The sequence below is a fragment of the Athene noctua genome, chromosome 1 (genome assembly GCF_965140245.1).
Source record: "Athene noctua chromosome 1, bAthNoc1.hap1.1, whole genome shotgun sequence".
NCBI lineage: Eukaryota > Metazoa > Chordata > Aves > Strigiformes > Strigidae > Athene > Athene noctua.
Genome location: NC_134037.1, coordinates 232,967,009 through 233,038,212, shown reverse-complemented (window position 1 = coordinate 233,038,212; position 71,204 = coordinate 232,967,009). Strand labels below are relative to the sequence as shown.

The 71,204-nt window shown below is 42.3% G+C and overlaps 2 protein-coding genes across 5 annotated transcripts; one reads left to right on the top strand and one right to left on the bottom strand.

The window, feature by feature from the left end:
- Positions 1-20,238: 20,238 nt before the first annotated feature.
- Positions 20,239-42,441, bottom strand: GPALPP1 (GPALPP motifs containing 1). Of its 3 annotated transcripts, XR_012634102.1 has the most exons (9): positions 42,307-42,441; positions 36,001-36,145; positions 34,894-34,989; positions 30,841-30,949; positions 27,159-27,293; positions 26,760-26,924; positions 26,242-26,340; positions 23,730-24,006; positions 20,239-21,902 (listed from the first exon to the last, which is right to left on the bottom strand). XR_012634102.1 is itself a non-coding variant. In XM_074912784.1 (8 exons), the coding sequence occupies exons 1-8, from the start codon at positions 42,389-42,391 to the stop codon at positions 23,788-23,790; spliced, it is 1,053 nt and encodes a 350-aa protein (XP_074768885.1). In that variant the 5' UTR covers positions 42,392-42,441; the 3' UTR covers positions 23,672-23,787. The 3 variants fall into 3 exon arrangements, 2 of the variants coding, with proteins under 2 accessions (XP_074768885.1, XP_074768897.1); XM_074912784.1 differs by lacking the exon at positions 20,239-21,902 and having other exon boundaries at positions 23,672-24,006; XM_074912796.1 differs by lacking the exon at positions 20,239-21,902 and having other exon boundaries at positions 23,672-24,006; positions 30,865-30,949.
- A 172-nt stretch (positions 42,442-42,613) lies between these two features.
- NUFIP1 (nuclear FMR1 interacting protein 1) lies at positions 42,614-68,453 on the top strand. Of its 2 annotated transcripts, XM_074931410.1 has the most exons (11): positions 42,614-42,780; positions 43,099-43,175; positions 43,445-43,533; positions 44,625-44,729; positions 45,355-45,417; positions 45,718-45,794; positions 52,756-52,848; positions 56,711-56,973; positions 60,988-61,116; positions 62,889-63,121; positions 66,203-68,453. In XM_074931410.1, exons 1-11 carry the CDS (start codon positions 42,674-42,676, stop codon positions 66,539-66,541), a joined length of 1,575 nt encoding a protein of 524 aa, XP_074787511.1. In that variant the 5' UTR covers positions 42,614-42,673; the 3' UTR covers positions 66,542-68,453. The 2 variants fall into 2 exon arrangements, with proteins under 2 accessions (XP_074787511.1, XP_074787501.1); XM_074931400.1 differs by having other exon boundaries at positions 42,614-43,175.
- Positions 68,454-71,204: the final 2,751 nt, after the last annotated feature.

Here is a 71,204-nt window from a genome sequence, read left to right as displayed (position 1 = left end):
ACAGTTGGTCACTGCTTCATGAGTGACTGGTTCCCACTGGAGGGAAGGACACCTGGGCACACAGGCGGAGAGCTGGCCAGTGAGCCTGAAGGTCACTTGCTTTCATTTCCTGAGCTCCCCCCAATAGCACCAAATGGAGAAACCTCCACAAGACAGCTCTTGAAGATGTCAGGATTCCTTTGCCCCAGCCTCACCGTGATTCAACATAGTTCTTATTCCCTGTTTGGCAGGAAAAAGTAATGGGATAATGTTGTTTTAGAAACATCAGAGGTCTTGATGAAAACTACATTTTTTCTGTATTTTTCCTGGTGCAGAAAACCCCTGGGGAAGTGAAGCAGGCTGTGCAGAAAGGAAATAAAATAGAGGCTATGATAATTAGTGTATTATGAGCTAATACAACACATATTGCTCTCTGTGCAGATGTCCCCAAACCTTCCACATCGGGTAAAGTAGCAGATGACAAACAGTTTTCATACACTAAATCAAACAAATCAGCTATAATCACACTAAACTGCAAGCACTGAATTGTATTAAGCAGGAGGATCCCAACTTGTGTCTCAGTTTATAAGCAAGGGAGAGTGAGTACATGGAGTTTTAACAAGAGGAAGAAAATTTCCCTACTCCAGGTGCATGACACCAGAGAAGAGCATTTCTTTGAGTAACAGAAAAAGAGTCACAGCCATCTCTGGCTCCTTTTCACTGCTCTGCCAGCAATGAGTTTGCAGACACCCTGTCTTTATTATTTTCCAAGTGGTGGATGAGAAGTGTGTATCTGGCACAGGCGGAGGAGGAGAGGGGCTGCAGCTCCTTGTTGTGGTCCTGTGAAAGCTCCTTCCTACCTGAACTGCTGCGGCGATGTTGCTGCTCTGGGACTCACGCTCCAGATGTGCCACAAGGGTCCAACTGTGGGCTCTCCCTGCAAGACAAACCACGCCACTGGGCCACAGTCTCCCATTCCTGTGGAAGGCATTGGGGCACAGCCAGCAAGCCTCCATCCCATCTCCATGTTCATGTGGCTGGGGACATGTAGGAATGGGAAGAGTTTGAGAAAGGCCATGAGGCTGCCCAGGACATGCTGGCCACCTGCCTGGCCTGAGAGCTGGGCAGCCCTAAAAGTCTGAGGCCACAACTTTTTTCCTGTGGCTAAATGCAGCTTAGCCATCTCACAGTCCAGAGACTTCGGTATATAAGACCAAAGTGTTCGCTTAGATTTATGCAGCTAGAATCTAGAATCAGTGATGCCCCAGAAACCTGGCTGTACCACTCCTCTGTGGATGGGGTGCTGGAGGAGCTGAGTGCTGCACAAATCTGGATTCTCCCTGAGTTCAACTGTGTACACAGGAGCTGTGCTGGGCCTCCATAGGGTCAAAACATTTGGGTCTGGAGCTAGAGCTGAGGTCTACTGCCGGACACGAAGGGAAACTCCTGCAGAAGCTGACTTTCACTTGGGTGCATTGAGCCAGGAAGGAGACTATTCCACCAACAGCTAATACTCTGACTTCATTCGTTCCTGTCAGACAGCCTCCTCATTAGCAAATTAAGGTGAGCAGGGCACCCATTTTGGAAAACTAGTGGAGTGAGACTGTTACAGAGCTGCTTGTCCTACTCTGTTACAAGTACCACACAGCATCACCAGAGCTCTACTGGCCAGAAAGGGTCTCTCCTACAGCCTAAATGTCTGATTTTTCAGCCAGCAAAGAACTCATGTCTTGAAAAGTTTGACAGAATTAAATCTCAAAACTACCATTAATGCTTGAACTTCCGGGGCAAGAAAATGGCAAACCTTTGACATCTTCAACTGTGATGCCTCATTCTCTTTCTTGCACTGCAGATGGTCTGTGTAACCTGGAGAAAAGAGAGGAAATAATCTGCAGAGAGGAAAAAAACTTCTGGGCAGAACATGATCATTTATTTTTGAATAAGAGAAAAGAAATCTGTGTAGCTTATTCCTGAAACAGAGCATGGGCCATCTATTTCCTCCAGCAGCAAAGGATTCTCAGTGTGCCTCTTTAAGGCTAAACTATGTGTTGAAGCCCTTGTGTTTTCAGATTGCCTTTGAGCAATACATTAATAACAGACTTGTTCACCCCAAGCTGTTCTGTGTCAGACAGTGCAAAAACATCAAGCTCATGGCAGAACTCCCATTTCAGTACACTGCTAGCCAGCATGAAAACTTAAACATCACACTTCTGCCTGAAAACACAACTCAAACGCCCAGTTCTGCTCAGACTGCAATCTTCATTCATTAATTAATCCTTTTTAATTCTTTCTGTATGTTTACCACCATACGTGTTCATGTAGAACACCTAGTTTTCAGGTTAGTGGAACTGCAGTTGTGCTCACGGTTTCACCTATACCATGTTTTCCATCACATTAACAACGTGCAGTGAGTTTGACTGTAGGCAGCTTGGCCTCTTGTTTAGATTTTCACTATATCAAGGAATGAAAAAAAAAAGAAAGAGAGAATGGAAAGATGCAGCTGGAAAAGTTTTTTAAAAAATGGAAGAAGACACTTGTCAGAACATTTCAGAAATGCTTGATCTGAACATAATTTAAAATAATTTCTTAAAAAGTGACCATAAAATGGTTATCACTTTAACTCAAGGTCCCTTTTGCCTCTCTCTGACATAAAAAATTATTAGCTAGCATTTTTCACCAGTGTCTCTCAAGAAGGAGTTTTAAGCATCCATCATTTTTAACCCAGTAATAGTACAAAGGTAATGTAAGCTCTGAGCAGGTTGTTGCTTTCTAAAGTACTCATCGTAGATGAGTAGAACATGTTACATAGAACTGAGTGCTACCCATTCTCTAGTCCTCCACTTCTTTATCTTTTTTCTGATCCTTGAGTTTTCTCTGGTGATGTACTAACTCAGCATAAAAGGTCACCGGTACCTACAACCACTCATCTCGTGGACTTTCTGCTAGTGACAGTGAAGAGCAAGGCATTTTCTGTTCAGCTACCAAAAAAAACATTTTCAATGGATTTATTTCCCTTGTGTTATAATTAAACAAACATGATTATATGCCAGTGATATCACCATAATTATGTCAGTATAGAGAAAGCACAGTGGCCAATGTATATTATTGATATATAAATTATCTCATGATGGGCTACTGTTTTGCACAGGGAGTTTTCCAATGACCCTAGGACAAGACTATGTGACTAAGCTGAGTTAAAACAACATTAGTGACCAGAAGAACAAATCTAGAAGGCCACTAAAGAAAAACAGGTTGGTCCTGTGAGGAAGCCAGCCAGCCTTTTGTATAGGGGTTTGAACAGGTATACAACTGGCTGACAACCCGCAGATGCCCACGGTTAAAAGTGTAGGCAGGTATATACAATTTTGATATTCTGTATATATATAAATGCAATAAAGGCATCTTGTTTGTGGGTGCCACTGCTTCAGAAGGGATCGCTCTGGTACCCTGCAGTGCCATATATTTAAGCGCTATCATTAAATGAAACAAACCACAAGTATTTGGATCCAACCTCATATCCCACCCTTGTACCTGCTCACAGCTCAGACACAGCAGCACCCCCCAACAAGCTCATGATGAGAAAATTAGCTGGAGACATCAGAGAGTCTGCTTCATTTCTGCTGAGCACCGCCTGCAGGTTCCCTCCAAAGCTTTTCCACCTAATGGCCTATAATGCCAGCTCTCTTTTTTCTCTAAGTGCTGATTGTTGGCACTTCTCTAAAACAGTGCTAATGATCTAATAAATATGATTATAGCAAGTGGTTTGTCTCCTCACTGCATAAGCTAACAATGCTACTACAGACCAGAGCAAAATACATTCTCTTTGCCGCAAAGAAAAGCTTTCCCGCTAAACGGAAATTAATAAACTGGAATGAGTAAAAAGTGTTACAGACCTACAAGTGGCTTCATTTTACTGAATTTCTGTTGATGGATGAGGTTAAATAAGGTCTGAAATTTTGCCTTCTAGTTAATTATTACGAGTTAAACATGAAAGAAGATCAGAAATGACGTTTCAGTCAGTGGGAGGAAAAGAAGCAGGAGAGGAACAGAGGGAAACAGTCAATAAAACCAGCAAGGACAAAAAGATCCAATGAGAACCTGAGTTCCAAAGGGTGGTGAGAGGGGCAGGGACCACAGCTAATCCTGATGGCCTCATGTTTCTTTGTTTTCTCTTCTGGCAAATGGCACATGGGGCTGGGGGAAAGAAGTAAAATGCTTCTGGGATTATTTATCATCAGTCTGCTTCTTGCTGAAAACCTCAGGCTTATCACTGCGAACTCTTTCTCCTGGAAACCAGGAGTTTGGCAGCAGCAGCCCTCAAAGTAGTAGGAGTCTACTATAGACCACCCACCCAGGACAGAGAGGTGGATGAAATACTCTATAGGCATTTAGGAGAAATCTCATGATCACTTGCCCTTGTTCTTGTGGGAGACTATAACTTCCCAGACATCTGCTGGAAATACAACACAGCAGAGTGGGACCAGTCCTGGAGATTCCTGGAATGTGTGGCAGATAACTTCCTGACGCAGCTGGTAAGTGAACCGACCAGAGAAGGTGCCCTGCTGGATCTCCTCTTTGTGAACAGAGAAGGACTGGTGGATGATGTGGCGGTTGGAGGCTGACTAGGGCACAGTGATCATGAAATAATAGAGTTCTCTATTCTTAGAGAGGCCAGGAGAGGGGGAAGCAGAACTGACATCCTGGACTTCCAAAGGGCTGACTTCGTCTTGTTTGGGCACCTGCTTGACAGGATCCCTTGGGAGATGATCCTGAAGGGTATAGGGGTACAGGAAGGCTGGGCACTCTTTAACAAGGAAGTTAATGGCTCAGGAGCAGGCTGTCCCCAGGTGCTGTAAGAGAAGCCGGCGACAGAGACCACCCTGGCTAAACAAGGAGCTTTGCCTGCAACTGAGGGAGAAAAGGAGAGTTTACAGCTTTTGGAAGAAGGGGCTAGAGACTCACAATGATTACAAAGATGCTGTGAGGCTATGCAGGGCAGAAATCAGGAGGTCTAAAGCCCAGCTGGAAATTAATCTGGCTTCAGCAATCAATGACAACAAGAAATGTTTCTATAAGTATGTGAGCAGCAAAAGAAAGACCAAGGAGAGCCTCCATCCCCTGCTAGATGCAGGAGGAAACATGGTAACAAGTGACAAGGAGAAGGCTGATGTGCTTAATGCCTTCTTTGCCTCAGTCTTTAGTAACAAGACTAGTTGTACTGAGGGAATCCAGCCTCCTCAGCCAGAAGACAGAGACTGGGAGAACCATCCCCCCGCATTCCAGCAGGAGACAGTCAGTGACCTGCTGCATCACACAGACATACACAAGTCTATGGGACCGGATGGGATACACCCGAGGGTGCTGAAGGAGCTGGCTGGGGTGCTCGCCAAGCCGCTTTCCATCGTTTACCAGCAGTCCTGGCTGACCGGGGAGGTCCCGACAGATTGAAAACTGGCCAATGTGACACCCATATATAAGAAGGGTCAGAAGGATGATCTGGGGAATTACAGGCCTGTCAGCTTGACTTTGGTGCCTGGGAAGCTGATGGAGCAGCTCATCCTGAGTAACATCACACAACACATGCAGGACAACCAGATGCTCAGGCCCAGTCAGCATGGGTTTATGAAAGGCAGGTCCTGCCTGACAAACCTGATCTCCTTCTACAACAGGGTGACCTGCTTATTGGGTGAGGGAAAGGCTGTGGATGTTGTTTACCTTGACTTTAGAAAGGCCTTTGACACCGTTTCCCACAGCATTCTCCTGGCAAAACTGGCTGCTCGTGGCTTGGATGGGCACACGCTTTGCTGAGTAAAAAACTGTCTGGATGGCCGGGCCCAAAGAGTTGTGGTGAACGGAGTTAAATCCAGTTGGTGGCCGGTCACGAGTGGTGTCCCCCAGGGCTCGGTGTTGGGGCCACTCCTGTTTAACATCTTTATTGATGATCTAGACGAGGGGATCGAGTGCACCCTCAGTCAGTTTGCAGATGACCCCCAGTTGGGTGGGAGTGTTGATCTGCTCGAGGGTAGGGAGGCTCTGCAGAGAGACCTGGACAGGCTGGAGCCATGGGCTGAGCCCAACTGGAGGAGTTTCCATAAGGTCAAATGCCGGGGGCTGCCCTTGGGCCACAACAACCCCCAGCAGCGCTACAGGCTTGGGGAGGAGTGGCTGGAGAGCTGCCAGTCAGAGAGGGACCTGGGGGGGTTGATTGACAGCCGGCTGAACAGGAGCCAGCAGTGTGCCCAGGTGGCCAAGAAGGCCAATGGCATCCTGGCTTGTGTCAGCACTAGCGTGGCCAGCAGGGACAGGGAAGGGATCTTACCCCTGTACTCGGCACTGATGAGGCCGCCCCTCGATTCCTGTGTTCAGTTTTGGGCCCCTCACTCCAAAAAGGACATTGAATGACTCGAGCGTGTCCAGAGAAGGGCAACGAAGCTGGTGCAGGGTCTGGAGCACAGGTCGTACGGGGAGCGGCTGAGGGAACTGGGGGTGTTTAGTCTGGAGAAGAGGAGGCTGAGGGGAGACCTCATCGCCCTCTACAGCTCCCTGAAAGGAGGTTGCAGAGAGCTGGGGATGAGTCTCTTTAACCAAGTAACAAGTGACAGGACAAGAGGTAATGGCCTCAAGTTGCACCAGGGAAGGTTTAGACTGGATATTAGGAAGTATTTCTTTCCAGAAGGGGTTGTTAGGCGTTGGAATGTGGTGCCCAGGGAGGTGGTGGAGTCCCCATCCCTGGAGGTGTTTCAGAGTCGGGCTGACATAGCGCTGAGGGATATGGTGTAGTTGGGAACTGTCATTGTTAGGTTAATGGTTGGACTGGATGATCTTCAAGGTCTTTTCCAACCTAGATGATTCTGTGATTCTGTGAAATCAACACTTGCAGCTTGCAGGATATGTCTACCTCCCTCCAGAAGGTCACACCCTGTTTCACACGCTTGTCATTTCTGGAGACCCAACCTGATCAGGAATTCAACTTTTTGTTTCATACATTCTTAAGGATGAATCACTGAAGCTTTATCTAACAAAGCTGAATGTTAACTTCTTTCTTAAAGTTACCATGAGAAAAAACCATAAATAACAAATGGCCATTTCTGACTGCAATGAGATTTCCCTTCAGAGCCTGCAATACTTTCACTAGCTTTGCAAACTTCTCCCTGCCCTAAGGCCTGCAGGACCTTTCCACCTTTCACCCTCTGTCTTATGGTGGCTCTCATTGCTGTTCTGTCAATTTGAGCTCTTGGCCCTCATTTTATCATGTTACTTAATCGCACTCCTTTTTAACATGCATAGTTGTCCTCACTTAAATAACCTTGCTGGTTGTTACAGATTTTTCAAGGCTTTACCATTATATTCTTACTCATACACCTCCCTAAAATCCCCATCTTCCATGCAGCACCAGTGCTATGCCAATCACAGATAATATTATCCTTTCAGGATTCTTATTAGCAGAGCATTTGCCTGATCTGTCCTTCCTTAGTCTGGGGCTCAGAGCTCTTCAGCAAATCAGCAACATCTTGCTTTTTTACACTGTTCTTTGAGAAAGAGTATTCTTCCTCTGCCTGCCTTGCCTTGCCTTGCCCCACAGATCTGATTCATGCCTGCATAGCACATTACCTAGTTATTTCTTAGAGAACAAATGGAACATAATCATTTTAGGAACACCCCGATATGAGCCACAACATGCCTTCCACCTTCAACATCTCTGCCTCTAATTTACTGATTTGCCGTTAAAGATTTGCTGTTGTTGCTGACTCTGACTCAGCCGTCTTGCAAATAGGCACCAAAGAACAATGCTGGCCCCAGCTGAGCTTCTCGATCATCTTGGTGTCCCTGCTGTGCATCACCAGCACCTCTGATGGCCCCTGGCTACCACTGAAGATCTTAACACTTTTGATCAGGAGTCGAGACAGCAACAACTTGAAGCCAGCCATAGGCTTTATCTTCATTTGCTGTCATGTTATGCTAGGTAACAACATCTCCCTAACAGCATGGTGGTCAAATTACCTGAACTTTCTTTGTTCGTGTAGAGATCTTCTAGGGCAAGAGAGAATGCATTGTTCTGGCAATGTTAGGAGTAAGGAAGTCTGATTTCTCATCCACTTGTGTCTCTTTCTTGACTGACTTTGAGTCCTTCCCTTGTCTCAAACAGGACTTCCGAGTCCTGCCCTGTTCCCTTGGACAGGTTTTCCCCCACGGTTAAATCTTAAATATTTATAGTACATTAACAGCTTAATGTTACTTTTCAACATATAGAGGGTTAAAATCAAAAATAGGAAAGATTTCAGGATTTTCTCACCATGTGGAGAGGTGAGTGGCAGAGCTGGGATGAAATTTTTGGGACTTGCCTTGACCTTTTTTTCTGATCTCAGTGACATACAACTGTTCTTCTGCTGGAAATCCAGACATAGGAAGTCCCTTGTGCCTTCCAGACCATTGTGGGCTTTCTAGGCATACAGAGTCCATTACAGAGAGGAGTCCGCTGCTGTATTAGAAATGTGAACAACATAAAATCATCGAGATGGCTGCTCAGTATAACTCAGCTTTTGAAAATCAAGGCACATGTCCTCACTTCTCGATGAGTTGTAGGTTTGGCATGACCTCTATTTTGAGCACTTGTGAGTCAAGGCATTTTCCCTTTTGTAAAACATTATTGAACCACAATTATGGTTTTGATGAGGGACTTTGAACTGGCTGTTGGAGTAGCAGGTCAATTCACACAGAGAGAAGCAAATGTAAGAACAGGTAGTGATTTCCTTTGAACCAGATGTGTACTTATCTGACATGTCTGTGCATAACAAAAGGCCTAGATATTAAACCATCTGTTGCATCTGCTGAGTGATGGTGCAAATTATTTCTGACAGCTATTCAGAGGTGCTTCAGTTAAGCACCCAAAACCGTGCAGCTCTTCACTAGAAAATTGCTTGTATTTTGAAAACATTGTGATACTTCCCTAGTCTCAGAAATCATTGACAACCTGTCAAAGATAAGAGTCAGCATCTAAATCTCCACACTAATAACTACTCCTCTAATCTGCTAGAGAAATTGCCAGATATTCACCTTTCTCTTAGGAAATGTGAAATCTCTGGCAGCTAATAACATATTTTTAATGTACTTACACCAATTGTCCATTCTGACACTCTCCAGAAATGTAGGTGCTGTAAGCTGCTTTTGAGAGCTCTGGGAGAGTGCTGGCTGGTAGCAGATTCCCGTTCTTTCACTGTTGTTATTCTGTACTTGTAAACAGTGACCCAAAATAGAAACATGAGTGTTGTTTGAACAGCTAATATTTGCTATGAAAAAAAGCGGCTCCACAACTAGGGGCAGAGCCCACAGCCTCTGCTCAAGTGAGTCATCTCTCTGCACACAAGTGGTGCTGTCAAGTTTAACAAGATTGTCCGTGCAAGGCTCGACAATCAGACTCATCAGCTTCCTGTCATTTGTGTCATGAGGACAAAGATGTGGATGGCTTTTGCATTGCTGATCCCATGCATATTTGTGCACGTGTTCGTGAATCTACTCTTAGTGGGGGAGAGTATGTGGGGGAAGAATGAAAAAAGGTGAAAATCCACACAAAATTAAAAGGCATCTTCCTTCACCTAAACACATGCCATCAAAGTTAACGTGACATTGCACGAGGTAGCGCATTGCATGTAAAAATGCTTCCTTGTAAAATTCATTAAAATTGCAAAGTCAAGTAGCCAAATGTTAAAAGAGGCCAAAAATTAGGCTGCCCACACAGCATTATTTCTGTACATCTGTGTTTCTGCATTATAGCGGAGCCTTGAATGTCACGATTACATAGCATTTAGCTGTTTTTTCTCCAGGAAGGAGGCCCCTGTGGTCATGCTGTCTGTGTAGGTGTGTGTCTGCTTGACAGTTGTCCCCTCCCTAGTTTTTGAAACCATCCACCAGTTTCAACCAAATCTCAATGATACTATACTGCCATAAATATATGGAAATTGAAGGTCCAATTGAGGAAAGAGATCCTGCTAGAGATCCACTGAGAGAGAGAGAGCAGTGTTAACCAATCCCTTACTAGACACCTAGAGAAGCAACCTCAGGGAGATGCTAAAAATACTCCAGGTATGAGAAAAGCCTCAACTGGTCTCCATGCTTTATTAAACACTTGGCCACAGTCAAGGTTTACCTCCTCTGTTGGTTTTCTAAATGGAATAAATACGTATTACAGTGATACTCCTTCATTTAGTAGGTCACCCTGCAGGTTGGGTACCTGCTGGTCCAGAGCTCCTAGCTCTTCTGCACAGTGTGTTGGGTTTGTGTGTGTGTGGCAGGGGTTTTGGTAGTGGAGGAGGGGCTACAAATGTGGCCCCTGTGAGAAGCTTCTCGAAGCTCCCCCAGCTCCAGGTTGGACCAGCTGCCAGCCGAGGCTGAGCCAATTAACAGCGGCTGTGCCTCTGTGATACCATATTTAAGAAGGGGAACCTGGGAAGAGGAAGAGTTGTGAGGAAGATACCTATGAAAATACCGAGGTCAGTGGAATATTGGAGGAGGGAGGGTGCACCAGGGCAGACTCCCCTGCAGCCTGTGGTGAGAGGGCAGGCTGTGCCCTGCAGGACATGGACGTCCAGTGGAGCAGATGCCCACCTGCAGCCTGTGGAGAACCCCACTTCAGAGCAAGTGACTGCACCCAAAGAAGGCTGGGACTCTGTGGGAAGCCCCCGCTGTTGTAGTTCAGTGCTGGGAGAACTGCAACATGTGGGAGGGATCCACACTGGAGCAGTTCATGAAGAACCGCAGCCCATGGAAAGGACTCATGTTGGAGAAAGTTCATGGAAGACTCTCTCCCATGAGAGAGACTCCACTGTGGAGTAGGGGAAGAGTGTGAGGAGTCCTTCCTCTGAGGAGGAAGGAGCGGCAGAAACAACAGGTGATGAACTGACCACAACCCCATTCCCTGCACTGATGAAGGGGAGGAGATAGAGAATCAGGAGCAAAGCTGAGCCCAGGAAGAAAGCAAGGGTGGGGAAAAGGTGTTTTTAAGATGTGGTTGTATTTCTCACTGTCCTACTCTGATTTCTGAATTAAATGTTGGTGGTAGTGTTGTTCAAATTAAATTGATTTTCTTCCTAATTGAGTCTGTCTTTTGCCCATGACCATAATCAGTGAGTCATCTCTCCCTGTCCTTGTCTCAGTCTCCGAGCCTTTTGTTGTATTTTCTCCTTTCCATCCCTGAAGGGGAAGGAGTAAGTGAGCAGCTGCATGGTGCTCAGATGCCCTCTGGGCTCAAACCACAACAGCCCAGCCCCATGCGGTCAGAGCTTCCCATGGGGATGATACAGCATTGGCTTAGCCCACACTGTGTGGAGTCCCACATCCTCTGCCCTGCATGCTGCCTTCCAAGAGCAATACTCTCTCTCCATGGGACCTTCTGTGCCAGCTGCTGCTGTAGCATGTGAGGGCTTTGCAAACCTTGGCTAAGCCATGTTCAGGAGTTCCCAGTGAGGACACCTGGCTTCAAGGAAGAGATTCAGGTCCTCTCCTATTGTGACAATGCACAATAGGGGTATTATGCAGGTGCCCTGGAAGGTATTGGTAGGACACACTGTCCTATTCATGCAGTAGGTTGTCAGTCAGATGCTGTACAAAGCCCTGGAGGAGAGCAGTGCGGAGGAGAGCAGTGCAGGTGGCTCCCTGCAGAGACTGGCCATGGTCGGAAGCAAACAGGAGCAGTGATGGATAAGCAGTGGGGGTGACAGCAGGCTGGAGTGGGTAAGCCTGAACCTGTCTTCCCCGGACTGAGGGTGACCATTACCTTCTTATTCTACAGATGGGCAACTGAGAGTCAGTGAAAGGGCAGCTCAGATTTTGCTTCTCTTCCAGACAGGAGCTTCCTGAAGTAAGAAGTGAAGAGGTCTTTCTTCCAGGCAGGGGCTGAAGGAGCAAAGGGAAAGCTGAACCGCACTGGGTCTTGCAGCCATGGTCAATGTTGCTAGTCAAAAATAAACACTGATTTTAAACTAGTGCTTAACACCCACTGTGTCCTGCAAAATAGAATTGAATATCTTCTGTGAAGCATGTCAGAGTGTTACACCTTTTTCATAAACCAGACCCAGTTGCGTGGGGCCCCTCCTATTTCCAGTATATGCAGCCTTTTGGCATGGCAGTATTGTTAGAGACAAAGGTTTAAAGATAAAGATTTTTATGTAGGTGTAACAGCTTTTATGAAGCCAGTTAATATAGCTGGGGAAAGCAGATAAGGTTTGGGGCATGCATGCACCCCAGGAAAGACACAGTGAATTTCAATCCTAACTGCACATGGGGAACAATTGTTCTGGGTTTAATTAGACCTGTGTCTGAGCTAGATATCTGACAGCACCCGTGGAATATAAAGAGGATATTGGTGGTTATCTCCTAAGGGGAAAAGAGAGGCAGGTAATTTGTAGAATAATAGTAGCACAATGTAGAGCACTGAGAGATTAGTGGGAATGGTGAAAAGAGGAGGATGGTAATGTGCTCTAAAATGTTAGTATTCAGAAAAGAGATGAGATACAGTTCCCAGATTTACCTAGGGAAGGTTTTGTAGGTTTTCTTTGAGAATCAGGGCTGGGAGATCAGAGGAGGAATGACTATGCTGTAAGAAATATTGCCTGTTGGAAGCATTTCATCCCAGCTGACTCGTATGAAGATTTGAAGATTGTATCTTTTGACAGGTTGAGAAAAAAGCTTTCTTTTGCCTTTACAAAGTTGTGCCTATTGCATTTCAAACTCCCAAGCATTTGGCAGATCTTCACTGTCTCAACTTAGCTGCTAAACCAAGAATTCCTCCCTGTGAAGGGTTTTTAATGTGACTTTGCAACCAAAACTGCTCAGCTGCTAATTGAGGGGTGTGCAGCAGTCAAAATAGGATGACGCCTCAGCTGCCTGCGTCGTGTCTTGTCTCACTCACTGTTGATACTTGGATGCTGGTGGGGGTCCCTGCCTTTCCTGTGTGCCTAAAGGCAGACAAGAGGTTCCAAGTCCACTATCCAGCAATATTTCCTCCATAGGACAGCAGGGATACAGGAGATATCCAAGGAGAAAGCCTGAGCTCCATGTCCCAGGATGTATCAGACTGTTGGGCTGTGCCTATCTCCCAGTGCTAGCGAAGATCACCACCAGCTGGTGGCCAGGCAGCTCCTTCCACTCTCAGTTTTCCAGGATCTCGATGAGCAGGTTTTGACACATGAGGATGTGACAGAAATTCCTCTGGTTGCCTCAACTGATGGTGAGACATCATTTCATCCCAGGAATGGGCAAGGCAAAGTGTGTATCTCTGTGTCCTTCAAGAGATTCCTGCAGGCCAGCCCAGCCACATAGGGGGAGAAGACTGGTCCTGTGGGGTAGTCAGGCTCCGTGCTGACAGATCTGCTCAGCCCGCCATTGCTGCAGCTCCTGCCTGCCTGGAGAAGGTGATCTCAGGCTGGCCCCCTTGCCTGGGGGTACAGCATCACCAGTGCAGTCTCAGGGAGCTGCTCCTCAAGCTCCAGCCAGTCTCTTCTCAGCATCCATGACCTGAGAGGGTCCAAGGCTTGTAGATGGGGGTAGACTTGATAAAAACTAAAAAATCTTCCCGATGCTAGTGAGACTCCCAAATTTACCTCTTCCAGATTTAAGTCCGTATTTCAGACCAGAGCTTCTCAGCAACACAGAACTAGGAAATCTTCAATATCAGCAGTGCTACCAGGGTTTGTGCTCTGAAATACTTGAAAAAGAAAAGTGACACGGAGCCTTGTTAGTGGATCAGAACTGACACCTGGTGTAGGTAATGCTAGCTGACAGAATACTTCAGGAAAGCCACAAATACCTGGAAAGCAGGGCCTCTTGATGCCAAGTTTTTCAGACAATGTTTGTAGCAGGTGTCATTGCCAGGTCCCCTTCTGATTACTAGCCATGAACTGGTTCCTGCCAGAGCATCAGTACTGTGCAGAATCCTCCTCAAGAGCATCACCCATAACCCTCAGCACTGTGGTAGTGGTCTTGGGCTAACTTCTGTCCTAACAGGCTCAATCTGGCAGCTGTATCCCTCTCCCAGCCAAGGCCTGGGCTGTGTGAAGGTGGTGGAGAAAAGATGCTGGATCAGGGGCGGCAGCAGTGCCACAACCTGGGCGTGCATCCATGAGCTCTGCGGGAAGCTGGCATTTTTGGGGTGGGCTCCCTGCCTGTGCACAGCATGATAGTGGTAGGAAAAGCCACGTGAAGCCTTTGGCAATAGCCTTGGTTTCTCTGCTCTTGAAAACTTTCCTTTTGTGGAGAATAATGCGTACATCAAAGAATTAGTCTTGCATTCACTGTGAATGCATCCTCTCACTGCTTTTGTTTTCCTCTCAAATGCTGGTTTTGAAGAGGCAATTAAAACCCCATGGCTTTTGTAGCAGGCGGTCCAGAGGTAAACAGCACCTGACCCGTGTGATCCCACACATCTGTAGCTACCTGGTTTTCATGTGATAGCAGCCCAGCTCTCTTGTGGTTGCCATGGAGATGAAGTTTAGGAAGTCTTTCCCCAGAAGACCCAGGGATGGCCTTGAGGCAATGGCAGGGCCCAGCTGGTGCTGATGCCAGCCAGTAGACTTGTGGATGCTCTCAGGTGAGTATGCAGGGAAGGTCAGAGCCACGCAGCGTGGGCACCAAGGGGCTGCACATTAACGGGGTCTCTGAGCTCTCAAGTCATGACTCCAGCAGGAAAGCCACCTACGGTAATTTTGAATTACCTGCCTTCCCTCTGGTGGCAAGTGACTCGTGATGGTTCAGTTGCAGTGGCCAAATTCCTCGTTCCTGGCACTTTGCCTCGGTGGGCAGGTGTGGAAGGGCAGAAGGTGAGCAGCCACTAGTGGAGCAGCTGGGGTAACGCATGGCATTTTGTGTGCATTTCATTTTCCATCTCAGACCCACTATTTGTATTCTGCCCACGTGCTCATAAAGGCTGGGCCTCACCTGCGTTGCAGAAGATGGAAGTTACCTTGGAAACCACAGCAAACCCTTGATGATTTCTAGACAGCTTCCCTCCAGGCTGCAGGCTTTGTCTGCTTTTCCTGAAGTTGCTGTTTTTCCACCATGCCTTTTCTCCCCAGAATAGGAACTGACTGCTTTGACTTACCATCTCCTGGTGCTCTGGGGGCATCAGATGCCGAGGGCACCGCTCCAGGAGGCTGCAGTGGGAGGTGAGCTTGCTTGCTTTCACACAACGCAGACATCCCTCCAGGTAAGGCCAAATCTTCATTGCCCTGCCAGGAGAGGTACAAAGCAGCTGAAAAGAAGAAAACAAACCCCAAGCAATGGAAAGGATCATTAGTCTTCCATGGCCTCAGTGTAAGTGCTCTCCAGGCCTCCTGCATTTAGCATGGTCAGATCAGCCTGCGTGAGGTAGAGTGGACCCAGTCCCCGTTGCACTTGTCGAGCGCTGTGCAGTGGCTGTCCCTGACTGCCGGTGAGGGGGGGACAGCCTGCCCACTGCAGCACCAGGGGGTGGGAAGGGGCAGGCTCATGCTCCCGTGGCTTAGCGTATGGCTGACTCATTTGACCTCGCTGTGTCCTTCTCGTCAGCTGTGCCTGCCTGAAGGGCCCATGGGGCCAGTGTGTCATCCACAACTCCCCCATGCACTGTGCAATGGGAGGAGGGAAAAGACAGGCAAAAAAGGGAGATGCCAAGAAACACAACTCAAAACAACAGTAATGGCACGTGGGTTTGGAAGAGCCAGGAGGAGAAACACCACCCTCTGTCCTCTCCTATGAAAATTGTTTCTTACAAGGAGTCTGGTTCCTTTTCCAACACCAGCCCTACTAGGGTCCTCGAGATCCCACTCCCAAACTTATATTTAGCTCCTTAAAATTATGTCATAGAAGTCCCCTTGTGAATGACAAATGGCATTCAGGAGCTTCCATAACACCTTTCTTGTGTCCACAGGCAAGCCTATCACCAGAAAATCTCCTTTGCTGGAGGACTTCGTGGGGGAGAAGAGAGATCCAGCAGCAGTAGAGCTCTGATGAGAAGCACAGCATGGTGTGTGAGCCCCTGCAGAGCATGCACATGACCTTCTTGTGGGTCATGGAGAAACACCTAAAGGTATTTAGGACAAGATGATGGGTATAAGGCTCATTATGGGTTTCGGTGGGAAAAAAAATTTTTGGGATTGTCTACAACTTGTTTTGGGTTGTTTTTAAGGGGCTTGTGGGAATGTGCAAGACTTAGTTTTGGATGTTGGGGGATGGATTAAAAGTGGGGAAAGGAAAGGATTGAAGGTGGTTTGAGAAGGAGCAAGTGTGGGAAAAAAGAGGATAAAAAGGGCAGGTCTGTGTGCTTGCCTGAGCCCTGCCTGCACTTGGTCACTGCAATCTGTTCTGTATGCTCATTAAAAACTATTCTTACCTGGTTAAAACCAGAGTGTGCTCTCTAGTTCGAGTGAGTATGTGTGAGCACAACAAACATGATGCTGGACGGGTTGGTCAGCAGGAGAAGAGGGCTGAGTACCACAGCTGCAGCAGGGCTGTGAGTTGTGGGCTTGCATGTCCAGGTACCAGCAATGGGGAGAGCAGGGGCTCAGGGACCAGCTACAGGATGCTGTGTCCAAGAACAGCTGCATGTGTGTGTATGTATGTGTCCACATACTTTTAGTGGTCTTCAACTCTGATCAGCCGTTGGGGAGGAAGAGGATGGGGGTGACAGGCTCCTCTGGCAGGTGAGAAGACCAGCCTGCTCAGAAGAAGCAATTGTCAGCACAGCAGGACAGATCTGAAGCTTTGCAGAAATCCCCAAACCTTCAAATTCATCACAGCTCTAAAGATGGGAATTTTTCCTGTCAAAGGCCTAAGCTTTTCTTGTTCTGGGCTTCTGAGTTCCCAGTGGGGGCTTTTTTTGTTTTGCCACAAAATACATGGATTGCACTAATACAAAAAAGTTAAAATCAGATCTACAGATTTTGAAGAGACAAAAGAAGGCTGTGCTTTTTCGCCTCATAAAAATCAGCCATCACTAGGAGGAAATAATCAAAGGAGTGAACCAGGAGGGAATGTTACCGCATGGGACTTTCACAAGGCTCAGGAGCAAACTGTCCACTGGGCTGCCAAAGGCTCTGCCAAAGGCTCTGCCACTAACTGTGGGGCAGAGGAGGGGCCATCCTCGATTCTCTGATTTCTTCTGATTTCTTCTGATTTCTTCTGCTGTATTTGTGATGAACACATTCAAAGTAGTGCAGGACATAGGATACCTTTTACAAATAATATGAGAGTTCTAGTTGCTGCAAAATACCACCTGAAGAAAGTCTACTTATTTTCAATGCTCTATCATTGGAGATGAGGTTGAAAGCATGTTGCAAAGGTCTACAAGACATTACACCAAAGACAGTCTTTACAAGACATTACAAGACAGTCTTAGAGAATCATGTAAAATAAGTTTTAGACTAAATTGCAGAGAGGAGAAAATGGGAATTTTTTTACGTATCTGGAGCAACATTTATGGAAGAGTTTTAAACTTTGTGGGGTGTTTGAGCTGCATGTATTCCATGGAATACCCCATATATGTTATATTCAAACAGAAAAAGGTTGGGCGTTGCTATTTAGAATTGCAAATAGCTGCAGGTCTGGAGCAGCAGCAGCTTGAGTGTGGTCCCAAAGGCTGTAATTTCATTTAGAGGCTGGACTGGGGAGAATTGCAATCACAATTTTTATGTTCTGTAATAGTCTTTTTAGCTTCAGTTAAAGCCTGGCACTGCAGCCCGTGCTGTCAAACTGTGGCTCATGGGGAGATGTGTTAAGCCCTCACAAACATTTTCTTGCCAAGAGGGAATGAGTAGATTACCGGAGCGCTTATATATATATATATTTGTCAAGTGTGTAGAAAAACAGAAACCTCTTCAGTTTCCAAGGGTATGCCTCTTAATAGCAAATACATGTTTAGAAGAACACTGCTTCCAGGGCCACAGCTCCATGGCTGTTAGGCAGCACTGAGCTCAGCCATGCCCAACCACCTTGAGGACCATGAACACAGCACTTTCTAAAAAGAAAACTGAGGCCCATACATATAGTCACAGGTCTCCAGGATCTGTGGCAAGTGGAAAGAAATTCTGTCTTGATTTATTCATGACTAAAGCAGTGATGGCAAAGGGCCCCAGGAACTGCAAACACCAGCCACCAGCTGCATCTTGGTGTCTTTGCTCCTTTTTGTGCATGCCCCTCTATCCCTTTCACACTGATTCCTGGGCATGCTCTTCCCAGGACTTTGCTCTGTGTTAGAGGACAAAACTCAGGAGAGCATTTGGTACCTGAGGGTTAAAGCATGGCAGAGCACAGATTGCTGTGTTAGTTAATCCTGGTTCCTCTCAGGCAACCTGGCAGTCCGCCTCCCTTTACGTCTGTTAGCAGATTGCCTTGACGTCCCACAGATGATGGCATCTTGGCCTGTTTGCTCCTCCACGCTTGTGCTTCTCCAGCTCTTTTGGGCTATTTGCCTCTTCCAGGGGAGGCGACCTCTGGAAAACATTAATTAAAGTATGTCACCAGCGATGGGAATGAAAGTCATGCAGAGTTGCATCTAACGGGATTGAAATCTGGTGTGCTAACCACATGTACAGCCATTGCAGCTTTAACAGGGAAGTTTTATAATTTATCAATAAGCAACATGGACAAGAAAGAGGAGCCACACCACAAATTCCTTTGAAGGCAGAGTTTATGGTACTACATGTGTGTCTTCAGCATCTCCTAATACTATTAGAAGGAGAAGGAGGTTGGCTCTGTGGGGCAGCTTGTGCTGTGGCAATTCAAGGGCTGTGGCCAGCAAGGCAGTAACATGGGACCTCCCTGGGACCAACAAGGGGGGACACTTCTGGGGGTGATTTTGGTGGTGGGTGCCCCAGGTCCCCCAGGAAAGCCCTCCCATCCCCAGTGCTGATGTGCTGCAGGGAGGGAGGGTATCGTTGGGTTTTAGCATTGGCTAGGTGGACAAAGTGAGCTTGGGTGGCTCCCTGCATCATGACCAAGGAGACAATCCAGGTGTCTTCACAGGGCTCTTAATCCCCTGAGTCCCAAACCCCAACTAAAGCAGCATGGCTCTGTAACACACACCAAGCCAGTTTCAAAGCACTCACTTTGGAGACTGCTTCTTCAGAGGTTCTTAAAAAATCAAGAATAAGTCACAGTCTTATGTGACATAAGCCAGCCTATGCTGAGTAGACTGCCAGATGCTGGCCATGTGACTGCTCCCCTTCTCTTGTTAAAGACATGGCAAGTACCAGAGGGTGTAAATATCCAGAGATCTGAGCCAAGCAGCCCGGCCGGACCCAGCCCAACAGTACATGGCTGCAGGTAGCCCCCCCCGAGGCATCTGGCCAGACACCAAAGAGAGGTTAATTGAGGGCAGGGCACAGCTAACACAGAGATGGGTCCTGCTGAGCAACAGAGCTGCTGCTCAGGTTAAGGAAGGTGGACGTGTACCCGTGGGGATCTCCTGCTTCAGGATTTCTTGTGTTTGAACCAAAATCTGGCTTAAGAGACTTAACCAGGGCCATTGCTAGGTTTAGGGTGGTGTCACAGCTCTGTTGTTCTACCATAAATCCTGTTATCAAGCTCCAGGGGGCAAAAGGTCTTCTCTTCCGTGAGCTGAGACCAACGTAGTAACTCAACACTTGTCCTTTCCCCATCATGGCTGGCCTAAGCTGGTGATGGGTAGCAATCCCACGCAGGCCAGCAACATCTAAGGACAGATCCTCCTAGGAAACATAAAGAAGTAACTGCTAAATTCTGCAGTTGGCTGGTTCTTGGAGCCAGGCTACCAGGAGGACCAATGGGGAGAGCGGCAGTGGCTCTTCCAGGGCTCACACGTTAAGATATAGATCAAATGTTTTGTAGCAGCTCAGTTACCAGCAAAAGTAGGGAGCAAGGCTTGAGAGAGAGACGGTCCTGAAAGGACAGAGAGATGTAATTTGTCCCAAGGCTAGGAAGTTGTCAAACTCCTGGTCAGGTGTACACATCCAAGCACAAGTGGCTACAATCCTATGAAGTGAAGCAGGCAATTGCAATGTTAAGCAGATCAGAGCCTGGACCAGCCACTTTTCGTTTTCCTTCCTCTAAAGTCTGCTTATGATAATTGCTTTTGAATATTTATGTTAGGATTGCTTATTTGAAAGAAGTTACAGCTGCAGCTGCTCTTGCTGAAGTGACAGTCTGTGCTGCTGTCTCCTAGAGACCTTAAGTACCCACTCTAAAAGAAATAATACTTTTTTTAAAAAAATAAGACTTGATTCAAAATGGGTATAATTTCAAAGAGCAATGGGATTTATTAATGGTTTAAAGACCAGTGTAAGAACACAGATTCTGATTTTTAATGTTATATTACTCTTAAATACATACAACTTATAATTGGCTTGACAAAAATAACGAAATCTACATTTCAGAAACAAAACAAGTCCCCAAGCACAAGTAGCCCTGGACTCCTAGAGCCATCTGGAGCATTTTGAAACTTCTTTTACACAGAAAAATCCCCTTTCCTACTGGACAGAAACATATTGATGTTTCACCTCAATGTTTCTTCTGAAAAGAAAGCTATTTCGACAATGCTGCTTTTATGCTGTCAACATGATACCATCCAGTCCCTAAATAAAGTTTATTTCTACTGCTGTTGATTATATGGGAATGCACTTTGTGCAGAAAAGCCAATGTGCACAGTGCATCCACTGACTGCAACAGCAGAAGCAAAAAATAACTCTCTATAAATAGGTGTTTAAGTCAGAAGAGCAGAGATTTTGCTCAGGTGACAGTATTGCTATACCATATTCTAACAAAATTTTCCAGATCCAACATCATGGTAACTCAATATTTTGTCCTGAAGATACTTACAAAGAAATCATTGTCTTATCTTTATTGCTTTTCATTGTTCCTCGGTAACAGCAGATTCAACAGGGTTTTTTTGCTAATAATATATTCCTTAAAATTCCCCTTAAAAATCCTATTTATTATATGCTTACCACAAAAGCCTTCTTTTTATTGACTTCATTATGAATTCCCCACCTATGTGACATCTCAGGAGGGGACACTGCTCTTGAATCGAGATTTTTAACACCAGTATTAATAAAGGATGTCTACACCAGCACAAAACAAAGGCGAGAGCTTTAAAATCTAAGCTGATAGGCTTTTCACATCCAGGGAAACCTCCCTGACATTTTTTTACAAAACAGCTTCCTGATGTGCCTGGAGTCAATATGCTGCGACACAGGCTAGCAGCACAGAATAGCAATAGAGTCCATTAAATCTGCATCGGGAGCCAGTTACCAGGAATGTTACATAGTAATTATGGTGAGGATTTTCTGTGAAATAAATTGTTTTTTCAAATGAGATTCTGAAAAATCATCCATTAACATTTCTGTAGAAATGCTCTACAGCTTGTCCAAATTGTAGAGGACAGCTCATCTTTTCCCACAGAAGCTTACAGACCTTGTAATTTACTAAGTTACTGCTTGTTCTAATGACTATTCGAGGGAATGGTCTGGCATTGGTAAGAGATTAGTTTGTGTATTAATGCAATTCAAAAGTTCACTCAATTTACAAAGTAATGAAAACTTAATTTGAACTCTAAACAATTCCACTTTCCCCCCTATCTCAAGTTCATAACACAGATTTCATCGAGTCTTCGAGAGGCTGCTTCAGAGCAGGAAAAAAAAAATTAAGCAGATGAGAGAAAACACATTCCCAACTCACATCAAGGCTTGACTAATTAGAATCGCACACGCCACATATGGAGGTGTAAAGTACCCCCGCATGAGCACGAAGGGGCTGCCTGCGCTCCGGTTACAAGAGCTCTCCTCTTGAGCACGCTTCAGAGCCTCCACTCAAACACGTCCTTGGAGAGGGCAGGAGACCACGATGGGGCCAGGGAGGGCAGCAAGCGAACAGCGGGGGTACAGCCGGGTGGCAGGATCTGGCCAGCTCTGACATCTGATGACCTGTCCTCAGTTTGGAGAAGCAGGGACCAAAGAACAAAAATGAACACAAAGCACAGAGCAACAATGAAATCTTGATACAAGCAGCCCTCATCCCTTCTACTGACTTGTCTGAATCAGTGAGGACTGCACGATGTGCTCCCGAGTTCAGCTCTTTCAGCATAAGGCAACACCTGACAATAAACTGATTTCTCAAGGCGGCAGGATTTCCAAAAGTGGGCATGAGGATCATTTTTTGTCAACCATGAAGATTTAGCTAGTCATGCAATGCTCACCCTGTCATTGCTTTAGTTGCCTAAAAAAACCCCAAACATTTCTAATACTGCCTTTCTGATTAAGAAATCTACATTTGCCAAATTGCTAGAGAGATCTTATGTAAGCCCCAGCTGCAGAAGAGCTATCCCAAAAGGGGAAAGACAACTAGAATGTAGAAACCTAGTGAGGCTTTGCTTGCTGAGGCAAAAAAGCACAAGGCCTTAAGAGAAGTCTGTTTCAGGGGAGGAAAAATAAAACAACCTTTGTTTAAATCCTCTTCTCACCTCAAAATGAAAAGACTCAGAAACTCAAAACTGATTAAAGAAAAACAAAACAGAATACAAAACCAGTCCCTCTTCCTCCTCAAGGTAGAAGATTTTTCAGATAGCAAAATAAATTGTCTAATAAAAAACAGCGCAGTATCTAAATATATTGTAAGTAAGCATTCATTTGTGACATTGAAAACTCTCCAAGACGTCTCAGCACATGGAGGCTGTGCCTTGGGCTCCCAGCTCATGCAATAAAATAAGACCAAGTTCTTAGCCATTCGTTTCTGGGGCTTGTTGGGGGACTGCTCCGTTAACATGAACCAACCCAGACACTGTCTGTCACAGTAACCTTTTTTCAAGTTATTGAACCCCATGGTATTTAATATGCAAAATGTGTCACACTTCCAGACAAGTTGCCGGCATCCCATATATAAAATTATTTTCATATATAGTTTCAGTAACTCCTCAAAAAGGATCCCAAGCATTACTTGAGAGAAAAGTATCATTTTAACTAAGTAATACAACCCTCCCTGCAGCTGCTCCACACACACAGAGAAGAGCTAAAGAACTCTAAGCATGGATGCATTTTTTAAAATGTAAACTTATTTCCTTTTTGATACCAAAAAGCTGTTCTGCTCTGCAAATTAACTGACAAAACAAGCTTTATTTTGGTTTGATTTTCACATTGTATTTGCTTAAGAAGATGATTTTCTGATGATAAGCCCTACAAATTGAAACTCAAATCAGATTTTCTCTTCTTGTATACTACCATTTTATAATTATATCTGCAAATCTTAAGGTTTTACTACTTCTGCTACCATTAGCTCTTCCTGCTATAGTACAGAAATTATACTGCATACATATAAACCTGTAATTATGTACAGACACAGAATCATAGAAATAAAAGCACTGGGCAGACATAAAAGCTACCATTTGAGTTTATACTCCCCATCAGGAACTCCAATCAAGCAGTGACCTGCCCACAAGCCTAAAGGGGATTTTTCCATGGCCTTCAGGTCAGGCTCAGCAAGAATAGCTTAAGCATGGCAGGAGAAAATGGGACACCACCAACTCCATTGCAAGACCAAATCTAGAGCTCCTTAAAATAATACCTATTTTAAGTAAATATTTTTATACTAAAAAAATCGATGTTTTAAAGTAGCCATTTTTTTTACACCAGTTTATTTATTATCAGTTTAGTTTTGGTACACACGATCCTCCCTAACAGAGTATTTACAGACAAGGAAAGATAGTTAAACATCAGGATATTTATTTCGCATACAAATATTTACAGAAAAATACTTACAAAATTAAGTATTCAAATTTTAATTGACTTCACTTCAAAAAAGCTTCATGCTTTTATGTTATAAAAACATATTGCCTTTACTGTGCTCAAATTTACTATTCAGATCTTTGGATTTTCTTATAAGTGCTTTCTTTTGTGCTTCGTCAAATCGATTGATTTTGAGATCCTGGTCTCGGTCAAATGGCCTTCTTTCTTGAGGTTTGTTTTTTTCTTCGGACGCTTTGCTCTTTAGCTTTTTCTGATGTATGTCCATGAGAGACTCTGACCTCTTTGACTCCTGGAAAAATGAGAGGAAGAGGAAATAAAGTATTATAAAATACCAACAACATACAGAAAATCCCAAATGGAAAGATTGAAGTTAGGAAGTCTAAAATTTCCAGAAAAAGAAGACAGCTTAGTGACTGGAAAACAGAATGATAAATTTAGCACACGCAGAGCAGAAAGCTTGCGTAATCTTATCTACGCTTAATGAAATACTAACAATTCACTGACGTTAAAGATAACCATAATGTTGAATCTCTGCCAACAGTGGAGATAAATAATAAAAATAATGCAAAAGAAATATGAAAGTTGCTCTGCCAGAACAATTTCTCTATTAGCAGAGACAAATGAAGATAACACGTCAAGAGAGATACCTCAAAGTACAGGCCCAGTTTCTTACATACTTCCCCCTAAGCATCTGGATTTGGTCACTGCTGGGGGCAGGAACAAGCTAGATACTCTTTCGATCTTACTCTCACACACTACTGTGGCTCTAATGTGGGCTCTTTTCAGTATTTGAATCATCTGTTGCAAGCCCACAGGATAAAGGCACAGGTTTTGCCAAGTCAAGGACTTCAGTTGTGTTTAATAAAGAGCATGATCCAGCCCAAATAGAACATAAAACCTTTGCTGATTTCACACAGGAGGAGTTCTCATGAGACTACACGGCCCCTCCATTACTCAGGTAAAGTGTATTTGCATATCCCTAAGTAGTCAATTTCTCAGACTCTCAAATCATTACAAACCAGCCAAAAGATCAGTCCAAACAAATTCTTCCATCAGAAAGAGCAAAAGATGAGCAGCTCTGTTTTCTCATGTCTAGGGACAGGAGATCTTATTCCAAAGGTTCATTTCCCTTCATACTCTGTGCAAACACTTACTTCAAACACAAATAATAATTCATACATGACATAAAAAAATATTCTCATGGAAAACAGAAAATAGACAATACTTATTCATGGTGTAACTCTGTCAGCATTGACAGAATTGCACCAGAGAATGTATAAAGTATCAGCAATGACAGAATTAACTGTAAGAAACTATTTTAAGAATTAAAGCTCCTGTTCTATGAAAGTATACTTGATAAAGTTCAGTGACGAAAAAAGAGGAAAAAACTTTAAAAGAAAAAAATCCACCTGAAAAAAATCAGAAAAGAGCTGATCTAAAAACCTAATCAGACAACAAAACAACCCAAGAAACACTGTTCTTAAACAAGATGCCTTCTTCAGTTTTTTTCTGAGAGAACTCCATTAACCTTAGAAACACTAGAAAGCCTATATATGTGTTATTCTGGCAATGGTACAGAGCAAAAACTGTAGTTTTACATGAAAATCATTCTACTATATTCATGATAGTAAAAACAGACAATACAGAAGAAATTTAAGACAGTATGCTAATAGCTCTGAATTTGCAAGCCTCTAAGTCAAGAGGGACATGTGATTTAATGAACTACAAATAAATTATTAAAAGTGCCAGATAAACTTCAATCACGTAATATAAGCCAAGCCTGCAATTCTCAAGTTAATTATACTCTCAAGAGACCAGACTGCCTTCCATAAGACTTCAGACCATAAATCAGGGAAGAACTGGAACGAACAGCTGTAAGGCAGGCAACAGTCCACATACTTTGGTGGTCAGGGCTGGCAGACAGAAAAGTGAGAGGGAATTTGACAGGAATTCAGGTTTCTAGTAATCAACATCTGTCTGTGAAAATTACCTGCTTCTGCAGAGACTGAGGAAAATTTCATGTCATAATGCTGATATAATGAACAGTTAATGTAATTAACTACATAGTATAATGAATGAATTTATCTGCTTAGCCCATTAAGCTTCTTTTGGGTTAATGCATATTTTGTCCTAAAAGTTAAACTTTTACTACTGTTTTAATCTTCGGATGTTGATAATTCAGTGAAGCAAGCTAATATTTGAATGAAGGTTGTCTACTCCCAGCAACCGTGGCTTGATGTGAGGATGATTTAAGGAAAACACCACCTAAAACTGAGACAATATGCACAAACCCCAACTCTGTCCCACTGTTTTCAGCAGCAGCTGGAGGACCCAATCCTGCTCTTGCTGAAGTCAATGGCAAACGTTCTAATGACTTAAAACAGCAGTAGGTTTGGGCACTAAAAGGGAAGACTGTAATGGCATCACCATGGAAACCAGCAGCTCTAGAAATGAGAACCAGAAGAAAAAAAGTGAAGAATTAAAGGAAATGTAGGAAGAGGAATTCATTTGCTATTACACTTACATTGTATGAAGTCACCTGCTCAACAAGTCTCTTGTCTCTGCCAGATAATACAAATTCTTCATTATCCTTACTGGTTGACTTTTTTGCTTCTTCTCTTTCCTGTTAAGTAGAAGCAAATCACATGCTATAGTAATCAGAATGTCTGAAGCAAAAAGCAAGAAAATCTATATTTACTTTAATTAAATCTGAAGGGTAGAGGCCATGATAGAGGCCACCAGACATTTTTTGCTCAGCTTGATAAAAGGAGGAATTGGACACACTGTAATTGGAAATTCAATGAGCTGACACTGAGTACCTGTCTACGCAGAAGGGAGAGGGAATAAATTACTATCAATGTTACTTAAAATTGTCATTTCCTTGCCTTTATCTTGAAGCCTGAATTAATAACCTTTTATAACAAAGAAAAATCTGGGAAAAAAAATTTCATTTAACAACTCAGGATATCTTTACTTTGTTTTCACAGAATATCAACAACATACATACTGCCTGCAGGTATATATGAATGAAGAAATGCTCACTTTGGCTTTTCTCTCTCTGTCAGCGGGAGTATCTGTCCAAATAGATCTATCTCCTGGTTTGTCATCAGCTCTCTTCTTAAATGTTCTTGGGCCAAATCCAAAGCTTTTCAATTCAGGTGGAAGTTCTGTCATCCACGATTCCCTGGTAACTTGCTTGGGTTCATCCTTTACAAAGAAATGGGGGGGGAGGGGATGGGGTGGGCAGAGTAAATAAAGCATAAGTCAACAATTGCTGTCTGAATCTCTTAGCTTCCAGCAAAGCCCATAGATTTTTCTTTGTCTTAGCAACTGCAAACACTTAGCATCCCAAGCATAACTGCAAATGGGTTAACACAGAAATAGGCAAAGAAAAACACAACTGCAATCCAGCACCAAAATATTAGAAGAAATCCAACTTACGCTGTCTGCTGAAGTAAGTTTTTCCTTCATTCTCTGAGCTCTGCGTTCAAATTCTTTAGACACATCAGACTCCACTGGTCCTTTTGCAGGCATTGGGCCTATAAGATCGTCTTCTTCCTCACTACTATCTGTTACCTTCCAAAAATAAACATTTCTCTCAACCACAGTGCTAAAACTATCAAGAAACACTTTAGCTTCAGAGGATTAGAATGATTTTGTCTAGAAGAGCATATAAACCTAATGCAATGCATCTGCCAGTCAGACAACAAAAACTTGGATTATAACTCCAGATTTAGACCTGTTCTGGCACTTCAGCATGGCTATTTAGTCTCCATGTTTCCAAAAGCACCATATCTTGTCTGAGGCAAAATTGCTTGTAAACACAGTAGCAATACACAAAATCCTGCTATTTTACATTGCTCTACACGCAGCCATGAGGCCTCTGTGGCTATAGGTAAATCTGAAACACAGAAACATACATCTTTGATCCTTTGGGCTTTACCATCACTAGTAACATCTGGATGGATCTCCATATTAAAGATCACAATTTCACACCGCAAGAACTGTCTTGAGCTCAGATTCTCAAGGATGCTAGAAAAAGTAACTTTCAAGCTAGGGTACAGTGGCAGGCATGGCAATACACTCCTGGGTGTATAGTATCTGCCAGTCTAATCTCTTGGCTGTCATTCACTTATTTGATCCCTTTGGACACTGCATTCTAAGCATTTGGAGAACAGGTCAAAAAAATAGGTTCAAAAGGGACTAGATGCTAGTAAGAATCTCTGTGGATGCCAGGGGTTTTACAGAAAGCTCACAGGTCCCTCCAAGTCAGAGCAGTACAAATGTGGACAGAGGCAGAACTAGACAGAAAATGGTGATGCCCCAGCGTGCTGGAAGCAAAGCTAAAGTGCCCACTATCTATGAAAGTGAAAAGATTTAGCTACAGCCTGAATGTGGGTGATAAAGCAATGGGAGTAGGATGATGACAAGGCTGTATACTCAGGAAGCACAGAGCATTACTTTAGAATACAAGGTGGTGGCAAAGAAGTTTCAAATGAAGGATGAAGAAGGTGGGGTGGGGCGTGGCTTGGTTTTGTCATGCCAAACTTTGGTTACCAGATGGACAGCCTAGAACCAAGACATGACACCATCAGCACTTAAGGACTCAAGAGAAATAAGCAGTGGAAAACAGTATCAGGAGCATTCTAGGTAAAATAAGGTGCCCGAGGCAGAGGTGACCCAGTGAGTGGAGTATAGAAGAACGCAGTACAGAACCTCACTAGAAGAGTCACCTAATGGGAGCATGGGGAATGGAGGATGAGTGAAAGGGAGGAGGAGAGCAGGAAAGGTACCCTGCTACACTGAGTTCAAGCCTAATACACCAGGTTGCTCATAACTGGCTGTAGAGGGATTTGGGCTAAGGAAGACAGCAGGTGTGAAATAAGCCACCACTCCTATGTGGGCCATTTGCTACAGAAACTGGCACGCTTTAATGACACTGCTCCAAGCTAGACAAGCCAGCTGGCCCCATCTGCCTTTAGGAGTCAAAGGTATGAACAGTGGAGAATGCAAGCTTCAGGTAATGACACAGCTACATACGGCTGTGGACCACAACGTGCAAGAAGAGGCTTAGCAAATTTAATGGCTGTATGACCAGTTGCATGAAATGGATTTGAATGACCGAAGAGGGTGAGAAATAGCTGGTCATTCATAATCACCATCAATGCAAGGTGGTAACGCCAATTTCTCTCATAATTTTTCTCAAAAACAGTTACATAGTCAAGCTTTCACTAATTATCTAGCACTGCAATATTGCTCAACTTTTAGAGAATGGGGTGACTGCATCCTCTCTCGCTCTACTTTTTTAAATGAGCTGGTGGGGAAAAGGAATAACCATCTTGAGAAACCATGGTAGTAAACCACTTCCCTCTCTCTGTGTACAAATAAAAAAATGCAAAGATAGAAGACTTTCAAAATAAATTGTACTGTAAAGTAGTTAAGGATGAAAGATAAATTCCATGCTGAGTTTTAATTGAAGAAGCACGTATCATTTCCTTTCTCATTAGTCTTAGAGTTCAATTCACTCCATTACCACCTGCCTCAAAACAGATGAAATTAAACAAACATTAAAAAATAGTGCCTTGAAGTTTGAAGGGGAAATCGATATAAAGTGAATAGTCAGCATGGAATAAGCTGCCTCTAAAGATGTACTAGAATATAAAATAATTGAATAAATTAAAATAAAATTAAGAAAATACTCATCATATTCAAGGGTAAAATTATTAGGAAGAGAGAAAAAATAAGGTAAGTTCTGTAATAGCTGTAACAAAACTGATGCTAGAAGATCTATTTAAGGGAAAAGAGACTTTTTTTATTTGTAAAATACATAAGCAAACCAGTTTTGACATCCCTGCCTCAAGAGATCTGTCATCATGATAAATTGCTTAGTTGTTATTTGGAGTTATAATAGAATGAGTACCTTAAAAATGTCAGACAATCATTCATCACGAATGATTATGACAACACTCGCTATTGGAGGCTGGAGACTGATATACTTCACCACTACTTATCAAAAAAGTAAAGTTCCAGAGCAGCCTTTGCCTCATTCCTTCCTAGCGTGTCTAGCATGTCCCATAGTGTCTGGGAGTTAAATGTAAAAATGTAAGTATTTTAGAAATAAACAAAACAACTGTTAATTCTCATAACGAATGAATATTTCATTTATCATAGCATGAGAGAGATTCAATTGCTTAAACACTGGTGTCCAGCGCCATTTTTGATGTCTTAGGGTATCCTGCCTGGCTTATGAGGTGCTGCTCAAGAAGGATGCAGGCTTCTCTAAAGGTGCTACTCCCCGTCTGACAGCCAGCTGCAGAAGATTCAGATACCTCAGAATGGTACTAGAGACCCATGTTTAGGGAGCTGAATCTTCCCCATATTTCTAGCTGTATTTTATCACACATCTCACTCCTGAATGTTCTTTAGTAGTACATGCATTACTCTGCAGATAGGGATTAGACTAGGACTTCTATTTAACTTTTACGTAACCTGATGAGAACAGTCAAAAAACATGAACCAAAAAATTATGTCAGTGTCACTGTCCTGTTCTGCCTTACTCCCAGTTATCTTGCTATTGATAAGAACAATCAGTGACATTGTAGCATCATTCCTGATTTGAGTTCTTTTGGGTAAACTTATTTCATGCATCCACTAATAAACATTTTTAAGGAGGTGAAGATATGTGAAATATTTGATCATTTTGCTCTCCCATTAGCAAAGGAGTAAAAGTACAAAAATAAAAAGTTGCATTACTTCTTTAATGTCTTTAAAAATTTGAACTTTGCCAAGATGTTCACTTGTGAAGGACGTCGCATCAAAAGAAAGAATGGAAAAACATCAGGAAGGATTACTGTGACTACAGTTTAGGGTGCCTAGATCTCGTGTTAAGCAAGTGCATCATCTGTCTAACAGCAAAATCACAACAAACCAGACCAGCCTTTTTCTTTTTTAAGGCTTATTTATGCTTCAGTATTTGACTCAGACAAAAATATGCCAGACACTTTCTGGTCTAAAATTAAATTGTCATGCTGAAAAGTATGTCTAGTACACTTTTCAGGCTCCTACTTGCTTAAGGATTTCAGATAGCTTGTACTAAAAACAAAAGGCTTCTGTTTTCACAAACCTGGGTACGGCATTCTGATGAAACAGACGGTCCTATAGAACATCTGCTATTCCTGGTGTCCTGCAAAGGTTTCCTAAAGCCAGGTGGTAATGCAGGACCTATAATGGGCCTTGAGGGAGGGGAAAAAAAAAAAAAAAATCTTAGTTTTAAGTCGAGGAGAAAAAAAAGGATGTAACATAACCAACATGCACTTTACATTAAACAACTGCCTGCTGTAGGAAAAAAAAGTAATAGTTTAATATAAAAATAAAAAGCTGATGAGAAGTGTTATTCTCTTTCCTCCCCGTGCCAAGTGTGCCCTCTATGTGCATACCACAGAAATAACTGAATAAGAGGAATTTCTCCATTTTCCATGAGGACCTCTGCAGATAGCTGGGATGCAAGAAAACCAGGAAAGTTGCAGCACATAGTCAAGGAAATTAACCTTCATCTTCCCCAGCTTCCTTCACCAGATTAAAAAGCAATGAAAGGTAGGAGGTCAAATATACACTATTCTTTCATTCTTGCCTTGCACCACAGTTCCACTGTCCTTCAATAAACAATCCGTGAACTGCTCTGATTTTAAGTTTATTTTTCCTTGGTATGGGGATGAGAGAAGAACAGTTTTGTGATCCCAAGTAACTTCACTGATTTTTCGCACAGCAGCTCTGCAAGCAGTATAATTCAGCTGTCTCCAGGAATATAGAGGTGAGAATCTCTTTTCAATGGTGAAAACAGTTCAAAGCATACTACAAACTGTGCTTGCAGTACTGAAAAGACTTTTGTATGAGTTCCTCTTCATAAGCCACCATCATATTTTTTAAAGCTAATAAAAGCTAACTAAAACCCCAATCAATTATCACCTGAAGAAATATCCAAATGACAGTATCCTCACAACGTATCAGCAGCAACTTTGTTTATGATGATCTTCGGTTTCTGAGCTTTAGGGCAATCAAACGTAACACAACATGAATTGAATTATGCTAATTACGGTCTTCTACTAAATCCCACATAATCTAATCATACAGCCCCACTGCAGTGATATTATTGTCAGGATTCGAAGAGGAGAAATGAAAAGCAGAAAATCCTGCCAGAAAGCCAGCCACAGACAGACAAGCAATAAATGTGAGCTCAGGCCAGGACAAGGGTACTAGTGAGGTTTCAAACCCAGGCAAGAGGTCTGGGTTAAATTTGAAGTTCCACCCCCACCTAGCTGCTGTAAAAAATAAACCGCTTTTATTTTCCTCTGTTCTCTTCTGACTGCTTTCTTGTTAAGACCATATTTTAAATTCCCAATATAAGGAGACTGAATTTAAACCTATATAGATATGGCCAAAATAATGTTTTATTTTAGTATACAAGTACCTCTATTTTGCATGGAGAGGCAGTTAAGCCATACTATAAAAAAGCTTTCGACAAAAATACATAAGAACATCTATGTTGTGGGCTGTATCTGCAACTTGTGAAAAAGAGCAGATCTTAAAATCTCTGCCTTGCTTCTGTCACTGCTCAAAGGCTCTTCCAAGGAATAGAAAAATGGTTCCCATATTCATCCCTCCCACGCTTTCCATTTCTATGTCATTTGTGGGGTTTTTTTTCCTCACGTGAATAACCCTGTTGCTCGGGTCTTTCCTTGGCAGCACACAACTGATGTGATTCTTGACAGTTTCCTGGATGTCCAAAGACTCTCTGAACAGGTGAAGTAAATCTAAATAAAGCTCTATTAGTTGGCAACTTTGGTACCTACCTATACACATTCAGAAAACCACCCCAAACTTATCACGAATTAAGCTTTCATTAAGGGAATACTGAATTTCATATATGGCAAAGAATGCTTCCCTACTCAAGAGTCCTTGCTAATGCATGTTTCAAGATGGGTATTTCAGCATTCTTCTGATGTATAACGTAAAATTTTTTAAGACAATCTTCACTCTTTACCTTGAGGTATGAATACTTCAGGAATATTTATGAGTGCTGCACTTCTGTCTAACTCTGATAACCAGCAATATCCTTTCCAAAGTTGAAAAAAATCCGTTCATATATAGATTTAATGCTGAAATGATTCAAACAAATTTTAACAAGCTGCAAATTGCCACATGAGCTGCTCCAAATCATGAATAAGTTGCTTTGACAAGCCTGGAAAAGATGCAACAGAACAAAAGCTTTTCTAAAAGAACGAGTATGTCACACAGAGCTGATAAACAGCACGTCCATACACTGAAACAAACAAAAATTTGTTTCAATTATTCATGGCTAGATCATCAGCTGACAATCTGCTCAACACTAGGGGCAGTGCAGCGGGAGACATTTAACAGCATTGTGTCTACACCCTGCACAGCGTGTATGCCTCAGTGTGTCAGCACAACTAGACTGCCAGGTGTATGGGGGGTGGAAGATAGACAAGGATCTTCCCACGCATCACACCTTTCCCACCTATTCAGAAAATCAGTCTGGGTGCAAAACAGCTCTGTTCAATCTGCCTTCTCAGTATGTGCTAGGAGCAGTTGTATGGTGTGCTAGGACAAAAAAACCACAACCCAATGGTGAGCTAGGACAAAAAAAACCCCAACAAAACTAGCAAGTGCCTTTCACTGCTTTAATCTCGTACTCACAGACACGGAGCAGACTTTTGCCCTCTGAATGTAAATGCAAATTATGTAGCATTTTGGAAATAAACTGCTAAGTAGAAATAAAAGTTGGGTGAACATACAAAAGACTAAGATTATATGATGGGTGACCACCTGGGTTACTGCTCTCTAACCTTCAAACTACAAGTTGACTCTCTTCCTCCTCTTTTTTTTTTTGCACACTTTCACAGAACATTTTACCACAGGAATATTCATGCCAAAAATCAAGAAAGCAAGAAGGCTACCTCTGCTGATATTAAACGCTACAAGAATTTATTTGCTTTATTAGAGATCACATTCTTTTTAGCGACTACCTAAATTTTAAGGCTTAAATAACACATTGTGCACATGAAACACAAGGAAAAAAAAACCCACTCGTTACTCTTGGGACCATTAAAGCACCAAAGGAGTCCACTGATAATGATACCCACAATTATAAATTAGTTTGTTGATCACAGCAAAGTGTAACCAAACAGATATGAAGAGGATATTTCTAAATAACCTTAGTTACATAAATTCTTGTTTTTCTAACTGCTGCCAAGCATCATAAAAATTTACCCAAAACAAAAAAAGTCAACTTTGAAATCTCCTTTGAGATGGTATACTACACATACAGCTTGATGACAAATTGAGTCACTTTCCTAGAATTAAAAACTCATACCTGACAGGTGCATATTGATTTAATTTATTTACCAGCTCCCTATTGCTCTGAGTAAGGTAATAGTCATCAGGGGACTCTCTTGTACCTTTCATCAATAAGCATCCCCTTAGAAGTACCAATTTCACTATGGATTATAATTTCAAATTATAGAAGGAAGTATCCAGATTAATATAAAGACTAGAAGGCTTCATGATTAAGTTCTGCATAGAAAATCCGTAGTTTATAATTGCATGCAATCAGATGGAAAGTTTCCTGATAGAGGCTATAAATAATGCTTACTTGCCTAGACATGGCAGCTTGCTTTCTAGAAACCTATACTGTTCAGATGAGTTTTCTACCTGGAGACACATAAACAATAATCCTTAGTGCATTAGCAAACAACAAACCCAATAATCTGCATTGTATTGTAACAGAGAAAAGCTAACTGTCCTACTTCCTCACAGCCCAGAATGAACTACAGAACTATGGGTCCTTGAACCTGTAATTTGTTTTTTTCTGCACTGCTCTGAAATCTATCATAAGAAAAGGAAGAATTCGACATTCAAAATACAGATCAGACAAACCACATTTTTTCTTTTCCTCTCCAACCTTCCAACCAAGACTAGGAGGGCCATGTGTTCTGTTTCAAGTGAATACTGTTGCTGTTATCAGAATGTGGAGGAAGCAATTCTTATCATATGAATCTGAAGTGCACAGCTGAAGTGTTCTGTAATAGTGACACAAAATATTTTATCTAAAATAATTGTTTTAAGGAAAAGAGTCTGAATATAATTCCATTTTAATTACCTCTCTGGAGAATCATCCTGTTTTTTAAATCCAGGAGGAAGAGCAGGCCCAAAAAAGCCATCATCATCATCATCTTCATGAATTCTTTTTGGCTTTCTGCAAATACAAAGATTTCACTTAATAATTACCTTGACATGTATAGCAATTATCTACATTTTAAAAAGGGAAAAAAAAAACCCTATAAAATTATTTCAAACAGTCTTATGTACTAAATATCCTGCTGTTACCAAGGAAACAGTGCAAAAGGATCCAAAATAATTTGAAGCAATTAAAAAATTGGGAGCATAAGCTTCACTCCAAAAATGCTCTGACATTTAAAAAAACATTAAGGATGCTTTTGCTATAGAAAGAAGAGCAGTATAATGCTGAAATACCAGTTTCTAGTCACAAAGTTACTTTAAATTCAGCACACGTTCTCCATTTTTATACACTGTCTGCATTTTGACTAGTATTTTTCCCAGTTAAATTCTAATTAACTGAAAAACTGTTCAATAAGACAAGGAAAAAAAGAGAGTAATAACTACTCTAACACTCATTAAGATGATATAATGCCCTTCCAAGTCCCTTATACAAGGCCTAGCACAAACACACAAGTTCTTAACAGAGCAGTTGTGAGTAATCAACCTCACCAAATGAGAGTATGTGCAGACTCCTGTTATTTGCTAAACAATTTTTTTTTATTAGAGTTGACTTAATTGAATGCATAAATTCATGCCCATCATAGTTCTTATGACTTCTCAATGAGAGGTAGTATACCAGAAACAGGGCAAAACTCAAGTACCAAATACTTACATACATGATAGGTGGTGTCTCTCCTCAGCATAAACAAGCAAAACATTAACGATTTTATTATTTTAATTGCAGAACTAAAATAAAACATGTAAATAAAGAGAACTAACTGCCCTAAATAACTTAATTCCACTGTAGGGTGTCAAACAGGTCAGTTGAACATTCTTGACCTCAAACAACACACAGAACATCAAGTTTTACACAGGTACAGGGTTTACTTTTTTATTTATATAAAATACTGTCCCTTCCTCATAATTTATGCAGACATTTCATTTGCAATACAATGTAATTATACAAATAACCAAAGCACAGACTTACTTGGGTGCTGGATCTCCTTCTGCCTCCTCTTCAGAATCGCTGTTTGCATCTCTGGGTAGAGGAAGAGATTCTGAGTCTTCATCACTGTCAGGAGTTTCTGAGCTACAGCTGCTTTTATAGCCTGGGGGCAGTGCTGGTCCTGCAACTGAACATCCAGTCGTTTGGGATACTTATTAAACATTTGAAATGAGCATGCTCAATCTTGGTATTCCCAAAACAAAACATATCTACCTAGAATTAAGTTTATTCAAACTTTGCTCTGTCTAGCATTTAGGGAAGATACCTAGACAAACTTCCAGAAGTTACTTTTTTCAGCACCATTATTTCAATGAACAACCCCTTCTGAATTAAATTAGCACATCACTAATCTGCTACTACATGAGTGTCTTCTGGAACAGGACTAGAAAGCCCTGTATTATCTAACAACTGGTTTACAATGAACATGCTATAAACTGGCATACTTAAAATAAATCACCACCTTAATAAAGCATTTGAAGCTTTCTAGCAAAGAATCACATCATTTGTACATACACAGAATGAGACCATGGATTTGTGGAATTTAATTGCCAGCCTGTTTTAGGAATGGTTTAACAATTAAGATTATTCCCAGTTCAGATAAGCATGAACAGCAGGTACAGACTTAAGCACTCTGCTGAAAAATGGATGAATTACGCATTCAGACTTCAAAGAATTGTTGCTGTCAGAAGGCCGGAGCAGCGGATGGAGATCTCATGCCCCAGTCAACCCTTCACCCTCTGGAGTAATGAGGAAGTGTGTGTGTGGGGGGTTTATCCCAGCAAAGAAAAAATTCAGACACTAACACTGCTAACAGGCCTGAGCTGTTTGTGGCACTGTCCACACCAGCAGGCACAGTTCTTCATAGACTTATTTGGACATAGCACCATGTACACTGGATCCAGAAGCAGCTTAGCCACTGACCTAACATCAAACGGCCCCCAAGCGAGACACTTAACACAGATACCCTCACAGGCTCCATCAACACAGAGCCAGCTGGAATAAACAAAGACCAGCAACGGTTGCAGGAGAAGAGGCCTTCCCAAACCCAGGTCAGCACATGCAGGGCCAGCACCACTTACACACACAGCATGAATAGCTAACTGATATAATGGTGAGCTGATCCTACTGATGATTTAGTATCCTAAAACACAGACACTGTTCCTCCTTTTAATATTTCATGCACCGAGTCCAAGAATGACAGGACAGAAAGATGTTTTGGTGGGGAACAGACATTGTTAGCTTTATGAATAGCCAAAGGTTAGATGAAAAGATGAGGTGCAATAAAACCACATAAATGAAGGGGACCAGGAAATTACATCTCCAGCTAAAGAACTACGACTTTTTGATGGTGTAAAAAAAAAACCTGATACAGATTATGGTTCCATTGTTAGCTGACAAAGGCTACGCAGAAACCGAGTCCTTCAAGTGAGCTTCATAATGCTTTTTTACTCATCTATAGCACAAGGACAAGGACAGTCTACTCGTTACAAAGCATCCAGACAGATCCGCCACTTATTTTGTTTTCTGTTTTAATGGGAAAGACTTTAACCAGGACATACAAATCCATTTCAACACTAAGAAAAAAACCCCACACAACATCACAACAGATGAATGATAAATAGGACTAAAAGACTGCTATTAAGACGACTCCCATTTTGGTATAAGAAACATCACTGGATAAAAAGCACTTAAAAACGCACAACAGTTTTCTCCAGCCAGATGGTGCCCTGATACTATGAAGCTCTGAATGCAGATAAGAGACAGGACTTGGAGTGAAAGGAGCAAACTGAGATGCAGTTTGATGAATCTGATACTGCAGAAGAAGAGAGAAATCAAGAGCAGCTTCGTGAGCTGGAAAGAACTAGTAAAATCAAAACTATTTCAGGAAGGAGAGTGGTCCCACTGATACGTTGTCCAACATCAGGGCTAAGTTACATGATTTGCTTTCTATCCCAATTCCTCTTCATTATGCCAGCACAACTGTTTGCATGGGCTATGCAATGAACTGGATCAGGGAACATGAGGCATAAAAATATTGCTGTAAAACCCAGCACTCCCCCATGAGAACTGATTGTTCATGCAATTGCAGCCTAAGCAGGACAACCAGAAACCAGTCTCATGAACAGAGACTGGTTCATGAAGGGAAAATGGCATTTAAAGGGAAGGGAAAGTCATTGGACATGTGAAAGAAATGGAAGAGAAAGAGACTTGGGAGAATGGGGATTAAAAATTAATATGGTCATGGTTCTGACTGAGACTTATAATCAGCACAGGTGAGGATACAGCTATGCATCAGGGTGGGGTGGGGAGCTGCAGTAAAGAGTAGAGAGGAAAGAATGGGAACTGATCCTGAGAACAAAGGAAACAGGAAGAAGGGAAGGCAACATCTAATGGGAAAACTGTGAATTAAATTCCCTGAAAGCCATGGAAAAGTAGACAGATACAGATCAAATGAGGAATGGAGGAGAGCTCAGAATCTCAGAAAATTAAAACCAATGAGGTGAGAGAAATGGATGTAGCAGTGGTAGAGCAACAGGAAAGCAAGGAAGTAACCAGAAGTCAGAATAACTCTGAGCAGGACAGTGGGGTAAGAGAGTGTGAGAAGAAAATTTTGGGAATGGAGAGGAGAGAAACATAGTCAAGGATACGTCTAAAGTCAGACTGAAGGGAATGGTTCACATCTGCTAGAAGTGACCATCCTACTATTGCTGCTCTGACTTGCCCTCTCCACTGAGCTGGTTCTGGTGACTATCCACCTGAAAATGAAGTCATTTCAATTCAGAAACCAAATTAAAAACTACTTTTTGATTTGGTTTTGCTAGGTTATTTTCCATTGTATTTGGTGATTCTAAGCAATCTACCATGCCATCAGACAGGCGCTGGGAACGCCTCAAGGACAGACAGGAGTAGGGCCTTTCACCTTCAGCAGCAGTGACGGATCAACTCTGACACATCACATCAACGCATCTGTACTTTAACAAATGTGGCCTCAATGCTGAAATAGATAAAACCTCCTTCTGCATCTCTGGTTATTTTTAGACTTCCCTAGCATTTCTTTCCTGCTGGTACAACAACAGCACAGAGGTAGGGACAAACGGGTCAAAGGAAGCATGATTCTTCCAGCAAGGAATTTAGGCCAGCTTTGGAGGATCATCATGAGATAAAGAATCAGGAGATTACTGTGTCCCATGGGTCAGACAGTGACAAGCTGAAGAAGGAAAGGAAATGGGATTTACTAGGGATGAGCTTTTGAGTCCGTCCAACTACCAGTTGCTCCCATCCTGGTCCTGGCAAAAGTCCATTTCATCTTCCCTTGTGCTGACCTACCATCAGAGCAGCAACCGGAACTTTACCTTAGTTAAATTCCCTTATCTTCCAAGTCAGGGATAAACAAGGAAATGAACAAATGAGCTTTTAACCCTGCTCATGTCACAATGCAAAACACCATGTTAACATCAATGTGATTACACAGGATACAATTACTCCATCTTCAGTTTTAGTTAATTTTTTTTTAAAAAAAGCAAAAATTTTCACGCTCGAAGTTACAACCATTAACAGAGCTGTTATGTCAGGGGTTGGAACTAGATGATCTTTAAGTTCCCTTCCAACTCAAACCATTCTGTCATTCCATGTTATCTATATAAAGATGAAAGAAATGCAGATTTAAGAATGGATCAGCAGACATTTATTTTGTTCACTACATCTAGCACAGCAGTGTCATATTGCAGACTGAAGACAAATGCTTATCTGGCAGCCAAAAGGGCAAACTGCATCCTGGGGTGCATCAAACACAGCATGACCAGCTGGTCAAAAGAGGTGATTATCCTGCTGTATTCACTGTTGGTGCGACCTCACCTTGAGTACTGTGTGCAGTTCTGAGACCCACAATTTAAGAAGGGCACGAAGGTACTCAAATGTGTCGAGAGGAGAGCAACAAAGCTGGTGAAAAAGCTGGAAGGAATGTCCTGTGAGGAGCAGATAAGGACTTGGTCTTGTCTAGCTTGGAGAAAAGGAGGCTGAGGGGTGACCTCATTGCTCTCTGCAGCTTCCCGAGGAGGGCAAGTGGAGACGGAGGTGGTGATTTCTTCTCCCTGGGATCCAGTGATAGAACGTGTGGGAATGGTTCAAAGCTGTACCAGGGGAGGCTTAGACTGGACCTTAGGAAGCATTTTTTTACTGAGAGGATGATCAAACACTGGAACGGCTTCCTAGAGAGGTGGTTGATGCCCCAAGCCTGTCTGCATTTAAGAGGGATTTGGACAATGCCCTTAACAACATGCTTTAACTTTCTGTCAGCCCTGAACTAGTCAAGCAGTTGGACCAGATGATCATCGTAGGTCCCTTCCAACTGAAACAGTCTATTCTATTCTCTTATATTATAGTTCTGAATTAAACCTTTTTGACAGAGTTCTCAGAATGGCTGCTCAAAGTCCTAATTTGCTGTTGGGAGGCAGAAACTATGAAAGTATAATGAAGAACCAAGTGTTCTTAATGAAAAGTAAAGGGCAGCTCAAGTATCAGTGAGATCAGAAGGAAAGAAAACCTACTGAAAAAAAACATTCAGCTTTAAAAGGTGAAGTATCTCTTAAAATAGCTGGAATGCACGAGGAAATAGTTACAGAACAACTTCTAGTCCCATTCTCTCTCAAGACCCAGCAAGTGTTACAGTACAGAAAACGTGGCAGGCCCACTACATCATTTTGGCACTCAGAACCTCCAGGCACAGGGCTCCAGCTGGAGCTGTACTTCTGTACAACAAAGTGTGCTACACCAAAGTACTCACTCTCTCTTCTTTCTCTGCACTGCAGCAGTATGCCTCACGTGTTGAGCAGGTACACTCAGTTGTTGTGCCAAGCTGTTTTAAGTCAGGAAACGTTTTTAGAAGTTATAAAAACAAATAACTAACTCCCCAGTTGTTTTTTGGTGGGTTTCATTGTTGCTTTTTTTTTAAACAAAAGCAAACGAATTCCTTCATCCACTTCACACAGAAATCCCCAAGCAGATCTGCAGTGTAACCGTACTACGATAAAGCTGCTGTACAGTGGACCAAAATGTAGACAAACTAGGCTTGATAACCTAGACTAGATACAGCCAAAACACTTGGTATCATGAAACCACAGCCTAATGATAAATTTAACTTGTTTTGTTCGGTGGATTCATACACAATATAGATATTTGCAACACATATCAGCTGATAGGAAGTGAGTAAGCCATCAACACAGATATGAATAGGAAAGGCTGCATCATCTCAACCAAGCCTGTAGTCTGGGCTTCAGTACAAAGACAAGGTATGGAACTTGAGCTTGATGTTGCTATGGTGTCAGCTAAGGCAGCAGCTTTGCTCTCCCTTCCTACTGCTCCCTCTTCTGGATTAAAAAATTAGAAGAGCAGATAAGCACAGCAAACCTTCCCGGTCGGAGCTGCTTTGCTTAGAATAACCCACTGCTCACTGAAACACTGCCAGAAATTGAATATATATACACTAGTGACTTGAATCCGGATTAAAGACAGGGAGTAGTAACGCTCAGACTGCTACTCCCAGAGATATTATTGACACAGAACATTCAAGAATTTAAGTGAGGGGCAACCGAGCTCCACTGCAGAAGAGCCAGCCTGGCAGTCTCTGAGATAGCCCACTTCTGATGTGACTGCTCTCAACCCGGCCGGTGAGGCACCCCAGCCTCCCTGATCACAAGCCAGGGCTGCATCCCGAGGAAAGCCGACTGAAAAACGATAGTTTCACGAAGTGTTTTGGTTTGACAAGGGAAAGCAAACTCCAAACACCTAACCACCACCTTCTTCTCTTCTGCCTGCTAACTTCACTCTCACAGCTACCAAAGAATACAGGCCGAAAAGCGCATATGGGACTTGAGCAGGGAAATCATAAACAAATCAACGCCGTGGTTTTTAAAAACATGTTTTAGACCGTTTCGTATCAGTAACACCCCATCACATCGCATTTCTTTCCTCTGAAAAAGTCAGTACAAAGACCACCCGTGAAGTTGAGCTCTGCCGAGGCGCCCCACTGGCGCAGCCCGGGCTGTGGAACACCCGCCGCGCAGCCACGTTGTTCCCCTCACGGAGTGGCCGCGCCCCGCTGCCCCACGCCCGTTTCAGCACCTACCCGCACTGAGGCTCGTCCCCGCCGCGCTCCTGAGGAGCGGTGAGGGATGGGGGGACGCCGTGGCCCCCACAAGGGCCCGTCCGCGCCTCCCGCGGTGGGTCGGGGGGTCGCCCCCAGCCCCCCTCGCCCGGCGGCCCGCGGACGGGGCGCCCCTCGCACCTTACCCTGGCTGAAATCCTCGTCCGGGTCCGCCTCGGCGCAGCGCGGGAAGCCGGGCGGCAGCGCGGGGCCGATGAGCTCGCGGGACATGGCGGCGGCCGGCGCATGCGCACTACTGCTCTCCCGCGCGACTCGGGGGCGCAACCCGGCCCCTCTGCCCCGCTCCGCCCCGCCCCGCCCCGCCCCGCCGGCGCACTTCCGGCGCTACCGGATGACGTCGTGGCCGCCCTAGCCGGGCGGGCTCAGCCTCCGGGCGAGTGGCTGGGCCCCGGATGTGACGTACTGTGTAGCGACTGCTGGTGTGGTCCCACGTGGTGGTAGAAGCGCATCGCGGAGCGAGGGTTGCGCCCGGGCAGCCGCTTCGGGCCGGACATGAACCCCTTCGCCTGGTACCCGCCGCCCCCGCCGGGGCTCCCCCCGCCCGGGCTCCCCCCACCCCTTTTCTGCCCTCCGCCCCATTGGGAGCCTGGCTTCTGGGCTCCCACCGGGCCCTATCCGCCACCCAACAGCTACCCTCCTCCTGATAGCTACCCGCCGCCCAACAGCTACCCGCCCGCCGAGAACTACTCGCAGCCCAAGGGCTATTCCCAACCCGCCGACACCTACTCGCAGCCCAAAAGCTATCCGCCCGCCGACAGCTACTCTCAGCCCGCCGACAGCTACCCGCCCGCCGACAGCTACTCTCAGCCCGCCGACAGCTACCCGCCCACCGACAGCTACTCTCAGCCCGCCGAGAATTACCCGCCTGCCGAAAACTACCCACAGGCTGAGAACTACTCGCCTGCCGAGAACTACCTGCCTCCTGACAGCTACGTGCCACCCGCCGCCTGGTACCCGCCAGCCTACAGAGAGCGACTAAAGGACGCGCATGGTGGTGAGGGACGTGGGAGGAGTCGTTACTCAGGCCCATGGACTCCTTCCCATCTTTCACTAGCGGGGACCCTAGGGCTGTCCTTAATCCTTGGGGGGTGGGAGACTCCCCCTCCCTCCCAAGGCTTCCCTGTCCGTGCTGGTTGTGCACCCCCAGCTTATCTCTCCCCCAGGCCCTTCCCTGCCACAACAGGCCCACCGAGGTAGCAGGGTGTCTATTTTAACAGCAGTATGTATAACTGGCTCTTTGGGGTTTGGGGTTTTTTTTGGAAGGTGGAAATGGCAGTTTCTCCCAGAAATGGCGAGCCGAACAAGCACCTGCATTTAATAAACGCTTTCCAGAAGAAAATAACAAGCCAAAGGTATGGACTGGGGTCCCTAGCACAGGAAAGACATAGACCTGTTGGAACAGGTCCAGAGGAGGGCCGTGAAGGGGTACAGGGAGCTGGAGCACTTCTGTGAAGACAGACTGAGAGAGTTGGAGTTGTGCAGCCTGGAGAAGAGAAGGCTCCAGGGAGACCTTATAGCAGCCTTTTCAATACTTAAAGGGGGGTGATAGGAAAGATGGGGACAGTCTTTTTAGTAGGACCTGTAGCGATAGGACAGGGAGGATAGATGTAGATTGGACATAAGGATTTGCAGTGAAGATGGTGAGACACTGGCACAGGTTGCCCAGAGAATCTGTGGCTGCCCCCTCCCTGGCAGTGTTCAAGGCCAGGTTGGACGGGGCTTTGAGCAACCTGGTCTAGTGGAAGGTGTCCCTGCCCATGGCAAAATGTTTGAACTGGATGGTCTTGGAAGGTCCCAGACCATTCTGTGATGGTGGCAGTTATGTGGGACTTGCCCCGTGGTACTACAGAGACCCCATACTCTTCTCTAACGTGCCTGCCCTTACAAGAGGAAATTTATGACAATCAGACTGCAAATCTTGAGGCTGTTGTGAGAAAGATATGTTTCAACCAAATTCTGACACAAGTTTACTTTAGAAGAGCCCTTACCATGGTGATGCCCAAGTGTCTAAATCATATTAGTGCTGTGTTATATTAGGAGGGCCAGACGGCCAGAACACCCTGATGGGTGCAGTGGGAGAGAAGGAAGGACCTCTGCTGCCCTCCAGGCTCTTACATGCCATGTGAGAACAGGTGTGGTCTGACTTGATGGGGAAGAGATTCAGAGCTGTATCTCAGCCCTTGATAAATCTGTGCCAGCCTGGTATGTTTGCAGAAGTGATAATGGGAAGGTGGTAGTGGAAAAAGCTGAGTGCAGGGCACTTTGTTTGAAAGATGAGTGATTTGAACTTCACTTTCATGTTATGTTAATTTATTTTTGAAACTTTCGAGATATTTTAAGTGGTGGCTTTATTAACAAAAAGTATTTCACCCCTAATTTAAAATAGGAATTCCTTGTAATCTTGTAACTGTAATCTTGAGGTGACTTCTTTTTTATTTTTCAGACCAAAAAGAAAAAAGAGCCAGTTTTCTCTCATTATTGTGATACCTGTGACCGTGGCTATAAAAACCAGGAGAAGTATGATGAACATATTTCACAGCATAAACAGGTTGATGAGTTTAGCTTGTTTTATTTACACTTTGATTTTTAAGTTTGTGTCTGATAAGTAATTAGCTGTAGTCACTCTCTGAATGGAAGACTTGGCAAAGAGATTCCAGAGCTACAAAAAGTGTTATCAGGGGATTTTTTCTGAATGCTGTGTGTAAGAGAGGTCTCACTTGTATTTTTGGTTTTATAGCTGCAGTCACTTTAATGTCTGTCTTGTGAAGTATTGTGAAGTGGTAGGAATTAATTCATTGACATCCATATAGCATGTAAAATTTTTGTGTGAAAAGACTTTGTGGAAAACATTTTAAAAATCCACTCCTTTATTGCAAAGAAGTATCAAAATTTGAAACTGCAGAGCCTTGCAAATCAGTCTCTTCAGTTAACTTCATGTTTTCTCCAATTATCAGATACATTGGCTTCACTGGTTATTCTAAAATCAGATGAAATTGAAAAGTACATCTTACCTTCGTACTGTATTTACAATCACGTTTTGAAACTGGGTTAAATTGGTTAAACTTTAAAAGTTCTGTATGGGCATCTGACCCTAAGTTTGAAGTGTGCTTGAATGCTTGTCTGTAATTCGTTTGTGTAACTTGGTGTCTTAAGTTCACCCCCTTATCTTGCAGTGCACAGAAGAAGGCTGCAATTTCAGCGCACACGAGAAGATAGTTCAGATACACTGGAAGAACGTAGGTATCCCCCTGGGCCCAAAATAGGAGTTTATGTAATCTTTAGAGGCTTGCTTTCATTCTTCTGGAGGGAAGATGTATCACCTCTGAGTAGAATCTGTTGTAAGGCAATATTGCAAATGAAAATACATTGAATACTATGGGGTTTTCTTAATGGATTCACTTTGTAATCACCATGTGCAGTCTCACCACTTTTGGAGATGAAAACTGTGATACTATAGTTGACGGAATGATGCTTTTTTTTTTTCCTTATGGGTTTTTTCTTCCCCTTTAAACAACTATGGAATACTTTTTTCTTAGGCACATGCACCTGGTGCTAAAAGAATAAAATTAGATAGTCCAGAAGAGATTGCTAGATGGAGAGAAGAAAGAAAAAAGTGAGTAAGAATTGTGATCTATTAATTTGTTTTGCTGTATTTTTCCTGTGTGAACATTAGATGACAACTGAAAGGCAGTGGCCGCATGTGCTTGCTGCTGCTGTTCCTTTGGCTCTACAAAACTTCTGTGGTAGTGGTCTGTATCAGAATGCCTGAGCCAGGAGGGTGTGAGCTGCAGAGACTGTAGTCATTTGGATATTATAGAAGGCAAGATATCAGCTGAGGAGGAGGTTGCTTTCCCTGACATTTGGTGTGGCATGTTAGGTCTTTTTAGCCCAATCACTGAGATACTTCAGGACTGAAATGTGTGTGTGATTGCTTGGTGGTTTTTTTAATAGCTAAGAAATCTGGATTTATTGTACTGATTATAATTGTTATACATGCTGTTGTGTGCAAATTTCTACAGTTTGTCCCAGTAGACCCCAATGGGGAATTTTCCTAATTTTTAAGAACTTTCTGCATTGGTTGATGCTTCTCTACTGAAAGAGAAGAGAATCCATGAATGATGCTGTCTTGGGTAGTCTGACTCACATTGTACCTAGGGTGCAAGGTAAAGTTTGCATGTAAGCAGTATTTCTCATTAGTTCTCATTCTGTGGTGTGAGGTGGTATAACTTTTTTCCATTGATCAGCACTGAAGTGTTTAAAAATTCACACTGTACTTCCATAGACCTTATCCTACTTACTTTTATTTCCTCAGAGTTGAACAGATTAAGATCTACCCTTTTCCAGCAGGTGAAAGATACTGTAGGCTTTCCTCACTTCTATTCCTGCCTTAGAATATAGTCTTGTGAGTGATTAGTACATGGGTTTTATTTCTGTGACCAAGAGTCTTATATGCAGAGTGGGAAGCGATACAAATTTACTTGCTAGATCACTGGTGATGAGCTAGGGCAGTGTACTAGTTACCTGCTTTTTTAAAATTAAAATAAACCCAGTTGTCTGTTGCAGTCTTACTGATGAATCCAGCTTGCATTTATGTCAGAAAGCAATGTTAATGCATTCTTGTTTTGAACCTGTCTTCCCTTAATAAGACTTTACACAGTATCTTTGTGAAAAAAAGAAAAATGAGTGTAATGTATGGTAGAAGATTTTTTTTTTTTGTCTACCATCACTTTTTGCTGTATTAAAAAGCAAAATTGCCCCCCATGTAAATTCATCTCTGCAAGTTTTAACTTTCTTTTGGACATGGTTTTATCTTTTTCTGCAAATTTCATAAAGGCAAAGGGGAAGTCTTATCACTACATCAGCACATCACAGCAGTCAACTATTGTACCTACTGTTCATTTTTTACAAATGAAGATAATCTGTAGTTTCCTCTTTTTTTTTAAGAAAAACCAAACCAAACAGCTCATGTTGATCTGGAAAGAAAAATTTCTGTTCTTTTGTATTTAAAATGCCATAGTTAACCAGACAAAAATTGCTTGTGATCTGTGCAAGTACAAGTTTGGTGTTAGATTAGTTGGTTCCAAGGTTTCCTTTTAATCAAAAGATACTTGAGAGCTTGGTTGTTTTTTTTTTCTTTCAGTCTATGTGTTGCTGTCCTTTCTTTTTTTTTTTTTTCCCCAACAGTGATACTTACCATGTCTTTATTACTTACAATATGAAGTGTTAACAGAGTTAGCAGAACTCAAAATGTCCTTAGATTTGTATGTCTGGTTGCCTACACTAACAGTAGCTCTAAGTGAAAAAAATCAATATTTAGTGTGCAGAGTCTTTGCTATTCATTTTCAAGTTTTCATACACTTCTTTTGGGAGGTGTTTGGGAGAGATCCTGTCTAGCAGCTGATGCTGAAGTGTTGAAATAATGTTTAAGGTGCGTTTGTCAGTACGTGCTCTACTGTATACTATACTGTATACTATACTATAACACTATACATGCTATACTGTATACAAGCAGGAATTGAATGTGTAACCATGGTTTAGATACTGTTTACTTGGGGACTCTTGCAGTCACAACCACCAACCAAAACAGACAATATGGGATTAGGACCCTCTAAGCCAACGCCACTAGATGGAGTAGTGCTGTGTTTTGTTTTGGTACTTCAGTCCTGTGGGTATCTTGTTTAGCTATAATGGATGAGTGTAGAACGACTACCTGGGTGGCTTTTGTTACTCTTTGTCCAGCAAGAAAGCTGTACTAACATCCTTTTTTTTTTTTTTTTTTAATTAAAAAAGGGAGAAAGAGAAACCCAGCTGAAACTTTTGTGAAGCATTATTTGGGTTGCCAGTAAAGTGTCAGTTTAGTACTGAAGGTCTGTTTTTGACTTGCAGTAAACATTGCATTGTACAGAAGAAAAGGACACCAGAGGGAGTCTGAGTTATTAGACAGTTTTGATTTATAGTGACAGGAAAAAGCCTTTTTGTTTCTGGAGTTCCAGTCAGAGCTAAAAATGAATCTTTTAAAGTCATTATTAGTTTGTTTCTAATTAGGTTGCAGTGATGTAACATGTGTATTTCCATGCTGCATCTGTAACATTTCTGTCTTGCTTGTTCTTTCAGCCATTTTAAATAATTGCTTACAGAGCAGAGATTTTTATTAGCTGCTGTGTTGCTCAGTTGTGTATCCTGCTTAACATTTTTTAAAAAGAGCCTGTGTTTAAAGTGCAACCTTATGTAGAGAGAAGGGGGAGAGCTGCTAAGGAACAGGTACCTCTGAATGAGGTATGTTGGGTCCGAATGCTGTTTTCCTGTCTGATTCTGTACAATGACCTGTTCATTGCTGTAGCCTTCATGTCTCTGCTTACCTAAAAGATTCTTTAATTATTTGTGGCCTGTTGAACCTGCTGAGCTGGGCAATCTAATTAAGCAAACAGCAATAGAGATGAAGTTCCATGGGATCTCAGGGTTTCCCTGTGTTTTGCAGACAGATGGTTGTGAAGTCTGGCATCAACTTTGGTGACTACAATTACTTTTCTTGTTTTGGTTTGTCCTGGCCCTTGTAAGTGTTGAGAAATGTGCTGTTTTCAGCAGATTTTTTTCTTAAAACACAAGCTTGAAGGGAGTCATCTACAGTGCATTTCCTTAATGGGTCAGAATGAGTTACTGCTGTCTTCCCTTCTTCCCAAGTGAGATCTGGGTCCTGCTAGCCCATCTGTTTCTAACCAACTCTTTTTGAGCAAAGATTGTTAGAGAGAATGTGACAAGGCTGCTCTGGTGTTAAAGTGAATTGTTAAACTTACTTTTGCTTGGGTCCTAATATAACATTGGAAGATTTTCTTGATCTTGTGCATGGCTTGTAAATTCTCACTCTCCTCCTCTTTCTTTAATCTGTTAGGATTTTTTTTTTGTTCAGCTGGGGATTGACTGCTGTGTTTCCTTGCCAGTACAGTTCATAGGCTGAGCATGTGTTTAATGAATGAAGGCCAGTACTGTTAACCACATTACTTTTAATTAATTTGTGGTTCTCTAGTTGAATAATGATGATCCTAGAGTAGCTTGGAATCTTCCCTAGTGTTGCATTCATAGTAGTTAAATATGTAACAAGGAAAATAATTTCGTAGCATCTGGTAAAAGTCGAGAAAGCAAAGTAGGAATAAAGTTTATTCTGAACTGCAGGGATGGATTAGCAATGAAACTGCTTCAGCTAACATGTATAGTAAAATCACACTAGAGATGCAGTGCTTGAATGAAATGCCTGTGAGTCTTAAACCAAGATATATCTGCTCTCTGTTGGGCCATCATTGTTCCCTTTGGGCTATCCATGTTCCTTTTGCAATCAAGACTAGCTCAAGAAATTGAGGCAATTTGATTAAAGTGCTGTTCCTGTAAAGATGATAAACTTGTATAGCTCTCGACTCAGAAAGTCGTGTAAACTGCTATAGAAACAGGTCTCTTATGTTAGACATTGGCAAAGCTCTCTTTTTCCACTGCTTGCTAAGAGCTAGTTTGCTCTGATGTTTATGTGAGCAAGATGGAGTACACTGCCATATAAAACATGTATGACTCCAGCTAATGCGCTAGTGGAAAAAAAAAAAAAAATCTCTTCACTAAGGCACACATGTTGGCGATTTTGCTCAGCATCACCATTCCCTGTCTCTAGACTTTGGTGTATATATAATATACTCATCTTAGTCTGAAAACCAGTTTGGGTTATAGAAGTGTCTCACTGGAAACTGCAGCTGCTATGAAATGGGGCTGCCTTTTTGGACAGTACCATCTCCTTCATGAAATGCACTGTGTCAGACTGTCACATCCTGATTTAATTCCCTCTTTTATAGTAATTTGCTTAGGTTCATAAAGCCTTTGTGGTGACTGATGAAGCTGTCTGTATTCAAGCTTTAACAAGTTGTTTGCAAAACCTAAGTGCTGGGCTACTTCTACTTACTGGCGTTTGTAGGTAACATTTTAAGAACCTCATTTTCTTAGGGGAAGAGGAGGGCATGCCTTCTGAGAAGGATTAAAACCCAAGTCAGCTCACTGGATTTTAACACATGGACTGTTAATGTGGAGAGATTCAATATAGGCTCTTCCTTATGCATTGTCACACCTTTCTCTGTTCAGGAGCAGTCTTCCTAAACTTAGCTTTCCTGAGTAAGAATTCTCTGTATCGGAAAAAAAAATATTCCTCTCTTTTCGATTTTTGAGCTCTTGAGTATTTTGTGACTGTCCTTAGTGAAGTTTGTAAAATCTGCCATAAATTTGTACTCCAAGACCGTAACGTTCCCCTTGTAGGCATCTGCCTCCACTTAGGGTCCAGTTGAATTTTCCTGCCTCCATGGGTAGATCGAGCTAGTGCTTGGAGGTGCACAGACCTCTTTGTGCGAAGGCTGTGGTACTTACGAGTTGTGGAGTTGCACTGGAGGTGGTACATTGGGGTGGGTGGGTGACTTTGGTCCATGCTTCTTTGGTGGTCTTGTTCCTTGAAGGCACAGCTGGTGTTGACTTGGCCAGCTCCCACCAGGACCCACTGGTGGGCTTAGCCCAGCCTCGTCATTGCCCAGCAGAGCACCTGGGGAGGAGCAAACCCAGTCTGCCTTGTACCGAGGCTGGTGACCTGTGACTTGAATGTCTAAAGCTTAATGCCCACCAAGTTCTCAGGAGGAAGAATAAACTAGCAGATGCTCATTTGCTCATTGTGAATGAAATGAAACACTGCACATGTGCTGTCAAAATAGGTATATTTTCTACACAAGGTAAAAGTGGTATGTAAAATGCTATTTAATATATGAGAAGAGCTGGAGAAAATAAACACAGCCACTACAGGTGCCTTCAGATGTGCTTTTGCAGACAGACTTAGGACTTGAGCTCTATTTAGCTGTTAGTCACTGCCAGTGTCAACTGAAAGGGTGGTTTAGAAGAAAGGTGTCTTGGCAATGAATTGAACTGAAAGCATTCGTGAAGTCCATTATGGTGGCTCAGTGGAGGGAGTGGTAATTCATAGAAATGAAAGTGGGAGGCAGTCATGTCTCAAATCCTGTTGTGAGAGCATGTCTGAATATGTCCTTAAGCAGCATAACTACAGGAGCACTTTGAAGAGTCCTTTGCTCCAGGATGGTGTCTTCCCTTATGTCCAAAAAAAAAAAAAAAGAAATTCTAAGACAAATTAGGGGCTCTTTTGACCATAACTGCTTATTTTACAGCATGCTCTCCTTCTGTGAGCCTTACTCATGTGAAAGAAAGCACTTTATCCTAAAACTGTGGAGAGGTGCCAAGCACAGGGGTCTTTGTCAATGCAAAGCTCTTGAGATTAAATAATTCATTGCATGCTTGCTCTGTGCTGTGAGTGTTATAACATGGTTGAACAAATGTAACTAACAGAAGAGCAGAGATAAAAGATCACATCCCTGTGCTCACTTGAGCTCTATGGCGCATTTCTGGGAGAAATCCAATGAAAATAGATGTCAACAGCTCATATTCAAATCTTCTTAAAGGAGACAAGTTCTGTGGCGTGTTTAGGTGTGTGTCATAGGAAATGCTTCTCATCTTTTTCCCTTGGTATGTCGTTGAAGCTGTCTTGCATCAGTGCAACACTTAACATTCATGTCGTAAAACGAGGAAGATGCATGTGATAAGATTAAATATTTAAAGAAAGATACGTGTCCTTTTTGATAGCTATATATAGTGAGTAGCTGTTCTAAGTTTCTTGTTACTCCATTTTAATAGACTTATCAAATATTTATACTTTGCATTTCTATCCAGAAGCTGGTGAGGGGATGTGTGTGTGTTTCTCATTTATGACCTTTATCTCAAAACATTGGGGATTTAGTTAACTAATGTTCACAGGGCAACTGGTGTAGCCATTTTTGGGTTTTGACAGTAATTTGCTGCAGGCTTTGCATGTTAGAACCAGTGTGGTGTTCATCCATGGGGAGGGAGGTGGGGAATGAAACAGAGGGATGGTTTGGGAGATGGTTATAACAGTAGGGTTTTTTTGATCTGCATGAGTTAGCAATTTTTCTTGACACTGGAATTAAAAAGAGACAGTAATTTTGGTGAACTAGAGGTCACTGTGCAAGCACAATACTGAATATTGCTCGAGAGAAAACTTCTGTACTTTTCCTCAACTATCACATTAATCTTGTGCACCCAGAAGCTGTTCTTACAACCTTTTTTTGATATTACAAAAACTCAGCAGTTGGTTTGCTAAAGGCATGTTGTACCTTTTAAGATGATTCAAATGCTCCTCCAGTTGAAGCACTGTAAAAAATAAAATTGCTGAAATGAATTGTGCTGTAATGTGCAGGGGCAGGCAGAAGGTCCCTAAGTGTATCTGAGCTGTTTGTCTGGTTTGTTTGATGGTATGGGAAAGGTAATCATGCCAATTTGGTTGTTGCATGTGAGTATGTAAACATAAATGCACTTTTCCTCACCAATGCCTTTTTAAGAAGGAAAGAGTCTGTTAAAATTTCATGAAATGTTTTAAGAATCTATTACATCTATAGAGGATGCTAGTTTTGTAAAGGGGGAATTGACAAAGTACAGTGAATCATTTAAGAGCCAGGGAATTTTTTTTCTTCTAGAAATTTCCCTACGTTGGCAAATATTGAGAGGAAGAAGGCAATGCAGATGCAGAAGGAAGAAAGGGGAGAAGTGCTGACTACCCAACAGTTTGGGTAAGTGTTTTGAAACAAGCTTGTTACTTTCCTCTGAAGAGGACTTCAGAAGTACGCTCTCTTACTGCGGTCTCCCGGCACTTACTGCTTCCACTGTGCACACGATCTAGCTGCCCTTTGACAGAGGACAGGTCATTTGACAAAGTGCAGATGTAATGGTCTTTTGTTTACAGTGCTTCATAGTCCACTTCAGTTAAGTTAAACAATAATTGTATTAGAAATCTGATGCTCATGCTGAATTCTGCGCTCTGGCTTGTTTGAGAAAACCACACTCTAGTGGCCATTCATTAGATCAGTGTAACCTTGGTCTCTGAAAAAGAAATAATGGGGACAGAAGTCGTACAACATAGTGAATCCACATGGTCTAACCCTTTAACGCCTGAAAATGGCCAAGAGAGATTTTGAGTGAATGTGGCTTCTTACTTTCTCTTTTCAGATGATAAATCAATAATCAAATGTAAAGGGGAGGAAGGGTTTAACTTTATTTTCATAGCTTAAGCAGTGCTACTTTTTTCTTCTACCCTCCATCATCTTTATCTATCTGCTACCTTTGTTCTGAGCCTAATAACTTCTCCTGGATTTTTATCTGTTCTCTCCCTTACATTGTGAATTATGTTCCAGTATGGCCTTCGTTCTTTTCACTTTAGTGTCAGTGTTGTGTGGAACCAGATAACTTCATTAGCTCTACTTTAGGGCCTGTGTGAAGACTTTTAAAAAAAATTTAATAATGATCCACTCTCCTAGAATATCACTTGTATAAACTAGAACAACTGAAGTTGAAGGCAGGAGCAGACTCAGTTCTAAGGGGCCCTTGCTAGATACCATTTGCCACTGCATGGAAGTGAAACTGGAGTTTGCCTTTTTTTAAAGCTTGCACTATGGTAAAGCGGTTGAACTAGTGTGGAATAGGGTTCATGTCAGGCTAGTATAATTTGTTAAATGGTTGCGGTGCAAATTACCTTGGTGCAGCATGTGCTTCAGAAGACCCAACACTTATACACCCCCTCCAACCAGTTGCCTTTCATGACTTTGGATAGTAAGGTTTATAAAAGGCTAAAATACAACTTCCTTCAAAGGATATAAAGTTGCAGAAGTGCTTTGGACCCAAGGAACCAAACCTAAGCATTGAGACATGTAATACTGTTTGGAGATTCTTATGAGCAAAGATGAGTTTTGCTTGTTGCAGTAATAAACTGTTTGGTGTCTACAGGTTTATTTGATAACTCTTGTGGCTGTGAGTCAGATGCATTATGTAGTCTTAAATGTCAATCAGCAATTCCATACTATTATATTTGTTAATAACTTTATATCTGGAAAATTGTTTGGGAAAAAAGCCCTTAAAATTATAGGTTGTTTGCTTTTGCTTAGTGACCTTTAACTCTGGTTGATTTTAGAAGTCTCTCTTCTTTTTTCCTCTCCCTTCCCTGACCTGCTGGCACTATACACTTGATGAACTCTCCAAAAAGCTGTTGTTTCTTTGTATATCAACAGTAAAGATTCTGGAATTGGTGCTTATCTGGCAAATTACTGATGCATGAGACAAAAATAGAATACAGCTTGTTTTCTGCAAGCTGTACTATTAAAGCAAACAGCCAAATAAGATTTAGAAAGGATTAGATAGTTAACACTTCTATAGCATTTCCCATTTGTGGTTCTCTTCAAGTGCTTTACAACTGCTAATTCTCAACATCCCCATGTATGAGATTAGGGATGCAGAAGGACCACTTTGGTAGCCTGTCTGGTGTCTTGCAACAGGTGATTAATATCACATGGCTCTTCATCCCCTCTGAATGGGAAGTGAAGAGTAGTATATCTTTCACGAGGTAAAGGCAGGAGGGAGATGTCAATCTGATGTTTGTTAGGGTGTGTTTGTGACCTTGGGGTTTCTTTCTGAATGTTTGAGGCCCAAGAGAAATCAGAAAGTTGTTTTTAACCCATGGCCAGGGATAACACTTCTAATTGAGCCTATATTTGCTCAGTATCTTCTGGGTTATACAACAACATCCTGAATTTAGAGCCTGGTTGTACAAATTCAGAAACGCAGTTCTCTGTCTAGTTGGAGTTGAATTATGGGAGCTAATATTAGCCTCCTTTTGTGGATGAGAGACGATGCACAGGCAGGTGGTGGCTTACAACTTGTACCACAGGAGCATTATGATGGATGATGCTATCAGGATTGAGCAATCAGTGTTAGGCACTGTCATGAAATGACTGGAGAATGAAAGGAAGTAAGTTTTCTTGTGATATAAAGCCATTTTGAGAATGCTGTGGCAGGCCCTGTTCTCACCTCAAGAAGTACTTAATTCAGCTGGAAAGGTATGGAAGAGAGGAATGTTGGTAATGGGAATGTTTCTGTACAAAGAAGTGGGTGGCTCCTCTGTGATGAAGGTCTAGAAAAATTGCATACGTGGGAAGAGGTGACTAGAATGCAGTTATACACTGTTTCTTGTAACTTGAGAAGGATGGGGATACCAAATTACCATTTTAGACATCAGAATGAAGACAAGCCAAAAGAAATCCTTGTTTTCAAATTATTAACACCTTGCTGCAAGATTTCAGGAATGATGGACATTCACACAGCATCTCACAGCATGAGACACAAAACCATCATTGTCTTGGGAGCACCTCTAGTCAGAGAGGGTCTCTAAATGGTACGTCATGGAAAAGTAGGCGAGGGAAAGGTGACCATTTGCCCTTCTCTTATCCTCTTTTTTCTTTCCTCGCATGTTCCACTGGCTGTTTATCATTGACAAGCTACCAGGTTAGAAATACACTTAGGAGACTCTGCTTGCAGATGCATGACTCTAGACCTGGGGAGAAACTCTTGCCCAAGTATGGTATTGTACAGTTGACTAGGGATAACAGAACCTCTGCCATGCTGTAGGTGAGCCTGAGGGAGAGAGTACCAAGAATGAACGATGGGGCTCATTCAGGATGGTAGCACTTGTATGTCTTTTGTGGTTATAATGTGCTGATGATTAGTTGCAGTCTTGTTTTGCTGAATTAAATTTTTATTGCTTGAAATCAAGTATTTTCAGGAAGCTTAGGTTGTCCCTTCTGTAATTGCTTTTCTATCTAGGACAACCTATCCTTGTATCTATAGACTTTGTGAGTTTTTTAAGCACTCCAGGTACCTTCCTATAAACATGTTTTGTGTTCATAGGATAACCTGGATGATTATGGAACTGCGAAAGATAAGCAGAACCGGCATGCTGTGCTCTTCACGTATTTTAGGACTTGTTATATTGTTTCAGGTTTTTAAAAAGCCATTGTCCTGATAGAAGCTTTTTTTACTCCTTTTCCATCAGAGTGAAAAAGGTGAATGGCATCTTTTGGATGGCAGGGGTAGGCAGTCATTGCAACTGATGGTGTCAGGTGGCTAAATGAGTTTGCAGCAAGATTTTTGTCTGAGCTGTAACTGGAAGAACAAGACTTCAGCAGTAGAAATATGCTTATAGTAGATGCTTCCCTTTTAATTCTACGTTCTCCCTGTTTTGAATGACATAATTGCTTAAGTGAAGGGAATATTTGTTGACTTTGTAATGTGAAATGAAAACTCTGTGTCTTCACACTAGATAATCAAGGAACTTGCTTAGCCCATGTACCCTTTACCTTTTTAAAAGATAAAAGCCCTGAACTTCAAACTTCACTTAGGTTCCAGCTTTGTCACATTGCCCTGCCAGTGAGATGAGCTGTGACTGCCTGTCTGGTCTGTCACTACATGTTAGCTGAGCTGGAGTAAGTCCTGGCATCACGCTGTGTTGCTGAACCTTAAATGTGGGCCTGAGCCGTTTGGTTATGTCAATTGATTTTATTCTCATAGCATGTCAGTTGTATGAGCTTTGTCTTCTGTATTCTCCAGCAAAATGAAGGGGATGTGGAAACCTCCAGAAAATGGAGAGAGGCTTGGGCAGCAAGGAAGACAGAGGAGAAGACAAAGACGCCCATTCTGGAAGAAATTTAGGAAAAATGGTGATGATTATAATGTACATGGAACTCAAAACGAAGCCAATGGACTAGAAAACAGCATGTGTGAAAAGGAACATGAAAACCAGCGTGTTTTGGCAGCTCAGCCATACTTGAAGGACGTGGACCCTCTTGGCCTTCTGGCAAACAGTGATGTTGGTAAGATGAAGGAACTTGGAGAACTTTTAAGTAGTGCTGCTGAAACAATTACTGACCTTTTGTGTAACTAGCAACTTCTGGGGAGAGCTGGGGATTTCCAAAACCATGTAAATTCTGTCTTTTGACTGAAAGAGGGCTAACGGTGCAAGTATAAAATGGGAAAACTCTTTTAGTAGAAGATTCGTGCATTGATTCAAGGCTTTACATTATTTTTGGAGAAGAATACTGGGGAGCCTGTTGTGATACTTACCTTCTCATTGTTACTAACAAAAAAGCCCAGGATTTCTGTCTTGTGGCTAGAATAGTGCCAGGGTCATAAGTCTGAAGGTAGTCCAACATCCTGGTGCCTAAAATTTGCAGTTGGAACTTCTTTTTAAATGAAAATTTCTGCAGAGAGATATCCTGAATCAGCACACGGTCAGCTAAGAAACTTCCCGGTGTGATTATTGTGAAAGAGTGGGTCAGTGCTTTATCTAAAGGAAATGGTTTAAATCTTGCTGTTTGGGGAGCTTTTTCCCCGGTGGGCTTGGCCTGTTAGAGAGGAAAATATCTCAGTAGACTAGGGGTCTTTGAGATACAGGTGTGTGTCTGACTGATTTCATGTCCACATGCTGGTAGGAGTAGCTAAAAGTAGTAGGCTTGGCTGAGCTTTGGTTTGCTAAGAAGCTGAAATACAAAGTCAATGAAGAGGAAGAAAAATTATGATTTGGAAAGGCTGACACAAGAATGTTTAAGATACTATCATAATTAAGAGCTTCTACCTAAGTTTGCTTGCAAGCCAAGTTGATCATATTATAAACATACAGGGAAAATCTAGCCAGACTACTTATGGATTTTTTTTTTTTGGTGAGAATTAGGAAGCATTGAATTTTATTCTGTATCATCCAATAATGCTTAATCTGAGGAGGAAGATGATGTTGGGAGACATGATGTAGATGTGTCTTGGATTTGAAAAATAACCACACTGGATACTTACTTAGCTTTGTATGTTTTAAAATACTTTACTAGCTTTAAATCAGTATTTAGCTAACAAACTGAAGAGGGTTTCTGGACTCTTAGTGGAGCACCTCAATTCTATCTTCATTTTAACAACTATTTCACCATAATAATGTTAGTTTACCTGTAATCTCTTGATTAGGAATAGTTTTTTGCCCAGAACACTTAGCTGGGAGAGGCAGCAAAGGGAAAGTGGCTCAGGCCACAGAGAAGTGATGCTGTAGTAACTTTAGGAAGGAGAGGAAAAGAAATAGCATCTGAGTTGTTCTAAGTTTAGATGCTGAAACTTTTGCTTGCTAGTTAAGATTTTGGAAGTGCTGCCATAAAGTTTGTGTGCGGTATTACGTGTTCTGTCTTAAATACTGTACAACAGTCTAAAGGACGTGCATCAATTTAGGTTTCTAAACTAATGTGTAAAGTAAGAAAACCTTTATAAAGCCAGAAGGAGAATAAAATATTTCAACAATCAAGTTTATTTTTTAAAGACTATTAAATATCTCTTTGTGGTTTTGAAAATAACGGTATTTAGAATGTGAAAACAAATAGATTTCCTTGTATAAGTTAAGTGAATTACTTTAAAATATCAGTGTTTTTCTCTTCTGTTTTTTGCTGTATTATCTAATTTACTCTTTATATTCTCCATATGTGTATGTTCTCTGAAGTATTGCTGCTTAGGTTTTTTTTGATGAGCATGTCTTGTTTCCACATGCTGGCAGCAGTATAAACTCTCCAGCTATAACTATTTATAATATAGTCAGCAGTGATGCAGTACTATTAGAATACGGCATGTAAGCTGACGTACACTCTAGCTATTTTTAGCAAGGAGGCTAGAATGCATTCCCTGGAAAGACGTCTGATGCTGAGTTTTTCCTCTTGAAAACATGATCTTCAATTAGTGGGAACAAGAATTCAGCATCCCTATGCAATTTGTTTATTCCACTAATCTGTGCGTGTTGGGAAACTTAAGTATGCTTAAATAGAACTGTATTTCCCTGCAGCATCTATGTTTTACTTAATGATAAAAAGTCTTAATTATACCAAAGTACAGCTAGTAACTTTTGTTATAATAGGTAGAAAGGAATGTGGTACTTGCTTATTACACATTATTAATGCCAGTTGCAGTTTTTTATACTATTGAGAAATACAGTCATAACAAATAATTACAAGCACAATGTAACTAAGTAGAATTTTTAAAAAAGAATTGTAAAAGTGAAGTCCATGATTTTGCTGTATAGGTACATTTTGTTGGAGTATTCAGACCTTTCTAACAGCAGCAGCTCTTTCTCCAGAGGGAATGTATTTTTTTGTATAATGAATTCACTTAAGTTCTGTTTAGTGGCTAGTTCCTTCAAAGCTAAGAAATTGAATGGGTGACAAGAAAACACAATTTTGCTCTTGATTTATAAGCAGAAATAAAGTAAGGTGATGAGCCTGTTAGGTGTAAAATTTTGAGGGATCTACTAGCTACAATCAATCAGTTGTATTCAGCAGTGTGTAATGCTTCGTCCAAAGGTGTTATTCTCAAAGAGAAAATGTATTCCAGTAAATGTGTTTTCCTAATTTGCTGAAAAACAAATTCAAAGTAACTCTTTAAAATTTAAAGAAAATAAAAAGACACCCAGCCACAATATGTACTCAACATTTTGGATGAGATAGAAAAAAGCGGCAATGAATCAAAATAGCTTGAAGTAAATGCTATTTTTAGAATTGCTTATATGCAGGTGCTGTGTATTCTCTATTAGAAAAATGCACTGTGTTTAATATGAGCTTCCAATGTAATTGCAAATTGGCATGATGACTAAATCAGTGAGAATCAACCTTTCTCAAAGAGCTCAAAGTAAAAAGAGGTAGTTGAGTGCTTTAGATAATACCTGTCTATCTGAAAGTTGTTTTACCAAAAATGATACTAATGAATCAAATTGCCATTTGCTAATGATAGGATAGAACAGAGAAATATTTGTGATTCCACAATAAAGATCTCAAAAGTGTTTACTTCAGTAAAAGCTTACGTGTGAGGCAGGCTTGGACAGACGGGATGGGAGAGGGCACAACTCTTCTGCTTTGAAAAACAACCAGTCTTTTTTTCTAGAAGTCTTAACAGACTAGTTTCTCAAAATGTTTCTAGTAGTGTAGGGGGTGTTTGTATATATGAAATATGTATGCAAGTATGTTACTGAAAAGCATTTCCTGGTTTTCCTGCTAACTCTAGCACTGTTCAACTGAGAGTCTTTGCAAGATTTTAGTGCCTATAGATACTTTTTTTCCTAACTAAAACCATCACAATTTTACATGTTTGTTTTTAGGAATCATTTTCTGTTAAGGCTCTGTTTTCCTGATAGTCTCAATTCAGCATTTTTCTGCTTGCCTCCTATTTTTCCAGTATTCACTTTTGGGGTAGTTTGAGACTGTAATACCTTTCTTACTTATGTATGTCTGTAATGCTCTGCAAGGATTTAAGTATGAGATGGCCTGTAGTACTACTGATCATTTAATTTGTAACCTTGGTTCTCACTGTCCCTTAGGAGCTATTTTTACTGTCCAAAAAAGTTGTTTGCTCTTAAATTCTCATTTTGAATGATCTGAACTCTCCTTCCCCTCCACCCCCTGCCCTGACTGGCTTTTGAATCTTTCTCCCCCACCCCCTGCCTCCGCAGGACTAAAATACACAGCAGGACTTCAAAACATTATGAAATCCTCTCTCTCTTTACCTACACTTGATAATAAAACCTATAATTATGTTTGGTATGTGAAGAAAGAACCAGAAAGCCCAAGCTCTTGTTCAGGAAGCTTTTTGCTTCTGTAGTTTTGCTGGCAGGACTGTAAACCAGTGGTGAGATGACTTTGCCACTGAATGTAGAGAGTAGGCAAATGTGGAGTTTTTTTATCAAGCCATGGTGTTGAGCAATGGTGCCTAATACTGGGCTTGTGTAGGGGTGAGATGGGGATTTAACAGCAAGGCTGGCTGTTGACATATAGGACTATTGGGAAAAATCCCTCTTGCCTTTTCTGTCCCTGCAGAATCTGAAAAGGACGAAGCAGCAGCTGAAGACGTGAGGATAGGAGTGACTGTTGTTCCCAAGCAGGTCACCTCTGCCCTGAGTTCGTTGTTGGCCAACTACGGCAGCGCATCCGACAGCGAGCCTGAAGGTACTTAGGAGCAGGTCCTCTGCCCTTCTCCTCTCCCCTTCTACCCTACGTCACTGTGCTCGTGTGGACTGCCAGCAGTGATAAAACCTGACTAAAAATTACCCTTCTTTGGGAAGGGTGGGAGGCTTCACATCTCCTGCATTTGGTCCTTTGCCATCTCCCATCCCATCGTCCAGTCCCTGTGTATTTATAAATACAGCATTATGAGTGCAGTAGCCCAGTGATAGCTCTTTACAGCTGCATCCCCAGCTGCTGAAAGCTGCATGTTACCAGTCAGAACCTATATAGTACTTACAATTTCTTGAGAAAAAAACTTTTAAGACAAATAAAGGTGTTGTAGAAGAAAATACAACATTCAGGTTGTGGCTTACGTTTAGCATAGATGTTAAAGTAATGGCAGTTCAGTGGCTATGTTGCCAAAGCACTTGGCTATGGAAATGCCTTTTGATTTCTGGCCTGTCTACCAGTGCCGTAATTCAGAGCTGTCTTGTGCCTGTTGATTTTTAGGCTTATACAAGTAAAGAGGGAAGCTTGTTAAAGGTTATGCACAAGGCTGTTTTTGCAGTCTCTGTAAAGATCCTTCCCAGTGTGCTTTCAGTGACAGCGCACGCTACTACTGGTGTAAGCTATGCATACAGACAGGCTGGGAGGAGTAAAAGAATACATCATTATTCTGCTGGTTTTGTTTCCCTATTCCTTCCTCCTCCCAGTTTTGAGCACTAACCGCGGTTACTGGGTGAGCTGTTACTTGTTCCCAGTATGGTGGTAGCTCGTGGTCTTGGAGAAGCACCTGGACAGAACACAGCATTTGTGCAGACAGTTGGTGTGCAGGGGTGACCTTGTCCCCTTGGCCTGTACCGTATCGAATGCCTTTCCCCCACCAACCCTACAGCATACTTTAGATCTGAGTCTCCTGAAAGACTAAGTGGGTTACCCCCCCTCCCTGCCCATGCTCTTTGCTTACTTTTTCTCAGCAGCGTGACCTGGCTTGAAGAGGGGGATGTAAAATGTCTTTGGTTAGGATGTGTGTCATTGCATTTCCCAAGCTTGCTTTCCCCTAGTTGGAGGGAAAAAAAAAAAGCAGCCCGTCTTCAGTCTTGCTTCAAATCATGTTTGAATAGTGCCAGGAAAAAGCTGTTATGCTCACCCTGTGAACTAATTTCCATGTCCTTAAGGGCTTTTTCCACAGATGGCTGCTGAGTGTTGCAGTAAGACTTGAACTCTCTAGTACTTGGATTTTGTGCTTCTCCGAGTGTATGCATCAGTGTATGGCGGAGAATTGCTGCTGCTCCTTGTTTCTGCAGTTAGTTGCTATGCCTTACTTGCTCTAGACAGCCTACCCGATGTTACGGAGAGCATCTAGCAGGCAAGGAATGGAACTTGGGCATCCTCTGCCCTAACTGTACCACGACTTTCTCAGTAGCCAATTTTGCACAGGCTATATTGTGAAGCAGAAACAATGTACTTTCTAAGTGATAACAAGGCAGAGGTTTGAAAATCTCATTCATCTCTTACTCCTTCTATTTTTCTTTTTTGTATTGTAGAATTTAAATATCTTGTTTTCCTTTCTGTGAATGTTTAGAGATTATTCTTGTATTTTAAAAGAAACCCCAAACCAAACAAAACCTTCCCTTCCTCCAAGTAAACTTTAAACATCTTCATGCCAGGTTATGTGAACGAGAATATTACTAACGAACTGTCAGTGCATGGGGGTATAAGCATGTTAAAGAGGCTTTTAAGTTTGAGATGAAAGTATGTTCTTTTTCTTTGAGAAATCCCTGTCAAGAATGCAACAAAAGCTGAAAAAGACCAGGCTGCGCTCGGAAATACACCCCAAACTGCTTATGTTTCTTGGAGTCAAAACCTCAATCAAAAGCGTCCAGAATATGCAGGCACAACATTAAGAAGCTCGAATTCAAATGCACGTCCCCCCAGAGGGCCTGATAATTGGGGCAAGAAAACATTACCTCTCCTTCCAAAGCGCCGTCCAACTCTGCTGGAAATGGTAAGTCTTAGTGCTAAAATAACGTCTTCTGTAGAAGAGCAACACTATTTGTGAGCGGTTCTATTCTTCCCCGTGGGAAGTTAGAGCAGTCTGTAGCAAAGGTTCTGTCTTAAAAATACCAGAGAGTTTCATTCGGAGAAGGTGTGTAGATGCTTAAATAGGTAAATAGAAATAACCTGCTGTGCATTCAGGTAATGACTGACTTTAGTGAGCAAGAGATGAGAACTTAAATCATGTGCGTAAAATAAGCTGCACAAAGGACAAAAATCTTTATTCATCACTCTTCCCTCCCTGTGGTAGTATCCAGTAGGTTTTGTTTGTGTGTGATCTCATCACACTTAGTCTGATTTTTCTTCCCCTTGCTCCTGGCTTTGCTATTTAGCTGCCTTTCTCTGATTGAGGAGCACACCATTTTTTCAGCTGCAGTCAAAGAGGTTTTGATGATAAGCACGTTGGTAACAAATTGTAGAGTGGTGTTGAGCTGCAGTCTGCATGTGCATGGGTGTCTTCTCTGTAGGCATGTTTAGATCAATCTGAAGACGTGACAGCACCTTGAAGAGCAGGTTAGTGTCTCAGAAGGGTAAAAAGAGGTTTGTAGAGGTGAGTCCCCAGTGTTATGATTCCATTCTCAGTAATGGTGCAAGCCATCCTATTTGGAAGCTTGGTGGCTTTTTAGTATAAACAAAACTTTGAACCTTTAATGCATTTAGTACTCAAAAGCAGTGTCAGGTAAGTGATCACCCTTGTGATTCTGTAAATAGCTAGCATAAAGCTCTCCCACCAAGGGAGGACTTGCTGTGGTACAGAACACAGGAGAAAGAGTGCCACTGACATTAGGGCTCTGAAACAGCACAGGATGTTTAGGGAAGTGATACATGATAAAGCACATCCCAAGCTGCAGATGCGGGAGAAATCCCTTGATAGTCCTTTTAGCATGTACTACCCTTGCTGCCAAGAATTAAAGCTCCTAGTGACTGAAAAGGAAGTGTGTGCCCTTTGTGTAGCTCCCTAAGCATGCAGTTGTCTTTATCTCTTGCTCTTCAAAGCTGTCGGTGATCAAAGCAGTAAGGACTCTGGAAAAAAAAGTCAGATGAAGTCCCACACGCTGAGAGAAGCTGGCGGAAAGATCACTGGAAGCCTGAACTGTAGTTTGCCATTATAGTCCATTTTTAAAATTGCATTTTATTGGGGGTTTTTTGCCTTTTAATGTTACTCAAAACTGTTGTTAAAGGACGTGTACCATGGCTGTGAATCACAGAGGAGTGCCTGAGATTCACAGGTAGGATTCCACTGTCAGAAATGGTCAGTGTATAAAAACCTTGAGGACGCAAGGTTGAAATTTTAGTGAGCCACAGCTGAGAATTTATTAAAAAAGTGAGGAGGTAGAATTGCTAAGAAAAGGATGTTGTATCCGTGAAATGATGCTTTACAAAAAAAAATAAAAGGGGAGGTAGGAGCATAGCTACAGATGCCTTTTGATGGTCAGACAGCAGTGAGCTTGGGCACTACTAAAACATGGTTATTGTAGCCACGCAAACAGTAATGTATGTTAGCCATTCTGTACACTGACAAAAAAATGTAGCATCACTCCCTGCATTAAAAAATATAGTACAAAGATACAGTCTTTAGTGGGGTGCTGGTGCATCTCATCTGTGCCTTTATTTGGCCATTTGGGATTTTGGCAGTTTCTCCCAGTCTGAAAAAGAGAACATCACTGTGCTGTCCTTCTCCGCCCTAATGTGCCTCTCCTATTCAGATGGGAGGTTTCTGAAGGCCCATTTTAGGTGTCAGCTGCTTGTAGCACCTCTTAGTAACAGTCTAAATAGAAATAGGCACACTTTAAAGTGGCTCATTAAACCACTGTTGAAACTTACAACAACAACAAAAAAGCTTCTTTGCCACATTACAAGCCAAATTTAGCTAGATCTCCTGCAATGTGTAATATAGCTCCCCTGCAAATGATCAGGTTGTTACAGATTTAGCCACTTGCTTCAAATTTGTTTGTTCAGAGTACTAGTTCTGCTGACACTCGCAGCGAGAAAAGGTCCTTTAGCGTTCTGGCTGGTTTTTTTTTTTTATACTAAAATGAACTTAAGTGAGGTTCAAGGACATGAGGGAGAACTCTAGCACTTTGATTAAGCTACTTAGACTTATGTTGGTGGATTATAACCCAAATCATTTATTGACATTTAAATCCACAGTCTGGTACCTGATGAAGCATGCAGTTTCTTTGTATTTATAAGTATCTTCTATTCATAGGGGTTCTGTAATAAAAAAAGTTATGAGATATTAAATTACAGATCCAGTATAACCTGGAAAGTGTAAAAGATGCTAATAGACTTTCTGTCCTGATGTATGGGAATGTGTGGCATGGTACAGTCAAGAACATCATCATCCTGGTCTATAGTCAGATAACTGGGGAGAAAAGTATTTAGGTATATTCAGTGATGTTCTCTACCACCTGAGCAACTGAGACTGACAGCTTAATTCAAGGGTTTGTCACCTTGTTCTACTTGCCTTAGTGCATTAACGTTGCTAAATGAGCAGTGCTTAAACGTGTACTTTGAGCACGCATTTTCCATCCTTTTCATGTGCCAGTACCATAGCGAATCGTGGCCGTTATGAGCCTCTACTACTAGAAGTGGTGTTTGACCTATGCTACTCTAGCAGCTTGCTGCTGCCCAGAAGGGGAGCTGCCTCCCTCCTGCCTCCTCTCCGAATGCCTGATCCCACCTCTTCTCTGCTGTGCTGGGCCTTTTGCTGACCCTGTTTAGTCTGACACACATGCCCCTAAAAAACAACTCCAAACAACAAAAAAATCCCAGAACACCCCTCACTACTTGCTGCTGTCAGGTTCATTTTCTCCTGGCTGGTGAGTTGAACTGATGCAATAAGTAACTGCTGTGTCTAGTAAGGCAGCCTCCTCCTCTGTGTGCCCAGGACTTGTGTGAGAAAGCCAGCTATTTAAATTCAGAGATGTTCAAAATTACTGAGTAGAGCTGTACATCTTGCTAGGTTTGTATCAGCTACAGAGCGATAGAAGGAAATGTGCATCATCTTACCTTCTTTCTTTCCTTCCAGTTACTGGCCCAGGACATCCGACACGAAAGGAATGTGATTTTGCAGTGTGTTCGATATCTCGTCCGAAATAATGTGTTTGGACTTCATTTTACAACAGAACCACAAGCTGAAACAGAGACTGAACAGTCCTCCACAACTACAGCAGAGCCTTTGATGGACAAACTTGATGAATCTAAATGTTCTTATAGCTCTGACCTTCAGTTAGGAGGAAAAGATGATGATGCATTATTAATAGCCCAGGGTGAGAAAGCACCCATGGATCAGACTTCACAGATGGCTCACTTGGCAGATGAGGACACGTGGGAAACCCCATCAATTCAGTGTGAAGAAGCACTGTAGAGAATGTCTGTTGTGGACAATAAAGCAAAGGCTCACATTTTCTACCAGACTGATGCTTTTTGAAAGACATCAGTATAGCAAAATAATCATTAAAGTACATACTGAGAGCTGTTAAAATCATTTTTGTGATCTGTTCTGCCCAAGGTGGCCATTTCCTTGTGAAAACAGTATCCACATTGAGTAATTGCATTTCCCCATGGCCAAAAGGCAGCAGTGCCACAGAGTATGACCTTCCCTAGAGCAGGTCACTTTTAAGCTTCAGAGCTCTGAATGTTTTAACACATTATGAAGTGTGTGTCAGTTGATCACCAGAGCCATGTAGTGCTGTGGTAGGATGGATCTTCCTCATGTGAAATCCTGCTCTGGTGTGTCTGGGAGTATCTGAGTGTCCAGAAGTATTTCAGTGTGCTTTTGAAATGGCAATTCAGTGCATTTTTTTTTTTTCCCCCAGTTGTTCCTGATATCCAGTATAAATGTAATATATCCAGTATAAAATGAGGAAGTGAAATGGAAGATATAACTGACCCGGCTCTAAAAGTACTGCTTGCACCAGGAGTTTTCTCTTGGAACTAATTTGTTAAGCAGAGAAATGGAAATGAGGGCACAAACTGATGCAAGAAGCCTTTTTTAAAAAAAAAAATTGAAGGTACAGTAACTGCTTTTATCAGTGCCATTGCTGGTTGACCTCAGGTACAAATATTAAACCTTAGGCCTTAACAGCTGTTAACAGTCATTGCCTGACAAATCTAGCTATTGAAGCAAACAGTATTAAGAATATTATCAAAGTTTAGAAAGCTTACCAAGAGTAATTGGTTTGTCCCTTTTTAATGTGCATTGGGAATTTATTAGTTGGCCTTCTGGAATAATTTCTTCCTTGGTATGTTGTTACAATGCTCCTTACAGCATCCAGTGATTTACTTTTTTTTTTTTAATAGATTTTTGCATATATCCGTATCGTCTTGTGGGTTTAAAAAAGCATCAGCCAAGGTTTAGAAACAAGCTTAGTCTTTTCATTACTTTGTACATTTGTTTGTCAGAATCCTTCTTGTCAAGGGCAGGTGTTAGTTTCTCACATTGACACTGAGAACATGCCATGAAATAATCTATCAAAACTTCCACTTCAGAATCTGCTCTTTGTCTTTTAGTCATGGTTAAATGTTGGAGTTAAATCTCAGGGACTGATTTTTTTGTTGTTGTTATTGTTTTTTGGTAGAAGTGTAGCCTTCCATTCCACCATCTAAAATATGGAAACTCACATGGGGTTTTTTTGTTGCCTAATAACTGTTTTTTTTCTCTAGTTCCCTTAACTTGTGCCATATACCTCATTTGTGGTGCACAGCAAACAAGAAATAGTTGAAAATTCTGTCCCACTGCTCTGCTATTTATAGCTACGACTGCATATTGTGTTTGTAATGCACTGTCTAAATTTGTGGAATTATATAAATATCAACACCCTTGTAAAAGTTGCATGTCTCAAGAATATATGTGCAGAATAGAAGCAGTGATCATAAACATTTATATTTCCAAGGCAGATGATTCATTCTTCCCATGATGATCCCACGAGCCATCTCAAATCTCACTGACTTGCTTATGGCTCTTACAGTTTCACTGCGATCAAAATACCAGCAAAGGACTCTAAGCCACAGAGATCTGGCACTCGGGCAGAACCTGATTTCAGAGTAGAGTGGTACCAGTGCTGTTGAAAGCATGGGTAACAGCTGCAGGAAAAGACACAAATGTCTTAGGGTTGCTACTAAATTGCACTTTAAAAAACTTAACATGCTTCTGTCAAGTTGATGGCAGAGCTTTCTTTGACTGTACTCTGACCTTGTGTTTAAAAAAACCACCTGAAGACAAGCCTTTAATCTGAATTCTTTATACTATTGTCATTATGGATTTAAGAATATTAAACTTTCACACAAAACCAAAAACTTTGTCAAAAAAAAATCTTCTAAAAGTCTATTTTGTGTAGATAGGAAGGAGTAGGTTTCTTTTGGGGGAGATCTGTACCGGGAATGAGTCAGGAATTTTAACCTAGGACTTGTTGCATACATGCAGAGCTGCTATTATTCTCATAGTGAACCATTTCTGCCAACTCATACAGCTGACACGTGGAGGCATACGCTGCAGTGATGTTAAACCCTGAATTGCCATCTTGGTCAATGAGTGGAAGGTCTCTGTCCCTTCCTCTCCCTCACTTTTCTTTTCCTGTTCTTGCAGGCCGTGTTCAGACTTCATGTACCCCTTCCTGCTACTCAAGAATGTGTTTTCTTAGTACTTTGGATTCAGCCTTTGGATAGGAAAGCTGCCGTAATGATCTTTTCTGGTACTGTCACATGCTTATAGGCTTTTCTGGTCCCTGCAACTTTCCTGCTCTGGATTAAGAGGGGTCAGTTTTGTTTACTCCTTTCTAATAAGATGCCTCTCTGTGCCTGGGTAAGAAGAACTTGTTGCTTCTGACATGCTGCAGGAACCAGTGTCTTGATTAAGCTTTGTATAGCTTTAAACTTTCTCATTGTTTTGGTATGGGGTGGTGGTTTTGTGCTGAATTTTTTTTAAAATGTTTTTTTTGCAATGATATTAGGAAGAAAAAAATCCTACTTCTCAGGCTTTGTGACTCACTTTAGATAAAAATATTCCAGTGACAACCTTCACACTTCTGAAATTTTATTTTTATCTTCTTTTATAACTTAGCTACTGAAAATGTAATTGTGGGTGTCTAGTTTAAATTCAGTACCCTTGGGCTTTGGTGGTTTTTTTGTTTGTTTTAAATACATCTCACCTACTGAGCTGGAATAAGAGAGGAAAAAAAAAAAATCAGACTTTATTCAGTTGTGCTGGTGCAGCTTAGGCAACCTAGGCTTTTCTGTGAACAAAGTCACTTATGCTAGCAGCACTCCTACTTATGCTACAGCTGCTCCTGAGATGAGGGTAAGGGAAGCAAGTGGTGTGTGCTTCTAATTGGTATGACTGCTTGGTCAGTGAAGGCTTTTGCAACTGATTTTACATGTTGATGTTGCAATCCTTGCATTGAGAGCGCAGTGATGGGGTGGTTCAATTAGCCCTGCTCTGAAGGGAGATGCTGTCCCTGCTGTCAGCGCTCTGATTCTCTGTCAGCACCTTTCAACTGGGTATCCCTCTGCTTCCTCTTGTTCTGTAACTGCTAATCCAAGTCACGTGGTGCAGCCATTATTCGAGAATAACAGTCATACTGTCCTAGCGGATCTTAGATGTTTAGTGTTAAGATACAAACTCTTTTGAGCAGGTTGTTCTGTCAAAGGCAGAAGTCTGGGCTGAAATAATTGCATTCCACAAGCTATCTAGATGTGACAGTATGGCATACTATGGACTGCTGTCATCATGAGGTCACTCTTGAATATCTTTAAAAGCACAAGACAATTGTAGAAAGTTCCTCAGGACTGGAAGGAAAGCAAATACCACTTCAGGAGGATCTGGGGACCTACAGGCTGCTCAGCTTCACGTTGATCCCAGGTAAGGTGGTGGAACAGATGAGCCTGGAAACTATTTCCAGACATAATAAGGACAAGAAGGTGTTTAGGTTTAGTCAGCATGGATTTATGAAGGAGAAATGCTTGATCAGCTGGGTGGTCTTCTACAATGAGATTACTTGCTTGGTGGCTGAGGGGAAGGCAGTGGATGTTGCTTATTGTAGCTTGAGCAAGACCTTTGACATTGTCTCCTATAAAATGTTTATTGGTGAAGTATGGGCTAGCTAGGTCAGTGGATGGCGAGGTGGATTAAACACTAGCTGAAGTGCCAGGCTCAAAGGGTTGTGATCGATCACCAGTAGGTTGAGGGTTTTTCTCTACTCAGCACTGGTGAGTTGCATCTGGAGTGCTGGGTCCAGTGCTGAGCTCCCCAGTACAGGAGAGACGGACATACTGGAGCAAGGCCGGTGCAGGGCCACAAAGATGATGTAGGGATTGGAGCATCTTTGATATGAGGAGAGGCTGAGAGAACGTGGAGAAGGCTCAGGGGGATCTTATCCATATGGGTACATACCTGATGGGGGAAGTAAAGAAGACTTGAGCTAGACTACTCAGTAGTGCCCAGGGACAGCACTTGAGGCAAGGGACACTAACAAAAATACAGGAAATTTCTTTTAAATACAGGAAGAAACCTTTTTACTGGGAGTGGGGGGAGCGGGTCAAACACACTGGCACAGGTTGCCTAGGGAGGTTGTGGCATCTCCATTCTTGGGGTTATTCAGAACCCAACAGGACACAGCCCTGAGCAGCCTGCTGTGGCTGACCTTTCTGTGAGCGAGAGGTTGGGCTGGGTGATCCTGGTGCTCACTGGCCTCAGCAGCATTGGGAGTCCATGGGCTGCAGTGGATGTGTTGCTCAAGACTTCTTGGTGTAGGACAGCAGTTTTGGAATGTCAGGGCAGGCAAACCCTGCAGGCTGCCTGCACAAGGCTGACAGGCTGCTTCAAAGGTTGAAGAGCAGGTACCAGGGTCCAAACTCAGGGACCACGACAATGGGCACAACTCCATGGCCTACATTTGCTTCTAGTTTCTGCCTTTGCACAGCCTTGAACTTCAGCTCTGTGCGTCAGTTTGCAGTGAGGGATGCTAAATCAGTGCTTTAACTCTTCTTGCAATGCAGTTTGAGACAGATGAATGAAAAATGCTGCCTAAGTG

Excerpts from the sequence above, each read along its gene's own strand:
- GPALPP1 (XM_074912784.1), bottom strand. The coding sequence starts at position 42,391 with ATGTCCCGCGAGCTCATCGGCCCCGCGCTGCCGCCCGGCTTCCCGCGC. Across the intron at positions 34,990-36,000 it reads GAAGGAGATCCAGCACCCAA|AAAGCCAAAAAGAATTCATG; the intron begins GTAAGTCTGTGC and ends TTGTATTTGCAG. Across the intron at positions 30,950-34,893 it reads CAGGATGATTCTCCAGAGAG|GCCCATTATAGGTCCTGCAT; the intron begins GTAATTAAAATG and ends CCCTCCCTCAAG.
- NUFIP1 (XM_074931400.1), top strand. The coding sequence starts at position 42,674 with ATGAACCCCTTCGCCTGGTACCCGCCGCCCCCGCCGGGGCTCCCCCCG. Across the intron at positions 52,849-56,710 it reads CTGACTACCCAACAGTTTGG|CAAAATGAAGGGGATGTGGA; the intron begins GTAAGTGTTTTG and ends TGTATTCTCCAG. Across the intron at positions 56,974-60,987 it reads TCTGGCAAACAGTGATGTTG|AATCTGAAAAGGACGAAGCA; the intron begins GTAAGATGAAGG and ends CTGTCCCTGCAG.